The sequence below is a fragment of the Agelaius tricolor genome, unplaced genomic scaffold, assembly GCF_023055355.1.
Source record: "Agelaius tricolor isolate 1412-34295 unplaced genomic scaffold, bAgeTri1.0.p SCAF_1, whole genome shotgun sequence".
Taxonomy (NCBI): domain Eukaryota; kingdom Metazoa; phylum Chordata; class Aves; order Passeriformes; family Icteridae; genus Agelaius; species Agelaius tricolor.
The window spans coordinates 43377675-43441012 of NW_027269261.1; the positions used below are offsets into that span (position 1 = coordinate 43377675).

The 63338-nt window shown below is 46.5% G+C and overlaps 3 protein-coding genes across 3 annotated transcripts; 1 reads left to right on the plus strand and 2 right to left on the minus strand.

Annotated features, from left to right (window-relative positions):
- Positions 1-13293: 13293 nt before the first annotated feature.
- On the minus strand, positions 13294-20749 carry RHOU (ras homolog family member U). The gene is made up of 3 exons (XM_071431707.1): positions 20128-20749; positions 19319-19377; positions 13294-16301 (listed from the first exon to the last, which is right to left on the minus strand). Exons 1-3 carry the CDS (start codon positions 20450-20452, stop codon positions 15846-15848), a joined length of 840 nt encoding a protein of 279 aa, XP_071287808.1. The 5' UTR covers positions 20453-20749; the 3' UTR covers positions 13294-15845.
- A 23146-nt stretch (positions 20750-43895) lies between these two features.
- Positions 43896-49019, minus strand: EXOC8 (exocyst complex component 8). The gene is made up of 2 exons (XM_071431721.1): positions 47286-49019; positions 43896-46608 (listed from the first exon to the last, which is right to left on the minus strand). Exons 1-2 carry the CDS (start codon positions 48807-48809, stop codon positions 46000-46002), a joined length of 2133 nt encoding a protein of 710 aa, XP_071287822.1. The 5' UTR covers positions 48810-49019; the 3' UTR covers positions 43896-45999.
- A 3-nt stretch (positions 49020-49022) lies between these two features.
- SPRTN (SprT-like N-terminal domain) lies at positions 49023-54349 on the plus strand. Its single transcript, XM_071431734.1, has 5 exons — positions 49023-49409; positions 50565-50664; positions 51460-51588; positions 52340-52607; positions 52909-54349. Exons 1-5 carry the CDS (start codon positions 49147-49149, stop codon positions 53628-53630), a joined length of 1482 nt encoding a protein of 493 aa, XP_071287835.1. The 5' UTR covers positions 49023-49146; the 3' UTR covers positions 53631-54349.
- Positions 54350-63338: the final 8989 nt, after the last annotated feature.

Below are 63338 nucleotides of genomic sequence, written 5' to 3' on the forward strand. Positions count from 1 at the left end.
ACCCAAGGCAGCAGGAAATACCTAAGGCTTTCCCTGAAACACATTCTGGGGAATGCAATGATAAAATAGGTTTTTACCCACTCAGAGATCATACTCTCTGCCTTGTTACTGCTGATGTTAATGGGCCAGTGCTGTGGGAATCAATTCCCTCTGCAGCCCCATGCCTGGGGAGGGCAGACCCTTCCCAGCAAAAAAATTCCCCCCTTGTCCAGAGGAGATGGAAGTGATAATGCCTTTCCCCAGGTTTCTACAGACTCCAGGCAATGTCCAGTTCCATAAAAATACCATTCCTATGTCAAAAAACCAACGGAAATTTCCTTTTCCTCCTTGATGTTTTGTCATAGGGATGCTCTTCTCAGTCCTCAGCAGGTGGCATGCAGGCTGCTCTTCCCACTGGACTGCTGTGGTTTGTGCCTGGACACTGGAGTCCAAACTGTACCTGCTATTAATACAGTCTCTTTCCTGTTAAGTGTTCACCCTAATGCCCCAGACCAGGCTCAGACTGAGCAGGAGGAGGCATCCTGTATGACAGAAGTGCCTTTAATCTCCTCTCTCCCACCCGCATTTGTCCTTGATTGTTTTGCATCCCTCTTGCCCTCTCAGTCAGGTAGGACACAAATTTCTAAGTACTACCCTTCATTTTACTAATTTTTTTCCTGATGCAGAACTTTGCTGTTACATCTCCTGGTCTCTCCAGACCCTCCAAGCTATTTCATGGGCAATATAGTCTACCTCCCCATTCACATACACTACTGAGTTTCTTTTTAAGTTATAGTAAACTGTATCCAGAAACCCATCAAGTCTGTATCCAGAAACCCATCAGTTCCCGGTTACCTACTTTTGACACTGTCAGGTTTTTGCTCTTGTTTACACTGAGAGGCCTAGAAAACATGTGTTTACTTCCTCTGGAGGTCTTCCTCTCTTTTGTTCTCTTAATCACATCTCTTCCTCTACACAAGTTTTTGAAGAAACCTCCCCTATATTGCCTTGATTTTCCTTTTTGTGCATTCATATACTAATTCTCTTCTCAGCACTCTTATGCCTGCCTCCTCTCAAGCCCTCAGCTGCTATCTCCTTCCAGCTGCAGTCACTGAGCAGAGTTTGGAGGGGCTGATTTCCTTTCCATGATCATGGACCAGAGCTCACACTTTGGTTTTTTTCCTTTTCCTTTTTCTTTTTTCCCTTCCCTTCCCTTCCCTTCCCTTCCCTTCCCTTCCCTTCCCTTCCCTTCCCTTCCCTTCCCTTCCCTTCCCTTCCCTTCCCTTCCCTTCCCTTCCCTTCCCTTCCCTTCCCTCCCCTTTCCCCTTTCCCCTTTCCCCCTTCCCCTTTCCCCTTTCCTTCTCTCAAATGCTACCATTTTATTCCCTTTGATGCTGTGTGCGCTCCAAACAAGTGGCTCACTTTCCTCCAGAGGCACTGAAGCCCTGCCCAGCACAAAGTACATACTGTGCTGCCCCTGAATGTCTCAATTCAAGAAGGTTTGAGCTCCCATTGTTTGCAGTTCACAGAGTTCACCTGCATTTTATTCTGTTCATCTATTAAAGAAAACAAAGTGGAGATGGGGGAGAAGGAGAAGTAGTGCTGTAAAAGAAGCAGTCGGTCAGAGAGCCCTCATGTTCCTGGTACCAGTTGTGGGCCAATCAATCAGCCTCAAACAGCTCACTGGAGGATAACTGCCCAACTTACCCAAATTTATTTTCTTTAATAACAGGATCCTCCTGTGACCCTGCAGTTATTGCTGACACAAAGCAAGGCCTGCTTGAGCCTGATATCTGTTCCCTTGCTCCCTGCTGTGTGCAGAGCAATGGAGCCATCGTCCCCTTGTTTTCTGCCGCCAGCAGCTTTAAATCACTGACAGCCACCCCTGTCTGTGGGGCCTGGGAGAGGCTTTCCTGCACAGGTCACTCACTTGTGACTCGTGTGTGCTCACCCTGTGTGCTCAGGCTGGGTGAAACACAGATCACCATGCCTGGGGATGGATGTCTGCTTGATGTTGGTGTGCTCAGCTCTGCGAGGACTGTGAGCACTGAGCAGGTGATGGAGGGAATGGATGAACACAGACACTCAGCTGCAAAGAAAAAATTGATGTAAAATCTCTGAGCTCACAGTCTGGCCAAGTGGCGTTGCTAGCCAGGAAACTGGTGTGCCCTAAGCAGGCAGACATTGAGATTACACAAAGGGAAATGGAAACTGGGATTACAGACCAGGTCTGCATCGTGGGCAGAGTCTCAGGGCACAATATCCTATACAGTGCATTTATTGGAGCCTGTGATCCTTCTTTGGGGGTGTCCAAAGTCCTCATGAGAAATGTGGAAGAATGTTTTTTGGAATTCTGAGAGAGAAATCCTGCTCAGCCCTCCAGGTTCAACTATAGGGCAGGTTTTGAGAAAGTTAATGAGAGTTCTTTAAAGGGTAAATGAAGGTTTCTTAGAGCTGACACATAAAACCCACACTGACCTTTGTGTTTAAAACTAAAAACTTATCAAATGAAACCAGCTTTTTTCAAAGAAAAGCTGTATTTTTTTTAAGCTCAAGGACTAGTTACAAGAGGAAATTTCTTCACTGTGCTTGTACTGGAGAGCAGAATCTTGGAAAGGAAAACCCACTCCAAAACTAGGAATGGCCCCACGAGGCAAAGTTTCAATCCAAACCCTTGCACGGTCCAAGAGAGGACGTGCATTCCCGGGAGGGAAGGACAGAGTGAACCCTTGTCCTGCCAAGGTTAGGCAGGACCAGGAGTGAGGAGGCAGAGAGGAAAAGCTGGAGTATAGGGAAGGAAGGTCCCTGGAGGTGCTGGGTAAGCCTGTAGAGAGGGAGCACCTGTGGTCTACAGGTATTTCAGGTATTTCCAGGTGAGGCAATGCCCTCCTTTTCTCCTGGCCTGTGTGGGCAGGGTGTGTGCAGCACACCCTGGGGATTCCTGGACCAATTAGTGCTGCAGGGAGTGGGTGTAGCTGGGCCAGCACCCGGAGCAGGGAGTTTAGAACTGGTAGGTGTCCTCTGTGCAGCTGTAACCCAGGGATCCAGGCAATTTTGGGCTTGGCACATGCTGCTGGTAGCCTGTCCTGAACAGGATGGAGCAGGATGGGGGTCTTTTTGTATGACATATGAGCAAGCAGGGCTGCAGGAATCTCACTCACCCAGAGGGACTGCTGATGCTCACCCAGCACTCTGTGAGCAGAGACCCATGGTCTGTCTGTCCATGGGGTTGTCCTATCAGTCTGTCACATATGGAACAGTTCATGGACTTCAAGCTAAAAGTTGGCACAGCTGCTGTGGACAAATGTGTTTTTTTCCAGCCATTATCGTGTTTGTGTTTGGATGCAAGCCAAAATGCATAAACCTTCCTGAGGACATTAATTGTCCTCTGATTGCCTGTCCTGCATTATGGGGGGGTGTGGGGCTGTTTGGCTTTTCATAGCTTTGCTTAGTCCCCTAATTTTACAGAAAAATTATCTGGCATGAACTCTGCAAGTTAGAATGGCAAAAGTATAATTAATTCCCTGTGTGAAGTGAAAAATAGCCAATTTTCTACAGCACCGATTTGAATATCGACAAGTCATGGAAATAATATGCAAAAGAAGCAGACAAAATTTACACAGATACACCAGATACACAGATTTTTTAATGGGGCAGCAGTGCTTTATATGGATAAAAAATGTCAATACACACCTGAAGAGCTCTTCATTCCTGGTATGTATTCAGCTGAAAGAGTGGAACAGCCTTTAAAAACAGCCTCCTTCTCTGATCAACACAGGGAATTTGTTGAAAATGTATGCTCATGTCATTTGTTTCACTGGATACTATAATTTTGCAGGCAGATCCCTCACAGATATCTAAACATGAAAGTGTTAAGGAGTTTTGTCTAACCAGGGATAGGGATTTAAAAGTAAAACACCTCTGAAGCCCAAGCCTACTCCTTTCTCTCCCTATAGCAGACTCTGTGCTTATGTGCTGTTTTCCTCCCCACCTCATGTTCCCTCCCACCTTGCCGAGCCCTTGCACCATTACAAAATTATTTGCACAATCTGCACCTGACTTTAACAAAGTTAGAGAATGAAACCCTAACAGAGGCTTTTTTCCTCTTTGATGCCTCAAAACACATAGTGGCCATCACAGTCTGCCCGGCCTAGAGACTTGCTGGATAATGGGAATACCTTGAAGCCTGTTAAAACAGTCCCTAAGGTTACTCTTGACCCTCTGACCACTGGTTGCTCTGCATGGCTGATAACTTGATTTGAAGAGGATCCAAAGGAAAACCTGAACTGCTGGCACGCTGGGGAAGCCACGCTGCATAGCTTCTCATAAGGTGTTAAAAAACACCTCTTGAGTCTCCATCCATTGTTTTGCTACAGGTGAGTAGCAAAGCAAAGAAGAAAAGCAAGTTATGCTCAGATAGCATCAAATACAACTTATTAGCTGGGCCCTGGTGGATACCTGGAACAGATGTTCCAGATCCGTGTATCACCTCTCCATAACCCTCTTGACACTTCCTGTTACATTCTGGGACAGTGAGGAAATTAAATATCACCACTGATGTCACAAAAGTTAGCATGTACAAACAGTAAATGGAAATATGTTTGTTTCTTTTTTTTTTTCCCCTGCTGTACTTAGAATAATGACTGCATATTGCAGGTGTAGGGTATATGATGGCAAATGTTCTTGGGTGCAACCACCCCATTACATATTATAGTGACAGTTTTGATGTTCACAATGTCATTTTCTGTGTCACAGACCAACAATTTGAAATTAAAAGATCTAAAAAAGAGGCTGTGTACTCACTAACCATTTTTCTTTACCTATATATAGCCTTATTAGTGGGAATAACAGCAGGAGAAATCCATCTTCCTCTTTCACCCATTTCTACTTTACACTTCACTCACTCCAGAGCTTCCTCACGACCACAGGGACTACTTCACATCTCTGTTTGCTGAAGAATTCTTAGCAAAAGGCCATGATAACTCCTTGTGTATGTAAAACATAGCAGAAATATTAAACGAAAGATCAAAGGCAGTTCTGTTCCTCAGATATTTTCCCTGACCCTTTAAACTGGCTGGGTGCAGAATGAATAATAAGGACCAGACTCTGCCATCAATTACACCAAGTTAAATCCAGAGCGGGCTGTCGTAAATCAAGTTATTTTAGAGTTACACAATGTGTAACCGGGAGCAGATTTGGGACCTGAGTCTGCAGGCCAAAGCACCAGACTGCAAAGGGAAAATCCCACCTCTGTCCCTCTTTGTTTCATCTAAACTCTCCTTCTCTTCACGTAAGCAGCCCCATCTGCCTGCTTAGAAAAGCACACAAAGCTAAGGCCTTTCTAAGCTATCCAGAAAGAGCTTAGAAATCCCACCTCTAAGCGCTGCCAAAAGGATCACAGATAAATCAGGTCTTTATTTGTGTCAAAATGCAGCCCAAAAAGACCAAACAACATCTAATTTTTATTTGCAGCTATAAAAAGTAGAGTCACTAATTGCCTGGGTGCAAAGCTTGCTGGAGGAGAAGTAAAACCAAAAGACTTGAAGTGTTGAGTAAAAAAGTGTCTGGAAGCATATTTATTCAATAAATTCTGTCTCTTCTTTTTCTCTTCATATTACATGATGCTTCTCCGCCTCACACAAGCCTAATGCTTTAATCCTGCTAAATATTTGCAAATTGGCACCACATCGGATCAAGACAATAGAGGGGGAAAAGCAAAGTGACGCAGGTCATGATACACGTCTTATTACAGAGATAGCATTTCACAAGATTAAAGAGGATTTTCTAGGCAATGGAGACAAATCCAGCACCAGCTTTATTGAGCAAACGTTGCAGATGCTTCACCCGTTAACATGTGGCAGTGCAAACAAAGGAGATTATCTCCTTTTCCAAATGAGCACCATCAATGCTACCATTCCATTTATTGCACATTTTCCCACTCAAGTGTTCACTTTTGAGAGGAGACCTGTGGGATGCAATGCAACAGCCTTTGAAACAGAAGCTCCAGCCTGGTTGCAGCATCCAGGGAAATTATCAATCTGGAATATTGCTCTTGGGAATAAAACTACCGTCCAGAATAGGAAAAGAGAAATGGAGGGAAAAAAGAGCAATGTCAAGCATAATGTCAATCCCCATTATGGGGATTTTATGGACAATATGTCCTGAGAACCTCTACTCTGGTCAACCTAGGGAGACAAAGCTGTTTGTAAACACCAGAATGTGCTATATTTTTGTCACTTTTATTCCCAGTCATCAGAAACAGAAGTGCCTGGGTGAGAAATAAAGAGTATTAGAGGAAAATGGATAGGAAGCTGTGCAGCAACTGCTGTCCTCCAGTGGAAACACACCTCTGACACCGATAGGTTGGACTACAGAGCAAATGGGGGTTGTGTTAAACCAGGGCCCTAGGAACTAGCACTTCCTAGCCTCAAACACCTTTTTACCCTGTTCATTACAGAAATGACAATGTCAGGACCCTGAAGAGCTCCAGCAGTCCCAGGGCACTGCTTGGTTGCAGCCCAGACCCTGCCCAGTGCCACTTGAATTTCTTCCACCACTCTCTCCTCTCTGGTGTTCTGCATCCAAAGCACAGGTCAATATTTCAAGCCTCATAAACTTTAAGACCCCAGCTGTATGGAAAAGTGACACAAAGGACCCATAAGAAAGCTGCTGGGACAAGTGGATTCACTTTGAACTGTGGCAGATCAATGAGGATCTGGGGCTGCTTCCTGGTCAGCCAGTCCTGGTTCACGCCACAAAATTTTACTGGCAAATGCAGCCTCCAGTCAGAACCACCTGGTTTCAATTAGGATGGATTTGTGGCACTTTAAAGGGGTTTAGTGACTGCTTTAGCTGACCCTTCAGATGAAGAACTCCAAAAATCTGGCCTGGATCCCTAACAATAACGGTGCTTATCAAGGCATCCTTCCATCATCAGGCTTTCCAACTGCCTCCTGTCTGTTATTTCTTATCAGTATTTTGATGGTTTTGCTCCCAAAAGCACTGAATGTAACAGTTGCTTCTCTGGATTCACAAAGGTAAAATGCCGGATCACATCCCTAGGCTGCTGTCTGGGGATCCTGACAGTAAGCTCCCAGTGCAAATAGGGGAAGTTTCACCTCTTTAAAAATCAGGTTAGAATCCAACTTGCTGCTTTTACATTTTTCTGCTAAAGGAGCAGCTATAATAATATCATTCTCCATTGTTTCCTGGCCTAGAGCAACAGTATATCAAGTGTCCCCACTCCCTGAAGTCAAGCAACAGCAGTTGTGTATTGCTGAAAATCTGGGATCGCAATCGCCCAGAAAATTAGGAATATTTTGAAATTACTGGGCCAAATCTGCTCTCTGGGTTGCCAGCATAAATGTCATATTCACACAAGTGCCAAATTTATGATGGGAACATTTTCAATGTAATTTTTACAAAATGTAATAAGTATCCATTCTAACTGGGCAAATAACATGTCCTGCATAAAATATTTGTCCAACGAGTCAAAATAAGTTTAAGTTATACTTTGAAGAAGGACATGAAGACCTCTTTCTCAAAGAACTTCAGCAGGAGAACATTATTTTGTATTGCTGCTCTGCCTCCCACCTCAGGCACCACAAAAAATTTGTGGCCTTTTAAAGGCAAAGTGCAACTGGAGATTAATGCAATCAGACTTGGAATAATGATAAAGGGACTTGATTTCCACAGGGTCAGTGATCAGTGAAACCATTGAACAATCCCTGGTGAGCTACCCACCAAAGTGGCAAAGAATTTTGTCACACCTGCAAGTCTTGGCCAAGGGTACTGGAGCCTCATAGTAGTGTGGTGCAGTAGGAAATTTTCACTATCTGTGTCCTCCTGATGGAGAGGATGATGCAGAAAGCAGTCATTTGACTTTCATATTTGTCAAGATCATAGATCCATTAAAATTCTGGATCAGAAGCATCCCTGGGCAGTTTCTCCTTGCTGATAGCACTCTCAGAACATTTCCCATATGTTCACACAGAGGGTAGATACTACAATAAAGAGTAACATAATGGACCACATGGGCAATATGGTCTGTTGGGAAAGTGCCAGTCTGTCTTCTCTGAAAGGAAATGCTTCTGGAAAGCTGCTGCTGTTCTATGGGGTAAAGGTGTTTTTGGGGATAAGGGAGGTCTCAGGATGGCTGGATTTCCAGAAAATTTTGGATAAGGTTCAACACCAAAACTTGTTGAAACACCACCAGTAAAATATTGGGCAGTACCAGGAAGAGTGCTGAAGAACAAAACATGGGATTATAGACTTTGCCTGCAGCTCTGCTCTCTGCCCTTCAGGAGTGGGATGGTGGGGCTAGGCTAGACCCAAAGGGACAGCAGAAAAAATAACTGAGAGGATGGAGAAACTCTTGTATCAGGAGATGTTATATAAAAGCTGTGACTCTTCAGCTGAGAAGGAAAAAAGCAAACACAATGGTGGAGAGAAGGCAGTCAGTCGAGTCATTGTGACATTTTCCCGGTCATCTGACCACCTGCTTACCTGTAAACTGCTCTTCACCACCTCCTACAATGCTGGAGCTAGAGACGATGTGATGGAATGAACAGGGGCTCTGTTTTAAACAAATAAAAGCAAATACGTTTTTACATAATACTTCTCTACATCCAGAGGTGTGGGACCTCTGGGCTTGGCTGTTCTGGGCAACCACACGAGCAGCAACAGCCACATCTGCGAGGGAGAAGGCAAATCCATGAGTAACAGCTCCATGCAGATACTGAAAGGATGAGGGAGGGATGTACCCATGAATACCTCGTTCACTTGCAGGCTTGAGTCAGATGCTAGAAAATGGATTGATTTAAACTTTGGAATCCCGAGGTTTGGCATCACTTTGCATTTTCTGCTTAAATCCCTGCATATCTTCTCAGGTGTCTGCAGCTAGGTTTTGGCCTCCTTCTGGGTTACCCAGCCTAGATAAACATACATGCTGTTAAAGCTGTTTCCAGGAACTCCTTCCTCTCCCTGCAATCTCTTATCTCCCAGAGGAGATTGTCAGAGGGTACTTCAAAGCCCTTTGAAAATGGCCAGGGCTCTGCCTGTAGCCCAGCAGATACAAGCACCCTCACCCCCAGAAGTCAATAGCCGCCCCTGCATTCGGAGCAGCCTTATCACCACCACAACAGCCAGCAGCAGGAGAGACTTTACCCCTCACTATCACCGCCCAATCTTCTTCAGTCTTTGCTCTGCAGCACGCTGCCATCATCTCCCCAGATTCACCAGGGTGAGTTGTAGAAGATTACATGAAAACAGCAGAAAATAAAAGGAGTGGTTTTCCTCAGCCCTGAGGAACAGGGGAGCCTGAAGCCTGCTGAGCTTGTAATTAAAATGTGGAAAGGCCATGACAGAGCTCAAAAGATGGAAGAATGGGACACAGGCAGCAGAAAAATGCTGAGCACCAGGCTTTGGGCAATGTGAGGTTTTGAATTAAAAATAAGAAAATTGCCTAGAGGAATGCAGGGGAGGGGCGGCTGTGGAGGGAGAGTGGCTATAGTGGAGCAGGGGCTATAGTCCAAGCACTGCCCTCAGATAAATCCTGTCCAGCGTTCCTCTACTGTAAAACTATGAAGTGTAGCGAGGCAGAGGAGAATGGTACAGCTGTTTTATGGTGCTATTATCCCTGCTGAACCACGGAGGACCAAATGCCTGCCAGGACAAATGGCAGGACACCATGCATGCAGTTCTCACTCCATCAGCAACTTGAAAATGGAAATGCCAAACATAAAAGTCACATTTTCACTTTGAACTTGTTTTTTGCTACTGTTAACAGGTATCTCAGGGGCTGGCATCACTGGAACAGGCTGCCCAGGGAAGTAGTGGAGTCACCATCACTGGAGTGATGTAAAAGATGTGCAGATGTGGCACTTAGGGACATGGTTTAGTGGTAGATGTGGCAGTGTTGGGTTAATGGTTAGACTTGATCTTAAAGGTCTTTTCCAGTCTAAGTGATTCTATGACTTAGAATCAGGTGGCCACAGAAAGCCCAGGGCACACACGTGGCCAGGGATGTTCCATCATGATAGGAAAAGTAGCACTAATTGGACAAAGACCATGCTTTATTCCATGTCATATTTATCCCATCTATATTAACCCAAATTGGCCACTGCTGCTAAAATTACGCTCCCAGAGAGAAGGGCTTTAGAAAATTGGAGTTACCTGAATGAGTTGTGGATCAGGAGTGAGAAACATCAGATATGTATGTGGGGGATTCATCCCAGGGAACCACAGAGACCAGCAAAAGTCTGAGCAGCAGGAGAGGATCAGTATTCCTCCCTCCCAGTGAAGCCAGAGGGAAAGTGCTACAGAGAGGCAATGTCATTATAAGTGTACCTGCAGTGCCAGAAGCTCAACAGGAATCTCTGCCTGAGTCTTTTTAAGGCTGCATAAAGTTTTACAGGTCTGCAACTCTGCTGACCTGGGTGAAATGATTCCTCCTTTGCCTCCAAATAATATCAGGATCCAACCAAAATGCACAGACCTAGGGAACAAGGGATACCTGGGGACACTCTCCAGCACTAGAGTCTGAATCGGTGTCTAACACAGGTCTCCTTCAGCCAGGAGAGCTCCTCACATTGGAACAGTCTCTTGCGGATCACGTTTCCTTCTCTAGACACACTTCCCTTGCTGAATGAAAAACTGCTCCAAGCTGAGGTTTTATGCCTTTTTTCATACACATCACTGATCTATTCATCCTGTTAAAACTGTGGAGAAATAAATCAGCAGTGCTGAAGAATACTCTGCCTCAGATGGTAAAATTCATTGGATTACACAACTGCTTGCTCTCCAGGTTATACACAGAGGTCTGCACTAACTGGGTAATGAACAAGCCTCAACCATTATATTTTCCTGCTGGCTGCCAGCAATGTGGGAAGCTAAGGCTTCAGAAGGTCTCATTGGATCTTGGGGCCCTGCTGCTGGCCTGAAACCCATCCTGCTCTTTCAAAAACAACATTAAATAGACTGGGACAGTTAGGCTGATTGATGCCAGAGGTCCACCTCATCCCACATCCTGTCTCTAGTCAGCACAGATGCTTAAGGAGAGAATGTAAGAACCAAGCAAATGCTGAGTGATTTTTCCCTATTGTGTACAGTGATTTTTCCTCCCAGCTTCCAGCTATCCACAGCTTTGAGACTTCCCAAAGAAAAGGCTGTATTTTAATACCTAACAGCCCTCCTTGGGGCTGTTCATTTCCTCATGCATTACTCTAATTGCGCTTTTAATCTGCTTATGACTAAAGTAGGTAAAAGTAGTGTCTATCACTCCCCCTTGCCCTGGAGTCCCTTTGCCAGCTCTCCTGAGGTTTAGAATGTCTCACTCTTTCCTGAACAGTTGTTTTTCCTCTCTCCTCACCTTGTTCCATGCCAGGGCAACACTAAAGGCAGAAGTTAAGATCTCTTCTGTACAAACCCCTGAGCACATAAATTGCTAGAGCTCAGAAAGGTTGCTCAGTTGTAGGGGCACTCACATGCTTCAGCAAGGTTCAGTGTTTAAGGATGATACATATGAAAACATTAAGTCAGCTCCATGTGGTCATCCAAAAACCCTGTCTCCTGAAGCAGTGCCCCCGCTCTGTGGTCAGTAACTGGTGTCTAGAAAGAAAATAAAAAGCAAAGTAAGAGTGTGGTGAAGTGTCCTTACAGACACATTGCAAGGACAAACTGTCACATTTGTCAATGTCTCAGCTCTAGTCAACCTTCAGTCCTACCCTAGAAGCATCTCCAACCCACTAAACACTGGGGGGAAAATGGTGTAAGTGCCTTTTTTCTCCACTAACAATAAAAAAAAAAAGTGTATTTTGCCTAGCAGTTTAATTTCATATGAAAGTTCATCTCTTGGGAACTTCCATCCATCACAAACCATCAGCTATTTCAGCATTTCTGGGAAACCTTAAGTACAGTGGGCTTACTTCAGTATGCCCTTATTAGCCTCAGCTGCCAGCCCATCCAGTATCTGAAGCAGGGCAGCTGAGGAAGCCTTTTGATCACAGCAGCACACCCAGGCACAAAGTTACCCTGGGATGACCTGAACTGCCTTAGCCTCGTCCAGATGCCGGGATGCACAAGACAGCAGCCTGCCTCAGCAGACAATCAATGCCCCACAGGTAACAGAGGGATTTTTGTGCCAGGATTTGGCAAGAGCAGGTTCTGGACTCTAAGCTAGCACAGCCCCATCTACTGCAAAGTCAGCACACAAAGGTGGGGTGCCTTGGTCTCCAGCCAGCACACCCTTGACTCCCCTCCCTGCAGCACAGGAACCCCATGGAAGCAATCTCTGAAGGCATCACCAAAAGCATTGGTGACTCAACACCAGTATCCCCAGAGAGGAGCCTGCTGGCACAGGCTGGGCTCTCGGGCAGGGCCACTGTGCTGCTGGCACCACCAGGTGAACCAGCCTCCCAGCAGTGCCCAGCCTGGCACTTAAGAGAGGAGAAGACAAGGCTTTGTTCCAGTGAGGAATCAACCATGAGAAAGAGGAGCTGTGCATTGAACTCTACTTTGTGGACATTGTGTGCATTCCCATGGTTGAAAATGCCTTGGCCTTATAACCCAAGAGAAAGGTGGCACAGGAGGGCAAGCTGGTATGCCACCCCCAGCATGCCTGCTCCTCTCAGCTCCCAGAAAAACAAACACAGTGGGCACAGTTTACAAACCTTGGTTGGTCCAGAGCAAAGCACCCTCTCTGGAGCAGTTTTGGAGCAGGACACTGGATCCATGGGAATGCCTGGAGGTCTAGATGCTGCTCCCCACTCAGCTAACACAATGGCACCAAAGGGTGGAAGGCTTCTGTGCCACAGCCATCCAGCTCCTGGGCACAAACAATCTCAAACCTCACTTGCCTTGGCCCTGGCATGAGGGACAGGACCCAGGAAGGAGTAGCAAGACCCATGGCGTCAAAATGGAGAAGGCTCTGCTGTTCCAAAAACACCCCCTGGCTCCCCCAGGACACACATGGCACAACATGCAGCAGGCAAAATGCCCCAGTTATGCTGTGCTCCTTGCCACTCACCCCACTTTCAGGGCCAGGCACTGGTGGCCTGAGCTTGTCCATGCCTACCAGGGCCACAGCAAGATGCTGTGCTGGCAGGGAGACAGAAAGCTGGCCATTGTACCCTTCCCACCCAGCCCAGCCCCTGGGGATGGGGCAGTGCAGAAAAAGGCTGTATTTTCTGGGCAGAGGCCTTTTGCTGGGGCACTGGGAGCACAGTTCCAGTACTTTGCTAATTCTGGGTATTAGCCCAGTGCATGGCCAAGGGACTGCCCTCCAGCTTCCTTGAGCAGGCAGCAGAGGCAGACACATACACAGGTCAGAATTTATTTCCAAATACCTCATTTATATCATTCTCACATGAAATATTTCTTTTGGAATATAGCCTACACTTAGAAAACAGAAGAGAGTTTTTTTATAAGGCACATCAGATTATAGACTACATAGAGGCATCTCCCCCTCATTTATGCTTGTAAAATACTGGTAATTTTAAAAGTAAGATTTCTAAAACCTAGACCCTGTGTAGCCCCACGTAGAGCAGTATCCATAGAGTTATTAGACCTCAGTTTACACACACCTAGTAAAGGGCTATAACAAGTTGTATATAAATCACATCTTCAGAAACAGTCACAGCTGGCTACATTCAAAAGTAATGCTACTTCAGACTATGAAACAGGCTGCTTATAAAGTATAACCTACTGCTTCCAGTTCAGCATGATACCAAGCAGTATGATCTTGCAGAGGAAATTTTGTTATTTTTGTAAATGGAAGCTGCTCAGATTCAAGCCTGTTCCCTCGTCAAACCCACATTTTTGAGCGACTGAGACTGTTTTTTACAAGGAAGCCAAGCACCCAGGAGAAATCTAGCTTTGTTTTTCTCCAAGATGTTGGCATGACTGCATATCTGAAATCCTGTCAAAGCATTTGAGTAAAAAGTATAAAGGCTCAGATGTTAACTTCAGGACTAGTACACATTAAACCATTACCAACCAGATGCAACCAAGTCAAATGCATCCAGTTTCTGTGCTATGGAAACTCTTTTTCCAGGCTCTTCCAGTGCAGAAGCCAAGATATTTTTATTGAATTAGGCCCTAGGTAAAGATTTCCATCCCATTTTCAAGTTTTCAGTGATGGAACGTTACCCATTCTACACTCATTCTTCTGTAGAGAAGGAAAAAATACAGTCTGGGGAGCTTATGCCAATAGCCCAGAATCCATTTACATAAAGTGTCATTTTCCTCAGTGGGCCAGGAGGTAAACTGTGGTCAGCTTTATCAACTCAAACAGCCACCACAGTTCTTTGTATCAGACATTGATTCCTTTCTGATGAAAAAAGGTTCTGGCCTTCTGTCACTACAGTTTAGTTTAAGAATAAGGAAAAGGTCACTTCAAGGCTAGGGCCAAAGGGAACAAAAAAGAAGTATAATTTGATCTTGAACTATCTAGAGGAGGGAAAAAAGTAATTGTGGCCATAAAAAAGGCAGACAGACAGCACAAACTAAATGTCCTCTGCAGAACAGGTTCAAATACTGATCCTTGCAGAGTCACATTATCATTCGGGGCTCTTGAACTCACTAGAACTGCAATTAGGCTTAGAGTTCAGTAGGAACCAGATTCAGTCAGAGAACAGGTCACACTCAGCTCTATGTTGATCCCTCAGCTACATTTTAGGCACATTTCAATTAATCTGTTGGACTGATCTGGGAAAAAAAAAAAGAATTATCAGGTTTTTTTTAGGGATGGCCTCAGACAATTTCACAACTATGAGCTTGGACAAGATTCAACCACAAGTGAATGTTGCCTTTAGAAGGGAAACATTAACTTGGTAGGAAACAGCATCATGAAGAGGATGCAGCAGCCTCAGTTTCTGGAGTCCAGTTTGTTATAAATCTCAATCTGCCTGATTCGTTATTTGTTTAGCAGCCTTAAAAGGTAAAATGGGGCATCCTGGAATTCTTGGCTGTAGACTTAAAACCAGATGCAGTTTATATGGTGCTGCACAGGTATTTGTTACATCGCTTAAAAAAAAATTAAAACCCCAACACAACAGTATTTACATTCCTTTGAGCTGAAATAGATGAACTGTCGTCATGTCTGCAAAAACACAGAGGAAATTGCCACTGCTCGAGGTAGCGAGTTAAAAGCTTGGTCATGTTTTTGGGCTTCCACTCGGCTTCCTGGGAAAGGCAGGGGAAGGAGGACAGAAAGGACTTTCAGAAAAAGTCAGGAGGTAACAAATGAGATGTCAGCTCCATAAGGGATTAGGTTCCCTCACCACAAGCTGAAGGTATACCCATGACCTTTTTAACCATGGCATTTGCGTATAGATTACACCTCTTGCATACCCTTTTAAAAGTGATCCCTAAGAGCACTGGCTTGGGAAGACACAAAGAGAGCAGGAGTGGGGTTTAAAGCTACAAATGTCAGTTAGGAGGCACAGTGTTATTTTTCCCTTTGATCGTCCATGTACAGAGCTCTACATTTCCACCATTGCTTGTGCGTTCCTCCTGCAAAGCCCTGACAGTGAAGGCCTCTGTTGTGCTCCGCCCCATCACATACACCTTACAACAGAAGAAGTTGAATCCTTTGGACAAATCCTTCTATGCTCACAGACACATGGTGCTTTTTTTTTTTCCTTAACAAGAAGGTCTGGTCACAAAACTGGGTGCCAGACCTGATATATAGCAATTATTTAACTAAAGAATCCTTCTGCAATCCTCAAAAGGGCAACTGAGTCATCCAGTAGCAACATATACACATACATACAGATCTACACTATACACTCAAGACGACACAAATTGAGATTTCAGCTAATATAGCCTCTATTGATTTCCTCAGAGCAGCACTCAGGTCCTTGCAGCCCCTATACAAAACAGCAGTATTTTTTCCACCAGGATTTGGAGAGGTTTTTCATCTTGTCTGGAGTCCTACATTTGGATTTCTTTGGTTGCTGCTGGGTATCCGAGTACTGAATGCCAGCCACGATGGCTGCATCAAAGACCTCCTTGAGGTTTTTCTGAGTCAAAGCGGAGCACTCGATGTAGGACGCGGCTTTTATTTCCTCAGCACAGAGCTTTGCAGCCTCCTCCGAGACTGGCTTTTCTTTGCACTTGTCCAGCTCGATGAGGACTTTGACATCCTCCCGGAGGTCTGACTGTGTCCCAACCAGGATAATGGGTGCCTTGGGGCAGTGGCAGCGAATTTCGGGAACCCACTTCTCACTCACGTTCTGGAAGGACGAAGGGCTCACCACGCTGAAGCACAGCAGGAAGATGTCCGTGTTGGTGTAGCACAGAGGCCTGAGCTTGTCGAATTCATCCTGCACAGAACAAAACTGCGTTAACACTCTGCAGAAAGAACAGCTCTAGCCTGCCCTGAGCCTTGGTGATACTGAGGACCCCCTGCCACTGCCACCTTGACAAGCACCCCAAAATGAGCACCCAGACCACTCAGCAAGGTGTGACCCAAGCAGAAGCCACCTGTACCCTGCCTGATGTCTCATGGCTGCCAGCCAGCGGGCACCCTGCCACCATCAGGCACACAGGACAAAGGTGGTGGCTTCCCCACGTACCTGAGATTTTCCAGCTAATGCTGCAGGTTATTTCAAGTGCTTAAATATTTCCTCTGCTCTTTGTACACAGGCCCTGTGCCCTACTTCAGCAGAGAAGCAAAGCTGCGGGAGGTGGTTAGGGCACAGAAAGGCACAAACTGAAGAGGGAGAGAGCACTTTCTCCAGACCCACCTCTGCCAGGGTGAGTCAGTGAGTGGCTCTGAGGAGGAGCACCGTGTACCTCAAAGCTGTTCTGCTGACAGACCCGGGCAAGGGCAAAGCAGATATGCAGCAGCATGTGTACCTTTCTGGGTACCTTTCCTGGAGTCAGCTTTTAAACTGGTAACTACTTAGCAACATCCTCCAGGATATGGGAATAATTTCCCTGCCATTGTGCCCAGGGATTTAAATCTGATGGGAGCAATAATGACTTACAATGCGCAGGCTTAACATGCCAATGGCATAGAGTAAGAGCTTTACCTTTCCCTCCCACCCATGCCACATCAAACAAACTGCACACGGGCCTCCCAGCACTACCCTTCTGGGTTTTTGGTTTTTTTTTTTTCTTTTAGTGCAAACTCCAGTAAAGCAAGGCCTTTTTGCAGCTTCAGGATGCAGCCACAAGAAAGTCAAACACCTCATGGTAACAAAGGTGTGCTGATCCTCAGGGAAGAATGCAGCTAGAAGCCAGGGTTACTCCAGGCAGGCTGCTTTTATGCTGACAGCAGGATAAAACCAGGGTAGCAGCCTGAACAGGTAGGATTTGCCTCAGCGGCAGTGACATTTAATTAAAATGGACCATGTTCTCAAATGCATGGAATTGAAAAGACACAGAAACATAAAGCTGAATATATCTCTCAGTTTACTGATGAAATGCGAGTTGAGTGTTAATTTTTGAGATGTGAAATTTTGCTTTAAAGCCTCTGGAGACCCAGGATATGCAGTTTAAAGCCCCCTGGAAGCCTCAGGAATCTTGTTCTGCTCAAATGAATTTTTTGCAGCAGTATCTCTGAGAGAGACAGATATTTATAAAACACCAGTCAAAAAAGTAAGATTCATCAGCTCTCTCGATTCTCAGATTGAGCCTCAGAGGAAATCAAGTTCTCACCACTCAGCTCAAGAAAAACCCCACATTTACTGAGAGATGCTGCTCTGACCAACAGGGCTGTTTGCAGAAAGGCACCTTGCTATGTAATTGCCTCTTCTTGCTACATGTGAAACCTCAAAAGGGCTTCAATGGGTTTGGAAGCAAACCCCAGATCTGATGGGTTTTTACTAAGATGAAACAGTTCCCTTTATATCCTAAGTACACTTCTGCCATTTCAATGGTAGGTACATGGCCTGCAGGTATTCTACACCTCTTCGGGCTAGTGATGCTGAATTTCCCACTGCCTGGAGTGCTTTTTTTAGCTCCAGATTTCAGCAGCCATCTCCCAGCAGCAGTTCTATCAAAGTATCCAGCAAGGAATCTTTTACTCAGGACAATTTCTGTCAGTTTCGATAACCCTTTCATTTTAAAGGCAGTAACTTTACTCATTCCAGCTGCACTTGGGCCACCAGAGCAAACACCTTAACCATTAAGGGCAGGGAAGGCAAGGGGTGACAGGACCTGTTCATCCTTCCTGCAGCTTGCAGCTGCATTTCCACAGGCACTGCATGTCCACAGGCTGTCACCCGATGGCAATTTCACCTGCCATGCTCTGCATATGAACATGCACAGCCAAGACTGTTGCAGTACCACCCCATCTCTTCAGCAGGACACAAAATCATGGGACAGTTCTGCTGTTTGACTTCACATCACTACCTGCAGAAGGCTGTTTGTAGGATTTTAGCTCTGCTTTGTAGGGCACACTGCTGTCTACTACTGCATAGCCCTTAAAACCTCATTCCTAACTAGGGCACCCAGTTATTACTCATCTAAATAGGTTTGTATGCTAAGACCACTGAGATTTTTCAGCGTGGTTTTGGTGAAAGCATAGACCTAGATCCACAAAGCTGCACAGGACTCTAACTCCCATTGCCTTCAAAGAGCAGTGAGGTAGCAAAATATTCTTGGCTACTTTTGGTTATCCAGCCTCAACCCCTGGCAAGCAGTGTTGCACACTGCTCAGGGTGGTACAAGCCTGGGTCTTCCAGAAAATCTGACGCAGCAAGACATGGGCTTTTTTATGTATCAGGCCAAGTAGGAGATGAGAGGCATCAGCTACCCTCATCCCTTCAGGTTGCAGATTACAGCAAACCTCAGCTTTGCAACAGCAGCACTTTCTAAATGGGTGGGAATGGTGAATATGAAGCCTCCACGGAGAACACCCAGTAGTACTTTTTTCTCCCTCCAGCTTCGGTCCCTTCAAAAACACAGTCTGTATCTCTGGACACCTACAGATGTGGTTGCTTTGCATGCATATATGCCAAACACCCTAATTCTTAAACCTGCAGTTATTTAGCAAAAATAAAGACAGTGACAACGGCTCAAAGAGAAAACCAGGTGGCCGTTGAATCCCCAATATGTTCAGCCTTTCCAGTCAGGCTAAACAGAGCTGCAGCTTGAGCCAGCAGAGCAGCAGCCTGTGCCCAGCCCCTATATGGAGAAACAGTACGTCCCCCACCCTTCAACCGACAGGCAGAGCAGTGAGTCAAGCAGCAGTGAAAATGACAGCAGATAATAACATGATCAAACACTGGGAATACTTTCAAATCCATGAAGTCATTTGCAGGACTACTTTGCGCAACAGCAACAACTTCTCCCCTCCCACTGTCACTTAAATCAAGTAAGTGGCTCCACTGACCTGACCAGCTGTGTCACAGAGCTGAAGTCTCACCGGCTTCCCATCGACAGACACAACAGCTTTTGGAGAGAAAGAAGGGAGGCGGGGAGGGTGAATTCGACTTTACATGTTTTCCATTAAAGAAAAAAATTTAAAAAGGAAGATTAACCATCCCTCAGCTCTAATAGTCTTCAACTATTTTAGATTTAACAACTTAGCAGAGCTGGAAGGGAGTCCGTCGCTAACACAAGCAAGCCCTTCAGTGCTTTCCGATTAATTTTACTACAAGAGATGAGTTAGGCACTGACTGCACAAGTCCTCCGCAGGGAGCGCGGAGAGCGAGCCCGGCAGTCTGGCATATTCTCCAGCTAGAGGGGTTCAGCTTTATTTCTCCATACACATTCAGCACGTCCGGGACACGAAAATCCCCCGCTGAACCGCAGAGAAACCCCTGCACTTCTCCTTTGTAAGGGCGAGACATTTAAACCTGCCCTTTAGGCGCTTCCGATGTCCCCGAGAGCGCTAAGCTCTCCACCGGAGGGTTCCCAATTAAAGCCCGGCTCTGGCCGCGGGGCCGGGCATGACACCCGCTGCCAGCCTGGCTCCGTTACACCGGAGACAGGCCGGTGCTGCTGGCTGCGATGGCAGCCTGACAAGCTCGGTCCTGCTCCGTGGAGTCCTGCTCCCCGTAAATCCATAATGAAATCACCGAACCTGGACATCGCTCCCCCTCCGCGCACTGCAGCCACGGCCCCTGGAGCGGCACGCTCCCCAGGACGGCAGAACCCCCTCCCGCCGCCCCGGTGCCCGCGGCCGCCCCGGTCACTTACCGGAGAAGTTGTCGAAGGCGGTGGGGATGTACTCGGTGGGGTACCCGTTCGTGGTGTAGCTCACCACCAGGCTGGTCTTCCCCACCGCGCCGTCGCCCACCAGAACGCACTTGATGCTGCGCCGCGGCTCGGACCCCGCTCCGGCCCCGGCTCCGGCCACGGCCCCGGACCCCGCCGCCCGGCAGCGGCCGCCCAGCGCCGCTCCCAGCGCCGCCGCCGCCCGCCCGCTGCGCACCCTGCGCGGGGGCACTGGCGGCACCTCGCAGCCGCCCGGCGGCACCGGCTTGCTGATGTATCCCGCCTCGCCCTCCTGCTGCGGCGGCATCCGCGCGGCCACGAAGATCCCCGCGGCCCGGGGGGCGACGCGCTGCCCGGAGCCGCCGACCGGGGGGCGGCGAGGCGCGGCGGCGGAGGCGGCGGGCGAGCGGTGCGGGGCCCCGGCGGGCCGGCAGGAGCGGCGCGACCGCCGCGAAGCCAGCCCCGGCGGCGCTGGCGGTTCCCGGGCGCGGGCGGTGGCGGCGGCTCCCGGCGCGGCGGCGGCTCCCGGCGGCTCTGCTACCGCCGCGCCCCGCGCGCCAGAGTCCCGGCCGCCGGCCCCGCGCCGCCGCGTGACATCGCCGGCGCGGGGAGGAGCCGGCGCCGCGCGGCCCAGCCCGCCGCGGCCGCCAGGCGGCGCCGCAGCGCCCCGCCCCGCACTCACCGACGGCCGCGCGCGGGCAGAGGGGGCGGGCCCCGCCGCGCCGCCGCGCCCCTCATTGGCCCGCTCGCCCCGCCGCGCAGAGCCATTGGCTGGGTCCGACGGAGGGGGCGGTGCCGCCCGGCCCGTCGGGGCTCGCGGCCGGCCCTGCCCGCGGAGCCGCTGTGAGGGCCGCCCGGCCCAGTCGCCAGCGTGCGGCTCGCTGAGGGGGGCGCGTCTTGCTCAGCAGGGCGGGAGAGCCCTGGAGTTTCCATGGGTGCTCTCGGCTTATTTGCCGTGGAAGCCGCTGAGTGGGCTTCCACCTGCACGCTTGGGGAGGGATAAACTGGGCTGTGTGCCATAGGAAAGGGGGTTCCTCATTTTCAATAATTTGGCCATGGAAAGTTTTGCAGTAAAACGCTGAAAATGAAAGGCTGATGAATAGCCTGTCCCCGTTCTCAATTGGAAACGTTATTAACGCATTTCTTATAGGAACCTTAAAAGCACCATAAAAATATGAACCACACCACCTGGAGAATCTGGGGTGCCTCATTTGACAGGCAGCAAGTGCATATATCTGAACTTACCCAAATCAGTATTGAGAAGTCTATGGCAGAGCCGCGATTTCAGTTTACCATTTTTAGCACCCCTGAGTTGCCAGTGAGTCCTGAAGTGCTGCTTCCCCATTTCCCTCGGTGAATTGGAAACCCATGTGAGGCAGCCGTGCTACAGCTGCCCATCATCCCATCCATATTTCCCATGGTCACTGGAGCTGACATCTTCCTGCTCCTTTAAACCCTGGGGCAGTGTGGCCTAACCACCAAAGGCCCTGCAAAGGCTCACGTCTCATGGAAAAAAACATCCTGTACAGCTGATCTTTTCCCTAAGTGCCCTAGCCTCTTCCATGGGAAGAGTCACTGGCTCTCCATAGGGCCATGGCTCTTTTGGGCATAGACATTTTGGACATTCCGAAGCAGGGCCAAAGCCAAGGTCCTGCCTGGCTGAAAGCAGCTGCAAAAACCCCATGTTGGATACGCTGTGTGTGCAATTGAAGGTGTAGGAAAAAACCATGTCCCTGGAGCCCCATGCGAGCTCAGCAGCACCCACTCCCTGCAGGGAGCACAACCAGGCAGGGATGGAGCACAGCAACCAGCAGAGCGTTGAGGCTCAGTGTGACCCTCATGCTCAAGACCCATAGGGGCCATTGATCCTCCTGTGGGACATCCCAGTCCTGCAGAATTACCTTCCCTTAAATGAACAAAGATGGTGCTGTCACATATGGCATTGGCCCCAGAGAGAGCCATCACAGGGTACCCGGCTACAGCCAAACCCAGCTTCCCATTGGGTGCTTTCTTACATTTATCCCTCTGTGATGAAGCCTTTGAGAGATCACCCAGACAGCTGAGCTCTGCCAACGTAGAAGGACTGGAGCAGGAGCCTGCCTGCACTCAGGCTTATACTAAAATAACTGAAATGGCTTAATTCATACCTTTGGTTATTTTGGTACAAGTCCTCAAGGGGAAGCCAAAGTTAGAACAAAAGCATTCTATTTTAATTTGGTGTAATTATAGCCTGTCTACCTAGAAAAGCTGAATTGCTATAGTAATACTACTGGAGCTAATTCCCTAGAGTATGCATGCAGTTGTGCCGGGATAATGTTAATTTGGCTTATTCTTGTGGGAAAATGGAAAAGCATTATGTGTGCATTGCAGGTTGCTTTGCAAACAGCTGCAGCTGGTTGAAAGGTTACAGCCATGGCAGCTTGCTGCCACACTTGTTCTTGGGTTTGCTGCCTCCATAACAGAGCCATACAGCAAGCATGCTCCATGGCCACCTGGCTGCAAAATCACAGCGTTTAATTCAGTGTTGGGTGCCTTCAGCCCAGTAGGTGCTTCCTGAAAGGCCTGAGATTCCTGTGTGGCTGCTGTGCTGTAATGGTGAGGGAGTTCAGAGCTATCTGTTGATAGCTCATTTGACAGGCAGCAAGTTGAACGGCGACACTGTTTCAACAGTATAAGCTCAGTATTAGAGTGATGCAGCTGACAAATCACATCCCTGATCAAAGTCAGGTACCAACCCCAGTAACCAAAATTGCCATAGGTTCTCCTTTTCCTTAAAGTGAGACAAAAGGAAAATTGATTAATTGCATAGAGGCTTGTATCCCTTCTCCTGAATTGAAAACAAGACACTTTTCAGTGAAACTCTGAAGGTAGTCAGGATCTGCTTAAAACAAGGAATATCTTTAGTAATTTCTGGTGAACTGCATGGAGTATGGAGACTGGATACTGTTATTTCTGGTGCATTTCCTCCCTACTTCTCTGTGCAGGGGGCAGAGCCACATTTGCAGCCCAGCATTTCATTTTTATTCTGCATCATCGTTCCCAGTGTATGCCTAGCTGCATCTCTGCACAAGACAAGGCATTGCTGGCGAGAGGCATGCACATTGGGAAGAGGTACAGCTTTCCAGGATCTAGTTCCCTCAGAGTTCATTCTTCAGGCTCTGAGCAGCACCCAAGAAAGTTGTCTCCAGCACACATGAGCTTTGATAGAAAGGCCCATTGTGCCTGAGAAGCGGAGCTATCAAGAGGAGTCTCCATCTCCAAGCCAATATTTGTGTTACCCTTCTGCCAGAGCCCAGCAGCTGGTAGTTTTCCATCTCCTGAAATCCAAAGGAACTTTCCACCTCAGGGAACAAGAAATTGGAGAAAAGTCAATAGACCAGACTAGCTTCATACCACATTTGTGCAAGGAAAGAAATAAAAGGAGCACTATAATTATATTTTAACTACCTTTTACTCTCAGCAGCATCCCATAAATCAGGTACCTTGTTAATACTTTGGAACAGCGTATGCTGCTGGAAGTCAGCACGCAGTAAGTATGCTGACAGTAAAGACTGCAAAGACTGTAAGCTGGTTGGCTTTGGCCATCTTGGGCAGTGTGTCCTGACATGATGAAGTCACAACAGCAGGCAAATTTATGTCCGTTTTGTCCAGTTTTGGCAAAGAGAAGGTGAGCAGATGTACTGCAGTCTGACACCACACCAGGATGTGGCCCAACTGAGGGCACAAGGATGTGCAAGCCACGTCACCCCTTACTAGCAATGGCAAATGGCAAATTTGTGTCCTGGATCAATGCCATGATGAGAACTCATTAAGATGCACAACCACAAGAAAAACTCCTCATAAAAAGATGCACAACCACAAGGAAAACTCCTGTAAGTGGGAGATGAGAGGGCAGGCAATATGCACTGGGTGACAGCCCATTTGAATGGCACTGAAAGGTGATGTGAGAAATCTCCTCATGCAATGCTGCAAGCAAAAAATGCCACTTGTACATTTTTAAACACCTTCAGCAGACAAGTACAGCTGATGCATTGAGTTAAGTAGGCTGCAGTGGGATAGCTATAAGAGTCTGCATTGTTTCTGTGCTCAGGGAGGGGGGCGTGAGTGGATTCAGAGCTGCATGGTTGCCCTATACTGTAATGTACCCTGCTCAGTACAGAGGCCTTTTGTGTAAGAGGATGAGCTAACCGGTTGTTTTGCAGAGGGGGGGCCCGTTTGCACCACAGCAGCAAGTCAGAGCAGCTCCCGGGCAGCCCTGGTGGCAGTGGGCTGAGGGGGCAGTGATGAGGGATGCTGTAACAGATAGCCCCTGTTTCCGAGCTTTTGGCCTCAATCCTATCACAGGCACACATCTTACAGGTTTGAACCCAATTGTTTGCAGAGCTCTAAGCTGGGGGATAAACAGGCTTAAGTCCCCATAGGTCAACAGGGTGGCAGTTGACTGTCTCAGGGCTGAATCTGAGGCATTATCAGCCAGTTCACAGAAAAGCTTTTGCTCTATCCTACATGCTTGTGTTAGTCAAATGTTATTCTTCAAGAAAAATGACAGAGAGAGGAAATTATTTTATCAGGACGTGAACTAGGTCATTGTTATACCCTGGCTTATCATTTTCCCTATGATACAAAAAATATGAACGGGATGCTGGCCTTGGAGAATGAAAGCTTTCTTTTTTTTTTTTTTTTTTTGTCTTGCAGAAACTTGAAAAGCTTGTCAGGGTGAGAAGCAAAGGAGTGAGGCAGCACTCTCTGAACATGATGTGCTGCTTGTCCAGGGGAAGGGTATGATGGCCTGCTCTGCAGGACTGTCACCGAGATATTGATCTTTGTCAAGAAGAGCAACCCCAAGATCTGGAAAAATATGTGATGACTCCATTCATTTTTCAAATAGTTGGATCCCAGTGACTCAACTGAGCCAATCACTGGCAGGCAAATTGGTGAGAAAAGAAAAGGGAAGAATAGGAAGGGAGGAAGAGAGCAAGGAAAGGACAGCAAGCCGGGAAAGAAAAGGCAGCTTTTATAAAAGACTGCTCTGACCTGCTCTGACTCTAGAGAAGTGCCTTTGAGGCTGTTCTATGAGATCTGTGAGGGGAAAGGGCTAGAGAAGTACAAAATACTGCTACTTTTACATTTGATTTGTAGTTTTACAAAAATATATATTTGCCAGAGCTTTTTTTAGTAACATTTTCAGGCCCTGTGTATGGATTTCAGGGTAGTTTTCACCACCTGGGGAACGGTATCAGTAAATAGCACACATTATTAACACAATAAACTCTCACCACCCTGCCAGCTAAATTCTGATTGAATTTAGGACAGGGTACCAAAAACTCACAGACAAAACCCGTTGTTGAGATAAACCTAGAAAAAACCCTCACAAAATCAAAACAAAGCACAATTGCTTCAAGGCTCCCAAATTCCTAGTTAATTCAGAAAACAAATTAACCCTAGCCTCCTATCTGCAGTCCCTCTGCAGGAGAACCACGGTGGGAGGTGAGCCCTTTATCTCACTTTCAAAATCCTTTTCAGCTGATCTGGGGTCACAGTTGCTGAAAAGCACTGCATGTCCTGATTTTGTGTGACAGTCACCAATTTGCCAGCTTGTTGAGTAAGCCCCTCACTGCCTGAGGGCTGCCCCACACCCCTCTGGGTTCACCACCTCTCTCAGGGAGAGTTCTTCCCAGGGCTCTCCCTGCTGGCTTGAGTAGTGGACCCAGCAGATCACCTGGGCACTGCTGGGGACACACTGGATAAGACCTAGGTGGTGGCAGATAAATGTCTTGGTAAGACAAATAACAAGATACCACCTTTGCCAAACATCTGACTGATGGGACAGCCCCTGCCCTGGAGTATATTGCATTTCACTGCCCTTCTGCTCACTGGGATTTATAACTATTCTTCTGTTTCTGCCACAGGAGCCCCTTTTTCAGACATGGAGAGGGAGGAAGTCCAAGAACTAAGCTGGAGAAGAAAACATGCTTAGATAATGTGCTGCACACTGGTGGGAGAGATGCTGAGCAGAGAAAAGACAGCTCAGTTTGGGCACATCTCTGAGGAGCCAGAGCAGAGCTGCCTGCACTGGAAACAGGCGTGGTATCTGCAGCACAGGTACTCTTTGCCACACTGCCTGTCAGCCAGCAGGTGAATCGCCTTATTAGTTTTCCTTAGCGGGCACAACCCCACTAATTCCCCAGGTGGACTCCCAAGACAGCTGTCAAAATCCTAGTCTGCCATGCTTCTGTTCTTTAAGGGTTCTGTCCAGCAGCTAGGAAAACTTTCCTTTCTCCTATGCATTCCCTTCCCTGTTAGAGCAGACTAGTGAGTAACACTTCTCACTGGGCCATACACATCCTTGTATGAGGGGTCAAACCAGCTTCCTAATGGGACCCTTCACTTTTGTTAACAATGCTGGGACATGAGGAGAGCAGAGAGATCTGTCTCCTCTACAGGGATGTTCCCATGCCTGCTTCTGCGCCCTCCCACCCCTGAAAGCTTGGCCCAGCCCATACTTCTGTGCTGATCTGCCTTTGCAGACAGTTTGTCCCATGCATTTTTAGTTGGTTACTCTGAAGTGTGAAAAACAACAACTGGTCTTCGTGTTATCTCTTTTGGAGCCAGCCACTTCCTCTTGGTATCAAACTTGGAAGAACCCCATAGCCACTGTTGAAAAGCCTTTTCCATTTCCACATTTAAAGATCTTTTCCAAAAGCGGTTGCTGGGATGTCCTTGGTGGGGATTGAAAGGCTTGGAACAAGCCAATGCAAGTGTTAGTTTTATTGAAAGTGAGCAGGATGTTCTTCCCTGATAGCTGCCTGACTTTGAGGGCAGGAATTGCAGGAAAGCATCCACAGCTCCAGGGCAGCTTGGCAGAGGAGGAAAGTCATGGCTTTTTCTGTGCTGCATGATAACACAGAGGCAGGAAACCAAAGAATAGGATTCACTTGGTGTGGAGCAAACCCTGCCATCCAAAACAGCACTGTCCTGGCTCAGGTGTATGTGGAGACTCCCAGGTTCTCTGGCTTAGCTGAGCCAGCTATGTCCATCCCACATCCCTGCTGCTGGCAGACACAGCTGGGGAGGAGCAGGCACTTAACACACCATGCTCCACCCCACAGTCTGCTTTGGGAGAGAACTATGAGCAGGTTTGGTATACTGGAAAGCAGTTTTACAGGCATTATAATTCTCTTTTCAGGGACAGAATGAAAACTTCAATTCCCAAGTCTTCAGGACAGCACTTTTCAACCATAATAGGTATACATAATCAAACATAGAAGCCAGGCATAGTATAAAGTTTTCTTTCCCTTTCAAGCATCCCATCTCTTCCTGGGACTCCCTCACTAGCATACAAGGCTGGGCCCAAGAAATTGCAAGTCTAGTGCATTGGAGCTGGATTTTGAAACAAAGAGTTGCCAAAACAGTACTACCAGCATGGCTCTGTGAGGCAATCACTTCCAAAATGGTTTACTTTCACAAAGTAGTGTTTTCACCAGTCTGGTTTAAAACATTTTTCTGAACAGAATGAAATTCCAAAGACTCCTTTGCTGGATAACCTTGACAGATTAGTGTCCTTTCTTAGCTGGGGAGGGAGCAGACAGAATTCTTGAGCCAAAACCCAAAACTCTACAGGAAAACTTCTGTTGAGCACAAACTGGGCCTCATTTTGTCAGTGTTTGAGAAGGTACTTTGTAGATGTCTTGATGTCCTCAGACTAAAGATGTGAACAAGGGCATTACTGGCAGATAATGTGATCCTGGCTTCAAACCTGTTTCTTCTGCTGCTTTACAGGTCTCCGTATCTTTGACAGAGAGAGTTAGAGTAAGAAGGATGAAAATGCTGAACCTCTCCCAGCTCTGGTAGTTATGGAGAAGTGACCTAGGGGCTTTGAGCACCAGCCTCTGTTAGCTGTAAACACAAACCACTGAAAAGCACCAGAACTTTGCCACTGAAGTAAAGGCATTGGGAATAGGAGATTAATGGGTTGCCAGCTGTGTCGGCATGATAAGCCAAGCAAGAACCCACACTCTTTCAGTGGAAAATGGATTGAGACCTCAGCAGGGACACATGGCAAATCAGCCAGAAGCCACACATGGAAAACTGAGCAAGGCAGCATGGGCAAACATTCCTTATCTTCACTTTACGTCAATAGAAATAGCATTGTAAAAGAGGCAGCAAAGTATTGGCTGGAGAGGAGGAGGGAAAAGTCCATAAACTTTCTTGGCCATACATGTAGGTTTTAAAATGCTACTGTTTTCCTTGGAAACCTGTCATTGAAAACAAGCATCCAGCAAAAACCACCCAGCAAGTTCTTCCAGAAGCTTGTTTGCTTGTTGTGGTAGATTTAGCTGAACTGTGCTGGCAGGAATCTGCCACTGCTGTTGTGCTCCAAAGGCGGTCAGGAAAGTACAACCTCTTAAACCAGTCTAAAGCACAGCTGTGATAATTACACCATCTACTATGATTTGCCACAAAATAGGGCTCAGGGGAGAGGCAGACCTCAGAAGTCTGGGCTTTCTATAAGGTGATGTTGTCTGCAGCCATGTCCCTGTTTCCCACAGGTCCTGCTTTTACAGCAGCCTAGCCCAATTACCTTCATTGGCCTTTTCTTTGCTTTCTGGTTTTATTGTTTTAGTTAAGGCTAATTAACAGAAGAGTGGATGAGTCCCAGACTTCTTGTGTGGATTTTTTTTTGATGGTGGTGGTGGTATTTTTCATTTTGTTGTGTTTTCCTTTTACTTTTAAGCAATTGTATGTAAGAAAACAGTCTTTCCTACCAGAGGCAATACTGAGAAAGAAGGAGACTCAGCAAGCAGAATAACAATTAAGGTAAGGCCATGAGTAGGTTTTGCCTCCTCCTCCCTCAGTTTTGCAGCCCCACCCTGAGTGGGTAATGGGCCCTGACTGCAACTCTGCTGTCAGTGCCCTGGAGCAGGGAAAGGCGCAAATACTCCCTCCACACAGGTGTGCAGGTGTCAGTGGGAGGTGAGCTGGGAGAAAAAGCAGGCTGGGATAAACACAGCTGAAGCCTCACAACCTGGTTCCATGTGGCCCCTGGATCCATCCCCTGCCCTGCAGAGCCTCGCGCTGGCCGCTGGCCGGAGCAAAGCTCATCGCTGGGATATGGGCAGGGCTGGGCTCACTGCACCTGGCTGTCTTAGGGCAGGGCCACCCACTGCACACCAGTGGGGAGCTGAAAATTCCCACTCCAGGTGCACAGGGCTCCAGGGACTTTAGTTGAGTGCCTGGGAGCTGGCTCTAGAAACATGAAGGTGCTCTGTCAAAAGGTCCAGTTGTTCAGGTATCAAAATAATGATATCACTCATAAAAATAATCTCAGAATAGGATTGTTGGTAAAACAGTGTATTTCCATACAATGCCATAATTAATGAACACAGATTCTCTTATTCTCTTATTTGCAGTCCCTGACACCATAGTGATGGACATGATTCCAGAACAGATACAGGTGACCCAGTAGCTGAGTGACTGAGCATCTCCCTCTTAACACACACATGGGGAAAATGAATGGAAAAATTGCAATGGGGAAAATGGAAAATCCATGCTGCTGAACTGCTTTCTGTTTTTCTTAGGAGAGAAACTTCAGGCAATGTTTCTGTAAAGCACTGAGCAGCTTCCACTCTTCCTGACCCCACCAATTTCCTCTGCACAAACTATCCATATGGATTTGACGTGTGGCCTCTGAGAGGCCCTGAGGCCTCCTATGTCTCACTAAGTCAAAACGTATGGGGTAGAGAAGCCATGTCCCTGCCTAAGCTTCTGCAAGTCTCTCAGGGTCAAGTTAAGTGCAAGCCTGATCCTGTTCTCTGAACCAGGCTTGCCTGGTGCACACTTTAATCTGCCCAGCCTCACCAGGCTGGCTTTCATCTCAGCTGCAGAGCTCAAAAGGAGGTGGCCCCTGTATTGCCCCATGGGGTCCTGGGCAGCTCAGCATCCCCACCAGACCAGGGGCACATCTCCATGGCTGGCTCACCCTCACCAGCTTCAAGCCCTGGGGCTGGGGCAGAAACAAGAGGGCTGTGGGACTTGAAGGCTTCTCTGGAGTCATGTACCCCTTTTAGTGTTTCTGTGAGTCTCCTTCTGCCCTCAGACCCAGAAGCTTAACAGTGCTTCCCTGCTCTGCAGGGATGCCAGGGTGAGTCAATCCATTAAAAGCTGCACACTGCTGAGACACTAAGTCTACAGCCACATAAGATAATAAAACAGAGCAGGGAGTCTTTTCCACTCACATAAGGTAATAAAACAGAGCAGGGAGTCTTTTCCACTCCCAAGACCCACTGGCATTCCCAGCCATGCCCAGGGAGACAAGCTCCTATCCCCCAGAGTGGGAGGGTTGTGCCCAAGCCACCTGCTGAGAACCACCCTGGCTCCTGAAACATGCCTGGGCGTTGACTGCAGGAGTATTTGCTTGGTCTGGGACAAACTCCTGCAAGGACAGTGCCAACCATTTAAATGTATGGGCAACTGCCTGGGCCTGTGCCCTGCCTCCTCTTTATTAATTTATTAGTACCTTGCTGCTAGCCTACACTTGTACAGACAGAGAGCTTGCCATGAACAAGGACAATAAAGTGCCTGTGAGGGGAAAGTTCAAAGCATTGTATTTGTTTTGTAAGAAAAAGGTGCATTGTCCTCTGCAGTTCAGTCTCTTTGGTCACTGCAGAGCTGGGTTTGGTCAATGCAGGTAGCGTGGTTTTTTGTGCAGTGCCTGCCAGAGGGAGCCTCAGTGGCCACGCATCACTGCCACCCCAGCAGATGCTGCTGCTGCTGTTATGAACAGTACTGCAGCCAGGTCTAAGACAGGGATATAAGGCTCTGAGTGGCCAGCTTACCAAAGAGAACAAAGAAATTATTATAGGGCCAGGGAAAAAACAAGGGGGAAAAAAAGCTAAAAGAAAACAAAGAGCCATTGACAAGAGACACAAATTAGCTGGGTCTCGAGTGTCCTTCCCCATCTGATAAAACAAAAATGTCCAGAGCAACAATTAACCAAAAAATATATGAGGGGTAGAATATCTCTGTTTAGCTCCAGGTACTCACTACTGTACAGGGCTCTATTTTTTTGTTGTTCCCATGCTTTGGGTTGTCTTGGGTCTTAGTTAATGTAGAGCTGGTTGCATATGTGTGCGTGTGTGTGGTGCAGTCCCCATGGGTTTGAAAGCTGCCCTTTGCAAAGAAAGGGCAGCCCTCCTAAAGGGCGAAAAAGGAGCAAAGTGGGCTCAGAGGATACAGGAGTGTGCTTTGGCTGCTTCTAGGGAAATACTGCTAGAGGTAGGAATTAGCCCTGGAAAAGCACTCAAAACTCAAAACTAGAGGCAAATCCAGCAGGTGTTTAGGGTTGGAAAGACAGTGCTGAATAAAAGCAATGCAACAGAAAAGGAAGGCTGAGGAGAGTGCTGCTCCTGGGCTGCTCTGGGATACATTGGTTGTTGTTATTGGCTCACTGGCCAGCACTGAGGTGAGGGAAGTGTGGGCTGTCCCTGCAATAGGGCCTTATGGGGAGCTGAACACTCTTCACTTTTGCCCCAGCAAAGGGAAAGGAAATAATCCATTCTCCACAGTATGTGAAGCAAGGGATGAGCTCAAACTGCAGCATGGAAAGCTCAATACACATGGTAGAACATACTTTCCAGAGATGTGGGCAACTGCGTACTGCAGTTGCCTCCAGGGACTGAGGCATCTCCAGCAAGGTGAAACACCCAGGGCTGTCAGGAATGGTTAGGGACAGCCCATTTTGTTTCTAGGTAGCTGGGATGCAGTGGTGTTTCCTGACAATCGCTCTTCCAACCATACCTTTGTAAAACAATGCAAAGACTGCCAAGTGCTATGGTTCCATGGTGATTTTCACTGACAACAGAAAGAAAACCAGATAAAGCCTAGGGTATATTTCAGTGCTCTTGCTCCCTCACTGTAATATTTGTTTGTGTATGTGGAAGTACATGCACCTGGTTCCATTCACTTTTTCTCCATTCACTTCACTGATCAGCTCCTTTTGTCCTGTGGATTGCCAGTGTGTCCCTGAAGGGCAGCCTGAAAACCACAGGAGCAGATATCCTCATGGGAGCCCTTTTGGGTCCCTTCCTTGTGTGTGCCCAGCTGACCAGTGCCAGGCACTGCCCCAGGAGATCACTTGTCTCTGTGGGTGAGGCACACATGGATGTTGGGTTCTGAGCAAAGCCCTGCCTGTCTCGTGCTGCCGCCACTGCCTGCGAGAAGACATAATCAAGACCTGTCAGATGTACAGCTGAGAAAGATCACAGAAACAAGAAATGACACTTGTTTCTTACAGTCCTGTGTTTGAAAGAAGAAGTTGTTCTTAGCTATGTTTATATCATTTACCTGTATCGCACCATCTCTCTGTAGTCTCACTGGAAAAATCTCCATTTGGTTTGCAGTGGTTCCTCTTTCCTTCCCTGCTGGATTGACAGGCTCAGCAGGTACCCTCGGAATTGGTGTAAATGCCTTTGACTTTGCACAGCAGCTAGTGGCACCATGGATTATTCAGTCAACATTAACCCAACAACCTTATTGCCATAGCATGAAGCAGAAGGGGAAAGCCCTATCTTTGTTAGTAAATAATTAAAATTTCTTTTGTCAGTAAACCGAGGAAGCATGACTTGAAGATGAAGAAATAAAAACATATTTTTTTTTCCCCCAAAGCAGTGGGAACTGGATTCTGCAAACCCTTATGCAGTTTGCTTCCCTGTTAACCGAAGCATAAAGGTTCTTGCATTCAAGGCCTCTCTCCCCTGACTGGAGCTCTTCTGCATGGCTTGTCCTTCACAAGCTAAGTGACAATAATAAATTGTCCTACTTAAGCAAGGGACCTATTTCACCTCCTCACCACACTCATTAAAAAATGGCAATGCTAAATACACTTAAAGATCAAAGGCCTGGTATGCAAAACAGGTCCTGTGCAGCAAACTGATGGGCTCCTTAGGGTTTTGTCACTATGGTGCTATTGCCTTGACAAGTTAAAATATCCCTTGTCAGCCTCTGTGGGAGCCTAGACAGAGAAGGAAGCATCAAAAAATAACTGAATACTGTCTTTGACTACAGTCACTGAGTGGTTAATTTTTTTTTAAGCTTTAATCATCTTTGACTTCAGGTTTGGCTATTAACTCCACCAACTGATCATTAACTCTACTGACTGAATGACTGATTTCCAGAGGATTGGTCCAAAGAAGGATTGGTTTTTAGGTTTTGTTTGGTTTTTTTTTCCTGAAGGACTTTAATATCTCCTACCAGCAGACAGACAACCTATTGAATCTCCTGTAAGACTCAGGCTGAGCAGTGAGGTATTGCAGGTTATCTGCATAGAAACACACTGCTCAGAGCTGATAAACTCACTGACACTCTATCCTGCTTTCCAATTTAACTCAAGCCTTGCTAAGCAGCAGGAGTAACCTGACTGAATTGTTGAGGGTCACAGCTTGAGGTCTTTAATCAACATTCCCAGCTTAATCAACAGGACTTTGGCAAGCCTAAAATGCAAATCAGGATTTTTCTGGTATTTACCCTGGTGCTTGTCCTTTTCCTTCCAGAACAGCTGGTTAAGGATAAATATAATGTTGATACATAAATGATCAAATGTCAATTGGACTTCTTTTTTTAGCCCTTTTGTCTTTAAAATGCCTACAGTTGAAATTTTCTAAAGGCAAATTTGCTGTTTAGAGAATGATCTGCTAATAAATGAAAGGAATATTTTTTTTTTCACTTATAAACTATTCTGACTCACAGTCCATATCCTAAGCCACAAGACCATCCTGCCTTCCTGACTTGAGATCCCTAAGACCTAAGAAGCTGACTCTGACTCAGCAGAGAAGGGCTGGGATTGGACTGTGTTTGCTATGTGTATCTTTCTTCCATACATGACACAGACAGAAATAAATTAGGAAAAAGCCTCTTGTACACTGGCCCTGATTTCTCCCTGTGAATCACTGGGGTCTTGATTGCCCCCTGTGGTATGAGAATGAATTAAGCTCAGATTTATAAATAGCAGCCTAACCACTCCTGTGCTGACAGGCACAAATGTCAGGAAATATGTAGTTAGTTACACCGGCACTGCATCTTTTAACTTTAATTTAAGTACCTCTTTCATACCAGGGGAAGCAGAATAACACATCTGGAACTAAAAGATTCCTGCTAGACTTTTCACCTAACTATTTCCAGGTTTCTTCCAGATAGGAGTTTTCAGCAAAATGTTGTCTAATTGAAAAATTCTGTTTCCCTAAAACTATTGTTTTTCTTATGAGACCTACAAAAGAAAACATACCCAATACATCTTTCAAACAAAAGCAATAAGGAAAAAATTATGAATATCAAAGCATCCCTTTTTCCATTTTTGACATTTAGAATAATATTTTCTTTATTCAAATGTCTTCTACAATTTAAATAATTTTACTTTTAAGTAATAATAATAAAAAAATCTTGAAAGCACTGAAATTTAATATTACCATTGATTCAAACTGTGTTTTTATTGTTTGCCTGCAAATATTTTCCACAGCTTTGTTTTCTATCCCATTTTGTGACTTGACTTTTTCCATTTCAAGCACCTTCTCTCGGCTGAAAATGGTAACCAGATATTTTGGGCCTGAATGAAAAATAGGATGAAATCCCAGCTAAGGCAGACCACATGTGCCTCTGGAAAACGTTCACAGAGGAGCAGCACACCTGTGCTATGGCTTTGGATATAATAGCAAGGCTTTGCTGTAAGTTAGCCAGGTGAGGAGTGCTCCACCAGACTGATCCTGCTACCACCCTCCTGTACAGAGCTGCTAGCATGAGGTTCAGCAGGACCACAAAGTGGACAGGACTAGACAAAAACTGGGGGAGAATGATTTTTCTGCGTACATTTATTGAATTCTTCAATTGCAGAAGTGAAATCATGTTGATTCACAGTTGGCAGGATGAAAGGATGAATGTCCCAGTGTAACAAAAGCAACAGGATTTCCAGTGTTCATTTCCAGTGCTAAAATCCCCCTGGAAAATCTGTTCCTGTGCATAGGGAGGGGACTGTTCCTGGTGGAGCAAAGCTCACAGTGAAGTACCAGCTGTAGTATTGGAGCCAAGAAGTTGCAGAGGCAGCTGCTGCCTGCCTCCAGCCCTGCAGAGCAGTGGGACCAGGAGTGCATCAGTAGTACTGGCTGCATCCACACACGTGTAAAACTGCCTCCTCAGGCTCAGGCTGTGGCAAGATCATATTAGAAATATTTATCCAGCTCCCAGGAAAGAAACAGCACCTCTGTCAATATAGTTCATAGCAGGGCCTCTGGCAAAAACCCCAGTCTATAACTACAGCCACCTCCAGTCACAGCTGTCACTGTGCCTGAGGGCAGAGGCCGCAGTGAAGCCTTGACCCAGGAGCAGCAGCTCTGTGCCGGCTGCGCTTGCTGTGCCTTGGGCTGGGATGCTGAGCTCCTGGGGCCGAGCTGCAGGCACACGGAGCTGTGCAGCTCTGGGGCTGATTTACAGCTTGGTGCTGTGCTGGATGATGGGCTGTGGGCACTGCAGGGCTGCTGGGATGTGGGGATGCTGAAATTCGGGCATTTGGGAATTTGGGGCTTGGTGCTAGGCTGCGGGTCTGCAGGGCTACAGAAATGGATGCAGGTGCCGGTGTGCTTGGTTGTGGGACTGCCGGGACACCGAGCTGGGGAGGCTTCTGGGCGCTGGGCACAGGGAAGCGTTGGGCGGGAGGGCTGCGGGATCCAAGGCCGCAGGGCTGCTCAGTGGAGGAGCTGAAGGATGCGGAGCGGCGTGCGAAGGATGCAGGGGCTCTGGGGGACTGCGAGGCTGCATGCGGGGCTGGGAAAGGCGCGGGCGGGGGAGATGAGGAGCTGCTGGGCCGGGCCGGGCCGGGCTGGGCCGGGCTGGGCTGGGTTTAGGGCGATCCCGGGATGCGGCAGCGGCGGGCTCCCTCTGCTGGCCCTGCTGCCTTGGCGCCCTGGAGCGGCCACTTCCCTGCACGCCCGTGCCCGGCTTTAACCGTGATTCCCACAGAGATTCCCACAGCATCTTGGTGGGGTTTTTTTCCCTTTGTGCCTAGAACTGGCAACAGGAGCCTGCATGCCCCGTGTGCGGTGTCCTGTGGCGCCGTCAGGTTACTGATTTGTTCCCTTAGCCACAGCTCTGGGATCACAGCTTTGCCCTCTGAGGCCAGTTTTCCACTGGCTGGAGTCACTGACAGGACACCAAACCTTGGCATCTCGTCCTTGTTTGGGGCTTGCTGTGGCCGTGTGTGTCACAGAGTTGTGAGCAGGAATGGCACCTGATGCCCTCAGCGTCCCTCTTGTCCAAATTGCACAGCAATCCTACTAAGCACCACAACAAAATTCTGTTTATAGGCACTTAATTAATCTAACTCTCCTTCTCCCAGGGACAACTGGGACACGAACACAAGCACTGCATGGTGGGGGTATTTTTATTTCCTTATTGGATACTTTTGCTTCCTACTCTAAGAAAACTCCAATATCAGGCATGTCCTGCTGCAAGTAAAAATAGGCTTAGTTTCTTCATCTCCTCTTGGATGAACTAAAAAATTGCCCTCCTGCTTCTCTAGTCATCAAATGAAGGCAGTGCTAGCCCCTCGGACACAGCACACAGTACAGCGAGTTTCCCAGAGCTGTCCTGTACCACCTGTGCAGAGTTAGCAGCACTGCTACACCTCAGGGAATGAGAGCTGCCCCAGTGTTCCTCACTCACGTGCTCCATGGCCCACTTCTGGAGCTTCCTCTCCAGGCACACAAAACCTTGATGGTTGAACTGCTCATGGGTAGCAGGAGGAAAACACACTGGGTTTTACCCAATTTTTAATTTGCAGACCCAAATATTGTCCAACAGAGGTGCAGACCATCTGTCACAAATTTAAGGCAACTGGCAACAGGGTTGATTTTCTTAGCTGCCTTTCCCCAACAGATAACCCTCAGGGCCTGCAGAGAATAGGCTGCAAACTGTTGGCATTGATAGATGAGCTTCCTCCCCTTCCATACAGCTTGGAAAATTGCTTGCCTGTCTCTTATTTAAACAAATGAAATATTCCAACTCCAAACAATGCTAGAGCTAATAAAGGAAAGAGGGACCAGTTTAGGATTTGAGTCTCTTACATCCTGATTCTTTCTATCCCCCCTCTGTTCTAGCCCCCCTTTCTTAGATTTTAACAAAATAAGAAAATATAATAACAAACTCAGAGTGTTAACCAGGTGAGGTAAGGGACAGAAAAATCATTTGAAAGGTATTGGTGTTTCAAGCTGTAACCTTGATGTAGGATTTGAGCTGGCAAGGTGGGGATTTACGCTCTTTTCTACACCAGCAGCACAGAAAAAATAACTTTCTGCCTTTCTTACTCCTGACAGCCAAGCCTCAGCCAACTGATATTCTCTGCATCAGCAGCCAGGGATGGGAGTCTGCCACAGAAAGAACCAAACACATATAGCTGCAGCACCAGCATGAATACAGATACACAGAGCAGGAGCACATTTTGTGCTGCAGACACCCGGAGGCAAGCTTGGCTTGCAGCTCACATACATATGTGCCAAGATACCTGTGTGTGCTGCAGTATGGGCGTGTTCAAACCCTTGCACTGCAAAACACTGGAGCTATTTTAGGGATGGAGAAGCATCTGGCTAAAAAAAAAAAAGCCGTGTGTGTTTGGGCCTGACTGATTTAAAACCTTAGTTTCTTCCAGAATATTGGAAGTAATGAAAGTGCCTGCAGTAAAATACCCGATAAGCCTCTCTTCCTCTATGGAGAGGGTAAATGCATGTCATTTTCCAATTAGCTCTTGCTCTGAGCAATTATGTTGATCAAATAATTGAATAAGTGACAGGAATGTGAATTCTGGAGACAGTTAATTTCATTCATCTGCCAATTTATAGCCTGACTTGCATGAACACATAAACCAGGCTAACGTGTTATTTATAACTTTGAAAATGTAATTATAGTAGTCAAACATGAAGAGTTGTGTGTGCAGAGAGAAAGGTTTCTGCTAGTAAATTATAGTAATAGCATAATGAGGGAATTTGTTCTTTATAGCCAGCATGTAGGACAGGAAGGATGTGAGACTTGTGTTTGAGAGAGTGAACAAGGCTGGTGTCAGCATTAGCAGGTGGAGCAATGGCCCTGGCCTGAATGGGGGGCAGAGGGGCAGCTAAGCCTTACCCTCCTCTTTTGTGAGACATTGTGTGTGTCCTGGCCCAGGGACTGTCAATGAGGGCTAAACATGTCCCCCAGCTCCCCATACTCTTCTCTCCAAGTGAAGCTGAGCATCATTTTTGATGGAGAACCAGGACTGGGATCCTTTGCATGAAGGTGAGAGCAAGAGATACAAACCAGGTGTTTTCTGCTTGGGGTTGGTCTTGCGTGAGCACCATGGTTCTCTGGAAAAAGCTCCAGCTGAGTGTGCTTGACTACAAATTACTTAGAACAACCCTTGAAGTCAAAACCAGGTCCTTGACTTCCATCAAAAGTATCAATCCTTCTTGCAAGTTTTCTTCAGGAAAAAAAAAAAAATTAAAAAGCTCATCAGGAATGCAAACCATTTGATATTTCTTCTTAAAGCTATCTTTAGATTATCTTAACTGATCATACCTTTTATCTGAACCCCCTGTAGCAACGTGGCTTACCACATTAATTAGCAGAGATGCACAGTAATAAAAGTAGTGTGCAGGCATGAGCCACTGCCTCATAGGGAGTATTACCTGGTTGAGTGCTACACTGGCTGCAAGGAGGAAATCTGTGCAATTAATTGCTTCCTGATTAAAGGCATTTGCAGTCTGGCCCTTAAATCTTCAAGGCCTAAAAACACATGCTGAGTTAAATATGGAATTTGCTCACAGTACTCAAAACAGCAGGATTGCCCCAGACCGCAGGATTCAGTGTGGTAATTTTGGTTGGAAATAAGCACTTTCCAGTCTAAGCATATTTTACCCCAAGCTGTGTACATAGAAAGTGCCCCAGTCCAAACTAAAGGGCCATAGAAGGACTTGTGGGGATTTAAATCAGTTTCTAAACCAGCTTAGTTGAGCTCTTACCATTTTCCTGTGAGGACGTGTTCTTACAGGAATTAATTTCACAAGGCATGAGGCAGCAGAGGCAGAAACCCCACAGGACTTCTCAGGCTGAAAGGCTATTTAAATGGTAATAAACTTCAGTGGATGACAAAAACTAGTGACTGATTAGAGGCACACCAGGAGAGAGGTTATCTGGTGTGAAGCTGCAGGGTGGTGGCACCGGGGCCTTCTTTTCCCTGCACACATCTCTTGTCCCCAAGCAAACAGGATGGGGTTAATCCTGCCAGCAGGGAGGAGGCCTCTTTCAGGCCAGTGGACAGCAGGAGGAAAAAGCTCACCACGGGAGGTTCTGGAATTGGGCAAAATGAAGGAGGGTGGTGTGTGTCAGGAGGCTGGGACAGTGCCAGCCAGAGCTGGCGTCAGGCTCAGGTGGAGCCACATCTCAGAACAGCAGGTGATCCAGGCTCCATGTGCACCCTTCCTTAAGTGTCATCGTTTTCCCGAGGGCAATTCCTCCCCCTTGATGTGGTGTCACCTATTACAGCCAGTCAGATGAAGTGACTTTATTTTAGCATGTCCAACACTGTTATTGTTGCCTCCTGGAAAGTTGCAGCACTGATGATTTATGGACCCTACTGTTCCCACCTAAGAAAGGGCAGGCTTTGTTTGGGCCCACCATTTGTCACACTAGAGCTGAGATGTCCCAGAAACACACATTTTGTTTGCTTATGTGGTGCTGCTGCTCTGGTGCTGCTCTCCCATCCCTTCTTTGCCAATTGTTTTTTGCAAATTTCAAAAGGAATTTACTGATCCTCCACTAGTGAAAAGCACTTTAGGATCTAATTGCCTCTGACTATGGCAGTGGGCTTCCCAAATTCAGGGGGGCATCTTCAGTGTGTATTTAAGCACCTTGCTGGGTGGACATCAGAGGGACAAAGATTACAGATCTTTCTTTGCAAGCCTCCCAGTCCCCCTCCTCCCCATCAACTTTGTCAATGGCAAGAGGAGGCAGGCAGTTATACAGCCTGAATTGTGCTAGGACAGATGTACAGGCTGTAACTCAACATTCAATTTGACATCCCTCCTCCACGAAGCGAGTCTGGCACCTCTGCTGGAGAGGTTATATTGTGGAGTGGGAAAACAAACAATCCTGCCAATTGTTAGTGAGGGGGAAATAAAGCAGAGCAGAAGCTGCTTATCAGAGATCTGCATTTTGAGAGAAAAATTCACTGAATCCTGAGGAAGGAAGGATTCTCTGCAGAGCTTCAAGTACTCTCCTGACAATCCCATCCTGTAGGAGCTGGGGCTAGGAGCTGGGGTACTTCCTATAGTGAATATTGGGTTTGGAAAATCAACATAGCAGGAATCCTCAGACTGCTGCAGTGCTGTAAATCTATAATTAAAACAAAGCAAAGCAAAACACATTAGTATGACTGGCACAGATTGTTGTCTGTGAAATGTGATTTTGAGTAACAGTAGGAATGACTCAAAGTCCAGAGAACTCAAAGTCCAGAAGTCTGGAAGAGTCTGAGGCAAAGTTTTCCCTCATCCCAGTCAGTTTGGAGGATGTCTGAATTTCAGATTTTAATTTTGCCGAGGTTTGCAGTGTTTAGATTCACATGCCTTGTATCACAATGGATTTGACTAAGTCTCTCTTACCTTCATGAGATTCTTGATTTTGTTAGGATCAGCTTCTGGGAGGACAGAGGAAGAACTATGTGTCTTAGATGAAGAGCCGTATGCTTTTAATTTATTATTTTTTTAATAACTTGAAAACATCATCAATCTGAGCATCTCCAAGGTTTTGCCAAGCAGCAGTGAAGTTAACACTGCCCACTCTTCTCCCTGGTCCACCTTCCTGGTGCATTGCATTCACTAATCACATGCCAAGATATTATTAGCACACCTGAACAAGATTCCCTAAGCTGGAGAGCCACACTGTATTTTGGGCAATCTAAGACGATGCCTCAGGGTCCAGCTCCTGCCTTGACACGAAGAGATCAATCTCTCAGCTTTTGTACCAGCTTTGCTCTTGCAGTGGCTGGTGAGAGCAGATGGAATGCAATGGTGTCTGCTTGCAGGGGGTTCCCCACAACACCGAGGGGAGGCTCCCCAGTGCATGGCTCCCGCGGGACCCCCGCTGGCGGCCCTGCACCACCGCAGCTCGCTTCAGGAAATTTGGGGGCAGCTCCTCTCCATCCTCCCACAGTATCTGCCACTTGGGTGGGAAGTGAGATACTCTGCCCATCAAAAGGAATGTGGCTATGCATGGGGAGGGAGAGAGAATAAATACCACAGGGCCTCCCTCAGATGGGTGATCTAAAATTGCCTTAAAAGTGCCCTGATCAGCCATGTGAAGCCCCAGGAAGGGCACTACTGCTCAGTGGTCAGCACAGGCCAGGTCACTTGCCAGTACTTTATCTCTGCTGTGTCAAACTGAGCACATCTGTAGCAGATAATCTAGTTCAGCTTGTAACCCTGAAATTGAGAACTGTATTACAGAGCATGTTGAGGCTGCTGAAGCTGTATAAGCAAAGTTTCCTAAATACACAAGAGGTAACAACTCTGTGTCCAAGGTGGCTCAGTCAAATTCTCATCTATTACTCCAGTCAACACCCCTTGAAGACATAAATGACATAAATCTATTTTCCCCAGTTTGAGGTGTTTCTCTCTCCACTATCCCTCAGACTTTGTAGGGATTGAAGGCATATCACAACACCTGAACCTGTGAGGAGAAAGATGTCTATGATCACAGAGCTGCTTGGCAGATAAGCCCCATGCCAGATTTGATTTTCATCAGAGAAAATACACTGAAGAGTCTGTAAAACTATGAATAATTTTAAGTAACAGGTAACCCAGTTCAATTGAAACAGTTGGGCAGTAAAGGGAATACAAAGAGTGTGTAAGTTATAATGACAGGTGGTGGGGACCTTCTCTGCTACCATGCACTGTGAGCATGGAGTTGCATAGGAATTTCAGCCCAATATTGAAGTAAAATGACCAGAGGTCACGCAAACTTGACTTTGAGAAGTCACTAATCTGAAGATTTTACATGAGACATAAAACTGCAGTTGGGACAAGCAACTTTTTACATCTCTGCAGGGGCTTGAAGTGTAGCAGTGTTTTTCAGGCAGAACACAAGTCACATGTTGGTACCCACCTTAAAGAAAAGCAGAAAGGTGAGATACTCTAGAGGACACCTGCAGAAACACAGGTACAGAAACACCTCAGGAAAACTGGAAAACCTAAAAAACGAACAGTACAAGAATTAGAAAGTGCAGAACACAACCACTACCAAGGAATGAAAAAGACCTGAACATAACATCTGGATAATTTTCTGTAGCATCTTCTTCCCACAGCATGCTACCCAAAACCTGCCAAGCCACACTGCAGGGCAGCACAGCTTCCATGCCTGGGCCTGCTCGCAGCCGGCTGAGTGCACAAAGCTCCACCTAGTGAGGGCACAGGCTGTACTACACATTCAGCACCCAAGGTAAGTAGGGATGGACTCCAGACACAAAAAAGTCTGGAAGATAAGAAACCCTTTAGCATTACGGTGCCTTTGTGTTGATAATCCATCTCACACACACACAGAGTCCCATCAGATTAGAGTATAGCCTCTCTATGTCCACAAACATTTTCTTCCAGCCTCACCTCGCTGAAGTGACTTTGTAAGAATGTAACTGAAGTGACATCACTTGGCTTTCATCAGCTGGCTGCTGCTCACCTCTCCCTCACAAGGGACTCACCTGAAGCTCTCTGACTTCACTGGAACTCCAACTTCAAACCAACATCCTCTTTCTGATGATCAAAACAAATACACCACTAGTGCTGTAGGTACAAAAGTTTTAATACATGGTCCTCACTGGTCAGAAAAGTTATTGCATTAAACTCTAATACATAAATTTACCTGAATTTTAAAAAATCATTTTACACAATTTTGCCACAGCACCTAAAGGAAACTAGATTTTATATGCAGTTGTCTCAAAAAAACCCCAATATTAGTGCCTTCTCAAATTAGCAGAACTAGTTCATTCAGTAGTTACTGCAAATATCATTCAGTAGTTACTGCAAATCCCAACTTGAACAACACTATTGCCACAAGTGTACAGCTCAGGAAAAGGAAAGTGCCATTCCAAAAGGGAAATTTTTTTAACGATGACTCAGCACACACTGATTTTTCTCTGCTAACCAAGTTAACATAAAAGAGTGTTTAGTTTAATTCCACACCATTTTCTTTATGTTAGTTTTTCTTTTATGATGACTTAATTAGAGTCACAAGTTAGAAAATATCAATGCCACTTATAGCAGTTTATACAATCCACACCTGTTTGAATTGTGACAGGCACAAGAACATGATGTTTGATGACTCAAAGGAAAAGATTCCCTGATGCATTAAAACCAACATCGGTGAAAGCCCACTGCTCCATGGATGGCAGCAAAAACAAAATCAGCAGGCTCAGTGTGCCATGAATAGATTGATGAAGGGCTCAGTGACAGAGGCATAACAGAGCATGTGGCAAAATTACATTCTACATTTCATCTTCTGCTGAGGGTAAGCTACACCAGCTCACAATAGAAGCATGAACAGGGCTCTCCTCCTTGTCAGCCTCATGTTAATGCTTGGGAATTGGGAAACTACAATCCAGCTTCTTGGATAAAATCACCAAACATCACAATAATCAGTCTAGAGTTCCAGATCTAACCCTTCTATTGCAAACACACACACACACACAAAGATAAGGCTCATCTGTATTTATTCTGCTTTCTTCCGCTGTTAAATAAAAAGAAATATATCCATGTTCACAAAAAAAACCCAAAAAACCATCTCTTCTCCCTCTCCTCCAAAATACCCATCACCACAGAGAGCTGTCATTTATAATTCACTTGAAAGTATTTCTCAGATTAGGTTTCCCACTTTAAATAGATGACAGAGATTGTATTACTTTGCTATACTTCACCAGGTTCTGATATCAGAAAGAGTTCACTACTGAAATAACACCAGTAGGACACTCTCTCTCTCTTTGACAGAACATGTTACACAAGTTCTAACTCACTGTCCCTCTCCCTTACAATAAAAGTAGACCTATTCACTGGTTTTCAATCAATGTAAGCTGGGAGCAACAAGTTACCCTTTAAAAACATTTTGTATGACTTTATGAGTTTCTAGCAAAAGGCCCAAACACTGAAAAGCAAGTGAGCAGAGACAAAAGGATGCTTTGCAAAATCTGACAGTTCAAAAGGCATCCAAAAAGCAAGAGAACAAAACCCAGCCACTCAAGTGGAAACTGCACTAAACTAGCATTATGAAAACAGGGAGAAATTAAGAAGCTTCAGTATAACAGTTATGCAGAATGTTTAATTAGAGATATCTTTTGTTTGTTCAGGCAGTCACAAGGCATTCATGACCATGATACAACCTGCAAGAGCTTTAATTTCAAAGTGCTACAGGAACAGGATATTTTGTTATTCCTGTTAAGGATGCTTTCTAAGGGACTGATCACCAGGTCCCTTAGCTGTAACATGATTTTCTCACAACTAAGAAAGTTTGCACAGAAGCAGAAGAAGTTTGCACAGCTTAGAAGTTGAAGCTGACACCTTTCCAAAGCCAGCCTTGACACAAGACTTGGCTTACTTTATTTTCACAGGCATACACTGCATGAGACAGCCAACACCATTCAATCCAAACATAAGAGCATTTGTATAAACTTTTCCCATCAACATTAAAATTGCCAACCAAATCCTTGTGATTTCTGCAAAAAAGATAGTTCTTCTTGCTTATTGCTGTATTACAGGAAATGATGCTAGCTCTTGCAGGAGACAGTGTATATTTCAAAGTTCACATCTCTTACAAAAAGCCTCACAGTCTCTTCACCAGGTGTTGGTTCTGTATAGCAAAACTGGCATTCCATTTCTTCCAAATGAAACAGTCCCTTCAGTCCCTCTCCCTGCCCTGCATGTCTCAAGAGCATTTATGCCTCTTCACTATGGTTCCAACCAGGAGACAACAGCCCATAATGCATTTGTGGCAGCACCTCAAGCAACAGTGCACACTTCACTAAATGGACGTGACCCCAATTAGATCCATGAGAAAACATGGAAGAGGAACACAAAGAGGAAGGGAAGCAATTTATTCTCACTTCTCTTGAAGCAAACTAATGGTTCTGACAGCAGGTTTGTTTTCAGACAGTTATAACTTAGGCTGACAGGCCAGCTTATTTAACAGAAGAAGCCCTTTCACCCAAATAAAAACATTTTTAATTCAATATGCCTCTGAAATGAATGAAGATAATCTCAACGTTAAAGAAAAGTCTGCATTGCTACCACAAAAATCACATTGTGCAAATCCATGTCATTTATCTGCAGTGCTGAGTCACATCTGGATGGTGGATGTGCCTTCTTGAATACCACACCCTGGGAATGCTTCAGCACTTCCCCTCCTACCAGAACACTGCCTTAAAAAGGAACTGCTAGAGTGACATGATGAGAATTGATCTTTTCCTGCCATCTGCTGTACATGTATGTAAGACTTTCACAAACAACTGGCCAAAATTTGTGCATTACAGTTAATTCCCAAGTCACAAATACTACACAAGCCTTTCATTCAGGATATGCTGTCCAAGGACATGTGACCTCCACCTTCTCACTTCCCTACACCCCATCCACCAAGTAAAGTATCGCATGCTTGCAGGGATTGATTCAAAGTCTTCAGCTTCTGGAATGTAGCAGACAAGAGTTCTGCATCTTTCAGGGACTCAAAACACCCCAGTTTAGTTCATCTGCTCAATGTACAACATGTTCAGTAAGTGCTGCCACCTCGTTCCCGGGAACAGTTAGGTTCACTTCACACCACAGAGGTGGTACTTTCCGGATTTACACGCATCAATCTTGAGGCATTTCTCAGATCCTGTAGCTGCTTGGCTGGTTTTCCAACTCCTTCCTCAAACCTTTTTTCCACAACAGGAAGGACAGTTTCATAAAGGAAAGAGGCGTTCTGCCTAATGAATGCTTTCTTCTCAGGGTCCTGTTCACAGCGTAAACTGTAGTCAACATGCTGGACAGCCACCAGGATGATTTCCACCAGGCTCTCCAGGAGAACCATATGCAGCTCTGGAAAATAAAGCTTTAATGCTTCTTCCAAGAAGGCCATAGTCTGCTTAGTGAAAGCTACTACAGTGTAACTGAGGTTGACCCAGCAGTCATCACCGGTGTATTGGTCAAAATTGCCCACTCCACAGCTCCTCATTTCCTCCCTGAGCTTCCCCAGAGCCTCCGGAGTCATCAGGTTCATCTTTCTCCACATCTCTTCAGAATTGCGGTGCTTGGTGGCCTCGATGATGATATCCTTGTAGCTCTGCAAAGCACCTTTGATATCCTTCACCAGGAGAGCGTGAATGATGAAGGTGAGATCCAGTCCAATCTCGCTCAGCTGCTTGCAGTGCTCTTTAGCCACCTGGGATAAGAAGAAAAGCAATGTTATGGTTATTACTGTGTTGTTATTACTACGCAGGCTCCCTTTACATTTTACACATTTATCGAATGTATCTCAGAAAACTGAGAAGGGTTACTCATACTTACTTCTCGTGCTTTAAGAATCTCATTAACGAGAAATTAGTAACTGAAAGATACACCCTGGCTGTCAAAAATACTCTGGACAATTTCACTATATAACCCACATACATAAGCTTTTTTTCCCCCCCCCTCCCAATTAGCAGCTGAAAGAAAGCATAACCTGAGAAAGTTAGTCTTGCAAAAAAAGTATGAAAATGTAGCTAAGGACAGCCTTGGAAAACAAAGAGAAAATTTTGAAGTACTTATAATTCAGGTGTGGCTTATGTAAATTTTAGGACCTCCTACTAGTTAAAGGCAAATTAAGAATCAACACATTTTGTATTCTTGATAAAGGCAGGGTTTTCCTTGACAGGTATTATAACCTTAAGGCTTTCCTCTGTTAAACTGAAAAAAAACAAACAAACCTCAAATGAATATTAATCTTTCAACGCAAAAAACCTCTCTGGAGACACACACAAGAGTCAACAACTAAACTAGAGTTAGAAAAGAGACTTTAAAGCTTTGAAGCCTTTGTTTCATCTGCTGTGCCCCACCACCCCCCTCTTCGGACTCTCTTACCTTGACACACTCTGCCGCAGTTGACAAACTCTCTTTGCTATCAAATACTTGCTTACTGAAGGCATCTACAAACATCCTCATAGACGAGCGCGCCCAGACAACGAAGGCCGAGTAGCAGCCGTTGTTGCCGGCGAAGTCCGTCTCAAACTCCCTGGCCGTCTCCAGGAGGCTGGTGAAGAAGACATGGCAGAGCTTGTGGATGTAGAGCAGCGTGGCGCCCTCGATGCGCAGCTGCCGGATGGCCGTCTGCACGGCGGCCGCCCGGTTCTTCAGGAACAGCTCGCAGGCCTTGGTGGACTGGCCCAGGCGGATGAGCTGGGACACGGCTCGGCGGGTGGCCCGCGGCCCGCCTCGTAGCGAGCGGTCCGGGGACAGCTCGAACACCAGCACATCCGTCAGCTGCCGGACGCGCTCGTCCACCTTGGCCCGCAGCTCCTTCACGGGCTGGCTCACGGGCTTGTCCGCCAGGTACTCGTTCAGTTTATCCAAGAGATCCACCGCCCCCTCGAAGTCCCGCTGAGCAATGCAGACATCCAGGTCCTCGGGCAGCTCCTGGATCCACTCAAGTGAGAGGTCAACGACCTCCTCCTCAGCGGAGGGCTCATCCTCCTCCTCCTCGTCCTCATCCTCGTCGAAGGGGTTGGTGGATTCGGGGGGCGTCGGGGCGGGCCGGGGCAGCGCCTCCTGCTCCAGGCGTCGCTTCTCGCTGAGGGCGCGATTGCGCTTGGTCTCCTCCAGCACCTCCAGCCATTCCTTCTTGATCTTGGCGTTCTCAGCCTGGAAGATGCGGCTTTCGGGGAACATGAGCAGCTTGAACATGTCCTTCATAGGCGGGTTGTCCTTGACGTTGACCACGGCCAGCCCGTCCAGGGGGTACAGGGCGTCGTAGCGGTAGGCGCCGCGGCGGTTGGGCAGGGCGGTGGCCACGAGCAGGCAGTCGTTCATGAGGAAGGCGTGCACCCGCTGGATCTGCGCCATGTGGTCGGCGTCGTATTCCACCAGGTCGCCGTTGTAGACCAGGTACTTGCCAGGGCTCTCGGGAAGGAGGTCGCGGCAGCCCTCCACCTTCTCCAGGAGGGTGGTGAGGGTGCGCTGCCGCCCCTCCTCGTTGGCCGCCGCGTCCTTGGCCGACAGCGGCAGGAAGGGGTCGGCGGCGGCGGCGCGGCGGGCGCCCAGCGCGGGGTCGTCGCGGTCGGCCTGGAGGAGCAGGGCCTGGGTGACGGCCTCCATGATGCCCTTCTGCTCGGTGAGGATGTGACTGAGCTGGTACATCTCGCTCTCCAGGTAGCTGATCTCCCGCGCCGTCTCGATGAACTGCCGGTAGTTTTGGTAGACGTTGCGCTTCAGGCTCTGCGCCGTCTCCTCGCTCAGCGCCTGGATGCGCTGCCGGTGCTCCTGCAAGTCCCGGTCCCCGTCCGACTGCTGCGACAGCTGCTTCACGTACTCCCCCGCCGCGAAGCCGCCCGACTCCAGCTGCCGCCGCAGCCGGCTCCCGCCACCGCCCTCGCCCAGCGACAGCGCCATGTCCGCGCCGCAGCCGCCGCCGCCCGGTACCCGCCCCGCCGCTACCGGGGACACGACACCGCGCCGCGCCTGCGTCCCGCGGCTCGGCGGCAGGAGCGGCTGCCAGCGGTGACGCGATGGGGCCGCGCCGGGCGGGGTGGGGGGAAGGAAGGAAAGGACAGGAAGGGAAAGGAAGGGAAGGGGAGGGAAGGGAAGGAAGGGGCGGAGGCGACGGCGGCGGCGGCGCGCGCACTCGGAAGGACGCGGCGGCAGCAGCCCGCGGGTCAGTGCTGCGCGTGCGCCGCGGTGCTGCGGTTTCCGGTGGCGGCGGTGCCGGCTGAGGGCAGCCGCGCTCGGGATGGAGGACGAGGATTTCTTGTTGGCGCTCAGGCTGCAGAGGGAATGGGAAGAGCAGGACAAGGCGGCGGCAGCGGCGGCAGCAAAGCGCCCTGATGTCTCTCCGTACCGCTCGTCCTTCCGCCCGCTGTCGGTGGTGGATGAGGCGTGGGAGCTGCTGGACCCCAGCCCCGACGTTCATGGCCTGTTCGTGCACTTCAACCAGACGCTCTTCTGGGGCAAGCTGGAGGCTGTCACGGTGTCCTGGAGCCCCCGCATGACCAGGTACGGCACCGCGGCTGTGGGGCCGAGCTCCCGGCGCTGCCCTGTCTTGGGGGCGGTCGCACGGCCGGGCAGGCAGGCCGATCCTTGTGTTTCGGGCGCAGTTTGGGGGCGGCGGGAAGGGCCGGCACCCGTGGAGCCGCAGCGTGTGGCTGCCAGTGTCGGGGAGGAGCTGCCACTTGTCACTGTGCTGCTCCTCGCTGTGCCCCGCCAGCGCCTTGCTGGTGCCATGGCTTCTCTTCCCGGGCACGGGGATGTTCCGCATCTCTGGCAGAGCCCGTACGGCGGGACAGGAGTTGGTCGCTGTCGTTGTCTCCCTTGCCTTGCATCTGCCGTCCCTAGCAGCCATCAGTGGCTTTCCCCGGCGTGCAGGCAAGCCGGAGGGATGTTAGAATGGAAGAAATGACTTGGTCTTAGATGGTGTGTGTGGAAACCTCACGTACTCGTGTTGCTGCTCTGGTTCTCAGTCTTTATGATAGTTTTACTGCAGGGCAGATCGGCAAATATCAACCAATAATAGTATATTCGAAAAATGTAGAATGGGCTAGGAAGGGGGGTATAGAAGAAAGCTGAGGTTAAACAAACCCAGGAATCTTTGAAGTGCAGTCTGCAGTTCTGCAGCAGATGCAGTTGCTGGCAGCTGGAGTCCTGCCACTTCTTATCCTCTGCTGGCTGCAGTATTCTTTAGGCATTTGGAAATAGTTGGATACTGCACTGATAGAGAACTAACTCAGTAGGACTAACACTGACAAAAAAAGGATTAGTGCACAGAAGTGGAGGTATATGTAGATTCAGTATGAGCCAAAAGTTGATGAAGGGTGGGGAGTGAAATTGAAACAACCAGCAATTAAGTCAGCGTTTGCTGCTGTGACTCTCTAGCCTCCGTGCTTTGTATTTTAGTCCATCACAAGTTCTAAAAGAAATATTCTTCTGCTTTCAAAACAGGTTTTTCTACTCTAAGGAACTTGTGGAATTTTTTTTTTTTTTGCTTAACAATGCTAAGTTTTTCAAATAACTACTCAAAGTGATTTTACTCCATGTTCTAAGTGACCTAGCATGTGTTTGCAGGGGATGGCATTTTAACTTAAATTCTCAGTTTTTTTCATGTGCTACAAAATCAAATAGATTGTCATATTTTCTTTCTTCTTTTCCTTTCAGCTCTGCTGGTATCTGTTCATACCACGAGAGAAGTGGGCTGTGTTCCATTCGTCTCAGTGAGCCGCTTCTAAAGCTGCGGCCAAGGAAGGACCTTGTGGAGGTATTTGGAGGTGGCTCATGAACCGGCACATAAAGTGTGTTGTGCCCACCCCCCCACTTCATACAAACATTTTAGGTTTCATCGTGGGATTCTTTTATGCAGCAACTTATATGTCATGAAATAGTGGTGGCTTTACTGTTAGGTTTGTGTGGCTTGTATTGCAGTACCATGGTAATCTTCAGTTTTATGTTTCTAAGTAGGCAAATCCAAGTAGAAGTCTAAAGTAGCTAGTTTATTTTATTGACTTTATATAGAGAAAAAAACACCCCAAGTTTTTTAACTCCTAAATTATCCTTTAATAGTCAAAGCAAACGTGGACTGTAGTTTCTAAAAGGCCAACAGCAGAAAATAAGGATATAGGACATGACTTAAACGTGACATTTTGTTGCTCTTTGGGCCTCTGCCAGAGCTGCTGCTTTGAGCTGGCTGAACATTCAGATTTGCCTAAGAACAGAAATGCTGTCGAGTTTCAGCTTGCTCAGAAGTGGCTCTTTTTTGGGGGTATGTAGGGCATGATGTCTTTAAAGATGTAATTTAAGTTTGAGGAGTATGTCTCTTTTTTTGGAATGCTGCTTATTGGAGTGACATTGTGCAGCATGTTTTAGTGATGTGGGAATAGGGGTAATTTGGTTTGATAGATCAGTTATGTTTTTAGGACCCAGACCAAATATGTGAATAATCAAAGATAAGATCAGTAACCACAATCAATGTGGAAGAGTAAAATACTTGCAGCTCAACCATGAAACTGAAAGTGCAATGCTTTTCAGTGACTGTCTAATGGTTGCATCATTGCAGACACTGTTGCACGAAATGATCCATGCCCTGCTCTTTGTTACTCATAACTACAAAGATCGTGAGTCTCACGGACCAGAGTTCTGCAAGCACATGCGTCGCATTAATCTCTTGACTGGAGCCAATGTCACAGTAAGAATAATCCTCTCCACCTGATTTAACAGAGCTTTCTTCCTGGTTTGCTGTTTCAGTTGACTGGTGCAGAATAAGTAATGTTCTTATCAGACACTCCACAGTTGGTACCAATACAAATTTGCATCCAAGTGTGTGCTAGTTCCATAGTTATTTGTTGGGGATAGTGGTGGTGGGAACAGGTTGAGGATGATGTGGTGAGCTGTTAGTGATGTAATTTTCAGGTATGTTGTCTGTAAGAATTTTTCTTTTAAGCTTTTTTGTGGTAAACTAGAAAGAGCTTAAATGGTAACAGGGAAAGAAGTGATCCATGTGAAGTGTAGTCAAGATTTATGTCAATAGAGGGTAATGATATTTATGTTAATATTTAAAAATAATGTGTCTAATAAGATCAATTAAAGTAATAGCTGAAAGGAGAATGCATTACTGGTATTGTTTGCAATGCATTCTAAACAGTTCATCTTCTAGGTGAAATTGTAGATAAATTTCCAAACTGATTTTATTGCCGTTGCAACCAGGACGTACTCCTCCACATTCTTTTTTAAAGCTTTGTTTTAATGGTAGCTAAACGTTGATCAAATTTTACTCAGGTCTAGCTCTTTTAACTGCTAATATAAAAATCACAGCAGCAGTGGAAGGAATTGAATGGAAATAGATTATTTAAAAAATATTATAGAGCTAGTGATATAAAATTTGTAACTTCATGAATGACTGTTTTTTTGTGGGTTTGCTTTTTTGTTTTTTAACGCAGATCTATCACAATTTTTATGATGAGATTAATTTGTACCGCCAGCACTGGTGGCAATGCAATGGCCCCTGCCAGAACAGAGCACCTTACTTTGGGTACGTGAAGCGCTCCATGAACAGAGCACCCTCTGCACATGACTTCTGGTGGGATGAACATCTAAAGACCTGTGGGGGCACGTTCACTAAAGTGAAGGAGCCAGACAAATTCTCAGAGAAGTCCAAGCAGAAAACTCAGACGGCAAAACCTCCACATTTCAAGTCAACTAACAAAGGTATTTTATAATTTTTTTTTCTTTTCTGAACTGATTTTTGTCCAGATGTTTTCTTAAACGAATATGGACCCAACACTCCATAAGCTTGGTTTAGATGTTGCTGTTACGTAGCCAAAGAACAGGACCTGTTTGTTTGTGCACTCCTAGGCTGCTCCTCAACTGAATTGTCTGCAAAAAGTTTTGTTTGATGCATTATTTTCAAGCAGCTGATTTTTTTTTTTGTGTGTGAAGCACCTCAAATAATAAGCCCATGATTTTTTAATGAAAAAATTATTAACTTCTTTTGAATCTGATCTTGCAGGCAAGACAGAAATGCATGGTGATTGCAAAGACCCAACTCCTTTTAGTGGGACGGGATATCGGCTTGGAGGAGGAGACGGTGTGCTTTCAGAGAAAAACACCAACGCCAGCAGCTCCACTGCAAACAGTGAAGCACACGGCTCACTGCATCGTTCAGCAGTAAGGACAACACCAATCCCTAAAAAGGAGATTAAACTGGAAAAATCACCCCATGGCAGCATCTTTCCGCTTCGTACCAATGGTGCCAGTGAGAAGAGCAGCTCAGCTTTACAGCGTGAGTTTCCAAAACCCTCTGCTGCTGATACAGAAGATGATGAGAACGACTGGGGGTTGCCTGCCAGGATGGCTCGTGTTGCTGAAGGAACATCAAGCCAAGGCTCACCAGCTGGCAAGAGGGCTATGCCATCTTCTAGCTGGTCACCAAAACGAATTTGTTTGGAGCAGACCCCAAGAGCTCAGGGTGCATCTAAGAATGTGTTAGAACGTGTTAATACGCTGCAGCAATGGCCGAAAAAGGAAGACAAAACTGCCTTTGAAAAGTATTTCAACAAAAAGGGGGGGACTGATGTCACTACAACTACAAAACCTAGAGCTGAATTTACACAGTCCTTTGCAAGTCCTAGCAATCCTGTGAGGCAGGAGAGAAGAGTCAGTTGTCCTGTCTGTGAGACTGATGTTTCGGAATCTGAAATAAATGAACATCTTGATTCTTGTCTTTCGTAGAACAGCAGAAAGTTTCTTAAAAAGATAAACCAGGGCTGGAAACATTGTTTGAAAGGTAATTTTTGCTCAGGGTTTGCTTAACTGTGGTTAAACTCCAGGTGCCTGTTCTGAAATGGAACTTAAAATGTAGCTGACCTCCATATCCTCACAGTAGTAAGTAAAAATTGTGTAGAATGCTGCTAGGAATACTGGTAAAGACTGTTCCTGGACATGTCATAAAAGCTTTCATGATTTCCCAGTTAAACTTCCTTCAAGTGCTAGACAGGACAAATTAGGATTAAAGTGACATTACCTGCCAGTCTTTATTTTGCTTCTTCTGGAAGCCAGCCAGGTTCATGGTTAGCAGGCCAGTCAGTTGAGTACTAAAGCCATTGTGCCATGAGAAGTTGAGTGCCAGCCACGTGTTTTCTATGTGAGCTGCCTGAAATGTTCTCTTGGTGCACTAAGGTGTTTCATGGGTTAAGCATTAAACAGTGTGATTCCTTACAATCAGTGAAACTGATTGAATTTGTTTTATATAAATAGCTTTTAAACAAAATAGTTTTATATCTTGTTACTGTAATTTTCAATGGCTGTACATGTTTACAGTTTTACTGCTGCTCTCTTAACTCACTTTAAATGCTTCCTATTTTAAAAAATATTGGCACTACAGAAGTTTAATGTAAATTACTTTGTTCTTGCATACTCTGAATAAATTGTTACTGAAGTTTAAATTTCCACTAAGCCTGGCCGTTTTGTGTCACTAACCAGTGGGTTCACCTGTATATAACAGTCTTGTTTATTAGAGCCTTTCTGTATTAACACTTTTCCTTCTTAATTCCCTGTAAAAACAGGTGCTGGTGAGTACAGATTGCATCAACTGCTGCTTTCTCCATCCTGTTTTTAAAACAGTTTCATTATTGTTGCACTTCTGTGAAAAATTTTAGGAATACTGATAGTAAAACTTGCTTTGCCGTGTTAATTTTCCATACTTCCTTCTTAAAGCTGCAGCCATCTATCAGTGTTTCCAGTGATACTTGACATTTTCAAGGACAGGACTACCAATAAATATTTGTATTATCTTATGTTTTTTAGATGAGGGTGAGAGTTGCACCACAAAGCATCTCTCACATCATAAGGCATTTTTGAGAGGTATTTCCATTAAAATTGCTCTCTGCAGTTTCCTCATTTGACTTTCCTACTGTGACAAATGTGAGTAAAGGAGAAGGATTGTGGGTATTGTTAAATGTGGGGATTTTTCCTAATGTCTTCTTTTACTTCTGAATTGTTCATTTGAATAACAAACAGAAAACAAATGAAGAATTTAGTGAATAGTGTAGCCTCTTGAGGGAAGATGAGCTTAAGCTGTAGGCAAGTCTGTCCCTCATATACACGTCCTAAAATAGATCATTGTCCAAACAATTGAGCAATTCTGGATTAGCTATGGAAAAATAGCACCTCTGCCATGTGTTTTTACAAGGAAGTATTCTAAGACTAGGATCTCTTTTATCCAGAGAGGAAGGCTTTGCAGTTACTATTTATTGCAGGCTGTTACTAATGGGTCATGGCCACCTTCATTTTGGGTATGTTACTACAAATGCTGTTTCTGTAAAATGTTGTGCTTGAATACAGTGTCCTGCCCAAAAGAATAACAATGACTACCAGTATGTTTTTTAAATACGCTGCTCAATTTGGGTCAAAGATGAGAAATTCCATCCTCTCTATCAGTTGTCTTTGTCCTTGAGTGAGTTTAGATACTGCCTGGAACAACACATGCTGTCAGTGAGCCTTGAACAAACCCACTTCACTGAAATGCAGCGTAAGTTGCCTGAATGGAAACTTGAAAAACAAGTTAATAGACTCGATTTTTGAGGCAAGGCAGCTATGAAGGAGGGTCAAGTGTGTGTGTGCATTTTGTCAATAGAAGGTTCTGCAAACCAAAGGAAAAAGCCATCTCATTTTGTGGTGACCTGCTAGGATTGCTCTGGATAATTCAGAGAGCAGTTCCAGAGGTTAAAACTACCTAAGTGGGGGTTACTTGGCCCTTTCATTATTATCATAAGAGACTGCACTTCACTTGCCTTGAAACTGGTTATCAGCGAGAAATCCTGAAGGTCGCATGTTAGCAAGTATTTTTTACGTTATGGAAATGTTATCTAGGAAGTTTTCGTAACACTTGAGTTCTGATGAAGCAGTGGGAAGAATTTTTCTCAGGGCTCCTAAAATGTATTAGTATCTTGCAAGAAGATATGCAATATAAATAGTCTGGTTTAGAACACATTCTAACAGCAACAGTGTGCATTCATGTCTTCTTTAGTCCAACCTCTATTTGTTCTCACCTGGCATATTTGGGTCACATGGAAGAAGTGTATTCTCCCAGCCACTTCAACCCTGATGCCTGTGCATAAGCTGATGAGGAGGCTATTTACAGTGGGGTGGAAGCAGGCCCCTCAGGCAGGGCAGGGCCTGCTGCTCAGAGTGTGGAGCCAGGAACCTGTCACCTTAAATTGAAAGGCCATAAAAGGTTGGACTGGGTGACCTCGTGAGGTTACAGCTGGCCCACATCCCCCTGTGAGCATGTTTTTGCTGCCTGATGTGGTGAAGGCAGCAGTGCAACCCCTGGTCTCCAGCAGCTGCTCCCTAACAGACAGCCAGTGTTCGTCAGTTTTACACTCCAGTTTTACACTCCACAGTTTTACATGCAAGTTCTTACTTGCATCTGGATTACTACAGCTGTCTTGAAGCCTTGGGATTTAATAAACTATTTTTAAAAATATGAATGTAAATCTCTGCATAAAAATTACCTTTGAAGTGTGGTTTGTGGACAGACAGGCCATGAAAGAGACTTGCATTTCACTATATGTGAAAATATGTGTGTGTGATTTCATAGGCTCCTGTATGGAAAAAAAAAAAAGCCAAGACCCCAGGAGCGCTGTGTGGAGCTTTGGGATCCTTCACCAGGCCGTTAGGTGGCACTCCTTGCACGTAAGGAATTCTAATTTCGTCCTCTCTAACCTGTGCGGGGACAGAACAGAGTACAGGATTGCAGGCTCGTGTTTCGCCTACCCTGCACTCCAGGTTGAACGTGGACCAGCAGCAGCCCTGACTGGACCACAAACAAGCTAAAGGAGGAGGAATAGTGGTGGTGGGGAGGAAATACCTGCAACTAGCTGGAAGATGAAAAGTAAATTCACAGCTAACTAGATTCCGTGAGTGATTCTTTAACTTTGCTGCAAGAAGGAAGGGAAGGAAGGGAAGATGAGAGAGTAGCTCAGGGGTCAGGAGTAAGCCCAAAGGCACAATTTTGTGGGTTACAGATACTGCACTGCTTGCATCCATTGCAGTGACAAAGCTAATTTTCTGCCATCGTTTGGCATCAACACGGCTCTGCAAGAGATGCAGGACAGAGTTTTAGGAAGTCAGAGGGGTTTATAAAACACAGAACTCCTGTGCTTGGCTAAGCCAGGGAGCCAGAGGGGTGTAACAGGCCCAGGGGAGGGTAGTGTACTACAGGTGTGAAAGCTTAAATGGGATGTGGCCATGGCCTTAATTCCTGTTTCCTTTTAGCTTCTGCCAGGCCAGGCTGCTTTAAGACTAGATTAAATTTCTAAGCAGGTGCAGCAGCTTGGCCTCAATAGCTCACCCTGTCTCTGTTCCATCCATCACCTTTCATTTACATAATTTCACCTGCTTTTTTGCCTTAGTATATCTTGGACGCGATATTTCCTAAACTGTGTAACAAGAAGTTTTGAAGGGGCAAAATCCAACAAGTCAAGTATTTGGCTTCACCATTGCTTAATTTTTCTTTAACTGATGTCAATCTCTGGATCATTGTTTTTGTGTTTACTGCAAGTACCTTCTCTTCAGAGCTCAGTGAAGGCCTGCTACAGGATATCAGCTGTAGGAATATGGTTTAGTCGGAGGTTTTAATTCTTCTTGTGGCTTCAGTAAGCAATTTACAATGGCAGGAATGGCCAAAGGGCCTCTCTGCTCTCACCCTGCTTTCTCCCCACTGCTTTGCTGCCCTGCCTTTGTCTTCCCACTGCCACTGGTCTCTTCCCTGGAGCATTCCAGTAATGATCAGCTTTCTTCCCCAAAGGATCCCCTCGGTGGGTGTGCTGCCACTGATCCATAAGCAGTTTTTGATTCACTGGGAAGATGTTGTGTTTGGAGGCAGGCACAAAGCTGAAGTGCAAGGGACTCACTTGGAAGGTGCCCTCCTGCAGATGCCAGTGCAGCCTCTGCAGGGTGGGACAGGGCCTGGCTGCAGCACCAACAGCAAGAAAAGCAAGAAAAGCTCCCTGGTGTGTCACAGCACCAAGAGCAAGAGGAGCTCCCTGGTGTGTCACAGGAGCACGGGGTTGGGCACGGGCTGCTCCGGGTACTGCGGCTCTGGAAGGACATGGCACAGATCTGGGCTCTTCTGGCAGATGGCAAACAGAAACACATCCAAAGGGAAGAGTCCTCATGCTGAGGATAAGCCAGCACCCCAGGGGCTTCAGAGAGGATGGCACTTGTACCAGGTGCCAGGAGTATGGATAGCTGCAAGTAAGGGACTCCAGTCTTAAATCTGCTCTGTTCCCCAGACTTTGCTGCTAAGAATCCTTTGGCTTGTTCCTTTGGTTTACATTTAGCAGTACCTACATGGGAAATTTAATTAAAAGAAGAGAAAAATTTTCTTTCAGCAAGGGTGGCTGAACATGGGAACAGGTTTTCTGCAGAGATTGTGGAGGGTCCATCCTTGAAGATACTCAAATCCCAACTGGACATGGTCTTAGGAAGCCGGATTTGGGTGACCTTGTTAAAGGGCAGGAGAGCTGGACCTGACCACCTTCAAGGAGCCCCTTCCCACATAAACAGCCCTGGGTTTCCACCTGACAACCCCAGGAGCACTTCAGGTCAAATTGAAATTCCAGCTGAAGGCAATTAAAGTCCACCTGCTTGCCCTTGCCCTGGTATATCCAGAGGTGCTCACACCATCTCTGACCAGCTGAGCATTTCTTCCTCTCCTGCAAGGTTTGGTGTGGGCAGCTCTCATCACTGCCACCATGCAGACCCTGGGCATGGGGGATAAGTCTCCTGTCACATCACAGACTGGGGGACTTGAGGCAGGAGCTGGGCAGGTGCCGTGACACAGGGACAGGTACAAGGAAGCTCTGCCCTGCCAAGCCTAATTGCTGAATCCTCTCCAAGTCATGCTGTGGGGGGGAGGATTATCAGCCCTGCAGACAGCACGAATGAAAACTCAGACTTAATTAACTTTGAATGTACCTAGAAGAGATTTAGAATGCCAGAAAAGCATCCTATGTCCCATGAGAGGAAATAGGAGGTATTTCTTGCACTGCAAAACCCTAAGTCTATCCAAGCTATCAGGCAGCATTTCCCAGGCAATATGGCAGAGTTAAGACAACTCTGCCAAGAGGTCTCACTGCTGACATTTGGGCTTAGGCTTGGGCCATGAAATGCAATGTTGCTGAAGCAGATACACATCCCAAGTGGTAAGCAATGCCATGACTTTGGAGCTGTTTGCAAGGTGTTAGAGACACAAGCATTGAACACAAGCATCCCCTGAAGGACTGGGGAGCCCTCACTTTGAAGGAAAACACTGAAAAGTTGCTGCCTTAATGCCACCTTCCTTTTAATCCTTGTACAGGTCCCATAAATGTTATCTTCTCCAAACCAGTTCTGCAGCACTCCCACCCTAAACCAATGCCTCACATCCCCAGCTGTGCACACACTGAACCATACAGAGGCTGCAGTCAGTCCATGCACACCCTGCAGCAGACATGGAGGGAAACACTGCCTTAACTTCTTCAGAAAGAGAAGAGGGATGAGAGGCTTCTGCTGTTGGGCAAGCATCCTCACCCAGCTATGAATTGTAACAGGATGGGTCGATCCCAAACCTCAGCATGTTTTCACATGTGGATATGGGTGTGTGCTGAAGTGACACCATTTTTAGGAGACTGACAAGTAGATGTCCTGTCCAACAATTTTCAGTTCTCCTTCTCTCTACTTCTTTTCAGCAGAAAGACTGCCCTAGCCTGGCGTGAAGCTGTTGCTGGGTGGTTGTTGCATGCATAAATGCAGTGCCAGGTGAAGGGTATGTCCCATGAACCGCCACAGTTCAGCTGTGTCGTGTATATCCTCACCAGCTCTGTGAAGGACAACGAGCAATTCAGGGTTAGTTGGCCTCCCAGAGACAGTCAGCAGTTTAGCACACAGAGCTTCTGTCAGGCAGCACCACCTCAGGGTGGGCAGCAGCACCAGCCAGAGCCTGTGCTGCCAGCCATGATTGTAGCCACTATTCTCAGGGCACTTTGTGCAGCCAGAGCTCGGGTAGCACCTGACCACCTGGAGAGGCAGCCACCAGGCTGTGACCAGCTGTCATCTCACAGAAAAAACCCCACCCCAAATGTTTTCCTCGGCCAAGCATGTTACAATTTTCTCCAACCCCCACTGGAGGGACACAGCAGGAGAGAAAGGCCTGCAGCTCATTTGACAGCAGGTGGGAGATTTGACAGCGCTTGGGGAGCCCTGGAAGGATGCAAGAGCACTGGGGTAGCAAGGGGCTGGAGAGGCCCCCAGGCACATGTGGGAGCAGAAATGGCAAGGGCAGGTTGGAAGCAGAGCAGTTGCTCTCCAGGCACTCTCACAGGAGGCAATGAGGATATTTTCAAACCTACTGTGAGCACTGGAGGTGTAACCACCCCAATCCCACTCTCCCCACTCCTCCATCCCCGCCCCAGTGAATTTTTGTGTCACACAGCATCCTCCCCCTGTGAGACAGCGGTGTGTCTCTGTCACCTCTGGGACACAAAGAACATGTTTTTCTGCTTTGGCAGAAGGCCTTGTCCTGGCTGTGACACAGCAGGACCCCACCTGCTCTCTCCAGTCCCAGGAGCCTGAAGCATTCCTGCATCCCACTCCTGGTGTTCCAGGCACAGCCTGGCCACAGCTGGCCCCTCGCTCCCCACCTGCCCTCCTGGATTTGTGTAAGCCTTGGCTTTATCGTGAAGTACGTGCTCTCCTTTCTCATCTCATTGCATAATGTTCCATGGTTGCAGAGCTACAGCAACTCTCAGCTAGATACGGTCATTTCCTAATGTGCTATTTTAAATAAAGGGTTAAAAAAGCCCAAAAAACAAATCCAACAGCTATAATGTTCCTAAAGTGCAGGTGAGAAAAAATAAAAGTAGTCAAAGAAGTTTCAAAATTGCTACCTACAGAAGTTCTTCTAGATACAAGAAATATTTGGGATTGAACAGAGTTAACTTTGTAGTTTCTGCTTGTTCATTAAAACATGACTGTGCAGAACATGTGTCCAGCACCACATTACTCACTATTATGTTGTGGCTGGGGAAGGGGAAGCGAAGGGAAAATAAATATGCCTAATGTGACAGCTCAAACTTTGCTCTTTGCTATCAACAACACCATCAACTGGACTCTAATCTCAGAAAACAGATTGTTATTAGCCACGGCCCTCTGGCAAACATTAGCGGTGTCCACAATCACATTTTCCCTGAGGAAATATTCTCTTTGACGTCCAAAGATGTTCTCAAGTGCTCCTATTTAAACAGTTCTGAAGTATCTTTTGGCTCTGGTAACTCATGGTACAGCACTCACCAAAATTTTACTTTTCAGATCTAGGGGTGGTGACATTTAGTTTGTTTCTGTAGTGGTTGGTTGATTCATTCCTATCTTACTGCATGAAAAAAATTCTCAGGATTCCAACAGCCATTAATCCAGCCCCAGAATTCTACTTTCCTTGTGATCTTTAGAGCTGTCACCATGACTTCTGCTAGAATGGAATCTTTTTTACTAGATTTATAAAGCCTGCTTACATGCAGTAATGTAAACAAGACACATTTACAACCAAAGAGACTTGCCTTCAGATAGTTTTGAGAGGTTTTTATTCTTGGTTTTTTGGTTGACCCTGCTTTCTTTACGTAGCAAAATACAACTCACAACTGAATATGATATTCAGGCACTAGGCTTTTAATTTGTGAGTAGGAGTCAAATCTCTACACTTTAGTTATGATGGCTTCATCTTTTTGCTTTTAAATAAAATAAAACAGAACCACATCAGGCCTTGAAACAAACCCAGGAGAGGAACTGGTTCCATCCTGGCAAACCACACTGACACGGACAGACAAGCCCACAAGGAGCACTGGATATTCAGAATATTCAGAGATGAAATTTTACTTCCCGTCTCCCAAAATTATTTTAAAGAAATAATGGGTTTCAGTTCAGACACCGCCCTGAAGCATGTGCCTTTTATCACAGCTTGCCTGTGTGTGTTCCTGGTAAGCTGTCAGCCCATCTCTGTGTTTTACATCCCTCCCACTCTGATGTGAGGCATGTCCTGCAAACTTTTACCTATATGGAAAGGACAGTACTGGGCTTAGAGGATAAATGAGTCAGTCACCACTTCCAGCATTTATCACCATGTTACAAAAGTAGTTACAACAACTTCTCCAGAAGACCCCATATAAACTACTAACATTAGAAGTTTAATCCCAAGCTACATATTTAATAAGGGGAAAGTCCAACAACTTGCTTCTGGAATACTGACAAGGAAACCAGCTCCTGCTTCAAGTAGTTATGAACATCTCATCTTCAGAGATAAAAATATGCTTGTTTGCAACACACATGCAAGAAGAAAAGGATGGATGGGATGCATCAACTGTCTTTTCTGAGACAAAGATATTGTGCATTCTTTTTCCCCACACTTCATGTTCCTCCCAAAGCAGACACCTATAGTGTATTTTTAATTGCACTGTCCCATATTCCTCATACCACCCAACATGTTGTATCTTGGTCTCATGTGCCAGTCTCTTCACATCCTACCTTACCATTTCTATTCAACTCATTACTTACTCCCTCTCCTGCTAAAGACTTGAGTCTATCCCCCACAGGTTGGCTAGTTAAATCTCATCTGTCCTTTCCACTTTTAGAGCCAACTCATTTGGGAGCTATGAGTTTGGGGTTCTTTTTTCATATTTCAGGAAAGAGATGAATGTTCTGTATATACACTCAACTTCAAAGCCAACAGGAAAAGCCTGATGAAACTCAGTAAGCAGTAGTAAAAGTCAACAGAGCAAATTCTCTGGAACTGGTTTTGGCTGGCAGGAGAGAGGACCTTGAAACGTGCTTCTGTCAGCTGCTATCCACCCCTAACAGACAGGGTCAAGCAACTCTGATGCAGCAGATGTTCCAGAGTGAACACAGCTCCTGTACAACCAGACTTCAGTACATGTGCAGTAATTACTTACATACAAGCTTTACATGAGAAAAAAGAAAAAAAAAAAAAAAAGCTGACAATGGGAGACCCAGAGATCCATACTTTGACCCCCATCCCCTCCCAACAGCAGGTGAGATCCAAATCCAGCTAAGACCCATGAATTTCTTCAAAGTCTTTGCTGCTCAGTACTCATAAATTCCTATTAAGTATTTGCAAGAGCATGCTGCTATCTGCATGCCTGCAGGCAAGGTACAAATGGGAGACTCCTGGAGTTTTGTGACTTTGAGTTTGCTCTCATCACCTGGCCTTCTCCCCTCTTCAAAGCATTCAGCATGCACAGAAATGGCACTTTTCAGCCTGGCCACACTTACCAGTATGATGGAGATGTGATTTTTCCACTCCTGACCTTGAAGTGGTCAGCAAAGCCAGATGTTTTACATATGATACAGGCTGTCAGCTCTCAAATCTGCAAATGTCTTTTCTGAGAA

What these genes read in the sequence shown, in the direction of transcription:
- EXOC8 (XM_071431721.1), bottom strand. Translation starts at nt 48,809, where the DNA reads ATGGCGCTGTCGCTGGGCGAGGGCGGTGGCGGGAGCCGGCTGCGGCGG. An exon ending in CTGCGGCAGAGTGTGTCAAG is followed by an intron (nt 46,609 to 47,285) that starts GTAAGAGAGTCC and finishes TTCTTATCCCAG; the next exon opens with GTGGCTAAAGAGCACTGCAA.
- SPRTN (XM_071431734.1), top strand. Translation starts at nt 49,147, where the DNA reads ATGGAGGACGAGGATTTCTTGTTGGCGCTCAGGCTGCAGAGGGAATGG. An exon ending in TGGAGCCCCCGCATGACCAG is followed by an intron (nt 49,410 to 50,564) that starts GTACGGCACCGC and finishes TTTTCCTTTCAG; the next exon opens with CTCTGCTGGTATCTGTTCAT. An exon ending in TTTCAAGTCAACTAACAAAG is followed by an intron (nt 52,608 to 52,908) that starts GTATTTTATAAT and finishes CTGATCTTGCAG; the next exon opens with GCAAGACAGAAATGCATGGT.
- RHOU (XM_071431707.1), bottom strand. Translation starts at nt 20,452, where the DNA reads ATGCCGCCGCAGCAGGAGGGCGAGGCGGGATACATCAGCAAGCCGGTG. An exon ending in CGCCTTCGACAACTTCTCCG is followed by an intron (nt 19,378 to 20,127) that starts GTAAGTGACCGG and finishes TCTCTCCAAAAG; the next exon opens with CTGTTGTGTCTGTCGATGGG. An exon ending in TCTGTGACACAGCTGGTCAG is followed by an intron (nt 16,302 to 19,318) that starts GTCAGTGGAGCC and finishes TGTTCTGTGCAG; the next exon opens with GATGAATTCGACAAGCTCAG.